Source organism: Rhodnius prolixus, unplaced genomic scaffold (assembly GCF_049639745.1).
Source record: "Rhodnius prolixus isolate KJV_2025 unplaced genomic scaffold, Rpr scaffold_32, whole genome shotgun sequence".
Taxonomy (NCBI): Eukaryota; Metazoa; Arthropoda; class Insecta; order Hemiptera; family Reduviidae; genus Rhodnius; species Rhodnius prolixus.
This window is the reverse complement of record NW_027411597.1, coordinates 115903-187991: the sequence shown is the minus strand read 5'-3', so window position 1 is coordinate 187991 and position 72089 is coordinate 115903. Positions and strand designations below refer to the sequence as shown.

The 72089-nt window shown below is 37.2% G+C and overlaps 6 protein-coding genes across 6 annotated transcripts; 3 read left to right on the top strand and 3 right to left on the bottom strand.

Annotated features, from left to right (window-relative positions):
* Positions 1–15446: 15446 nt before the first annotated feature.
* On the top strand, positions 15447–16931 carry LOC141452068 (uncharacterized). The gene has a single exon (XM_074123889.1). It carries the CDS (start codon positions 15532–15534, stop codon positions 16918–16920), a length of 1389 nt encoding a protein of 462 aa, XP_073979990.1. The 5' UTR covers positions 15447–15531; the 3' UTR covers positions 16921–16931.
* Positions 16932–41669: 24738 nt separating this feature from the next.
* Positions 41670–42896, top strand: LOC141452050 (uncharacterized). Its single transcript, XM_074123869.1, has one exon. It carries the CDS (start codon positions 41670–41672, stop codon positions 42894–42896), a length of 1227 nt encoding a protein of 408 aa, XP_073979970.1.
* Positions 42897–44468: 1572 nt separating this feature from the next.
* LOC141452049 (uncharacterized) lies at positions 44469–46262 on the bottom strand. Its single transcript, XM_074123868.1, has one exon. It carries the CDS (start codon positions 46260–46262, stop codon positions 44469–44471), a length of 1794 nt encoding a protein of 597 aa, XP_073979969.1.
* A 371-nt stretch (positions 46263–46633) lies between these two features.
* On the bottom strand, positions 46634–48753 carry LOC141452048 (uncharacterized). Its single transcript, XM_074123867.1, has one exon. The coding sequence runs from the start codon at positions 48125–48127 to the stop codon at positions 46634–46636; it is 1494 nt and encodes a 497-aa protein (XP_073979968.1). The 5' UTR covers positions 48128–48753.
* Positions 48754–53896: 5143 nt separating this feature from the next.
* LOC141452067 (uncharacterized) lies at positions 53897–55232 on the top strand. The gene has a single exon (XM_074123888.1). The coding sequence runs from the start codon at positions 53902–53904 to the stop codon at positions 54928–54930; it is 1029 nt and encodes a 342-aa protein (XP_073979989.1). The 5' UTR covers positions 53897–53901; the 3' UTR covers positions 54931–55232.
* Positions 55233–56525: 1293 nt separating this feature from the next.
* On the bottom strand, positions 56526–57689 carry LOC141452047 (uncharacterized). The gene has a single exon (XM_074123866.1). The coding sequence runs from the start codon at positions 57687–57689 to the stop codon at positions 56526–56528; it is 1164 nt and encodes a 387-aa protein (XP_073979967.1).
* Positions 57690–72089: the final 14400 nt, after the last annotated feature.

Here is a 72089-nt window from a genome sequence, read left to right as displayed (position 1 = left end):
AAAATTTGAGTAAAAACCTTTAAAGTACAATTAGCCAGAGCTATCCCCCTATAATTTGCAGGATCATGCCTATCACCTTTTTTGTAGAGCATACAAAGAGAAATTCTCGACCAAAGTTTAGGAATACATTCAGTTTCTAGAGCATTATTAAATAGAACTTGCAAGTAAAGTAACCAGTTTTGTGGAAGAAATTTCAGAAACTCAAAAGAATAACCGTCAATATAATAATCCGTCATTATAATAAGTATAAGCATAAGTTAAACCGTCCTGACCAGGAGCAGAGTTTGATTTACATTTTGATAAACTCAAAATAATTTCATTGAAATCAATTGGCTCATCCAGAATAGGCAAAGAAACGCCAAAATAAGAGCCCTCAATGGTAGGGCATTGTTGATAGATATCAGTATAGAATTTTTCCCAATCTTGCAGAGAGACTAAGTTTGAATTATTTCTTTTCGTTTTAAATTTTCTGACTACTGACCAAAAAGCCTTAGGATCTTTAACATTGGAAAAATCATCTAATATTGATTTGTCATAGTTATTCTTTTTATCTTTAATTAACTTTTTGTACTTATTCTTTAACAATACATACATTTTGTAGTCTAAATCCAAAAAACCATTTCGCCTGCATACAGATAACTGTTGTTTAACTATTTTTTTTGAAGCTTTAAGCTCTAAATCATACCAAGGCTTATTAGATGAATAATTTGACTTGTTATAAACAATTTTTTCATGTTTCAACCCAAGACAAGTTGCAGCATAAGTTAAAGTGTTTAGAAAATTTTCAAACATAATATCAGATGATTTACTAAGACTAGAGACTTTATCTGAGTACATCATAAATTCTTTATAGAGGTCAGATTTGTTGCTATCCCATCTGAAGACATCAATCTTGTTAGCAATAGAATTAGAAAAATTACAGGGGGAGTGTTGATGATCAAAGTTAAGCTGCAATAAAACAGGGAAATGATCAGACATAGAGATGTTATTAAGTATTTTTAAATCATAAATATCATCCATGTTAGCGTTTTACACCAGATCAAATCATTAATACTTTTTCCTAAATGAGAAATAAAAGTAAATTGCGCCGGATGATCGCTGTAAGATCTACCATTTATAAGAATAAAAGAATTATCATGCATAAATTGAATTAGCAGACGACCTCTCTGAATACAATATTCATCTAAACTATCATGTACATCATTAAGATTAGAATAGTCATAGATTCCATCAAAATTGTCCATAATACCAACCCTTGAGTTAAAGTCACCCCCCAATATACATAGTTTTCTATTATTACTTAATAAATTCTTATCTGAGATGTCAAATAATTCTAAGAGAACAGATATATCTAATGAGGGTTTGAAATAGACAAAAATTAATAGAAAAGAAACAGCCTCACTTTTAAGCTCTAAAATCAACCACCAATGACACGACTCAACAACAAGAACTTTAAACACATCACATTTAACGAAGATCAGTAGACCGCCACTTCCTCTTCCTCTGGATTTCTCTCTGATAGCCAAGGATGATGCTGCCAAATCAAAACGTTTCGAAGGAGATTTCTTGATTTCATTTAGGTGCCAAGTCTCAGAACAGCAGATTATATCATAATTCTCAAAGTGACCAATATTCTCACTTAGATTATTGTACCCTTGGACTTTCCAAAATAGAATTTGAGGAAATTTTCGGTTAACTAATGAGTGAAAATTGTCTTGATTCTGGTGAACATTAAATGAAATAGTCTCTAATAAACATCCGTGTACAGAGGAAGTAGTAGATGAACTTATTTGTGCTTTCGGGATAAAAAACTAGTAATAGATGGAGATCGCCCCAGTTTGTGTTCCCCTCTCCTCCTTTTGGAACCTACAGAAGATGTAGACGCATCAGATTCAAGTGGGGGATCCAGATCCTCATCATCTGAAGAAAATATAGCCGATATAGCAGGATTAAGAGCCTGTAAATCTTCTTTACACCGTATAGCTTTAGGCCTCTCGTTGGCCTTCTTTTTAACGAGAATTACCCCATTCCTATGCCAGGCTGACTCTACGAAACCCTGTCTCTTGTAATCTATGGCCATGGTAAATAATTTATAATTAAACGAAGAGAGTAATTCATTTACATAAATATTTCTACTCGGATTTTCAGGGTAAAGTCTATCTTTATTTCTTTTTGCGTTTATAATGAATTTAGTTTTTACTGATACATGCAAAAATTTAATTACAATAGACGGAACAGTCTTCTTCCCGAAATTCCGACGATAGATATAATCTATCATTTCCTCTCTGAGTTCCATGACTATAGATTCAGAAATTTTCTTGACAATCGAAAATAAATTTTCATCAACTGCAACAGGATAATTATCAATCTTTACATTGAAGAGAAAGGGGGTTTGAAAGGAGAAAGAGATTTCTCTATTTAAGGAGGTAATCTGCTCTTTAATCTTTTTATTTTCCTCCATTAGCCTAGAAATTTTCCGTTTACATATTTGCAGTTCTTTGGCTAATTTTTCTGATACTTTTTTAAGATCATTTTTTAAGTCCTTTATTTCGGCTGATAGAGAAGCCTGCTCTCTTCTACTCGCGGCTGAACGCTAGCTAGCGAATCCAGCTTAGATATAATTACGCTACTTGAATCAACCGCACCAATTGCAGGGTTTGACAGTGGCCCACTAGGAGCGCTACTAGTACGCTCTCTGTCACTAGGCATGGTCAAGAAGGTAAAGTGGAAGGGCTACTCACAGTACTGTTGCCTCCTCTCTTCTCTCTTGTGCACTATTCTCTCTCAACTCTCTTCTCTTGGTGACAAACTATAGCAAATAATTTAACAACCTTTGCCCAGATAGAAACACAACTCTTCATAGATTTAATAATTATTTTAATTAATTACTAAAAAGCTGCTCGGTAGATTTGTCTGAAATTTTGTAAATAGTTTTCCCACTTTTTAAACAAACACTTATCAAAAATTCAATTCAAAATTCTGAGTACAACCACTATAAAATTCACAAATTACACAGAGACAAAACATGTGATGTTCACTCTCTGAAGCACTAGACGCGACGGCTCCAACCAGCTCCGTACAACTAATTTTCAACCCGTATTTTTTGAGTTGGCGTCCGTTTTTCTAATCTCCCATATGATGCTCGCGTCGATTGTCTTTTTTACCCTGCTGCCCTCTTCACACAGCCATGTGCTCTTCAAGTATAATTTTATTCACTTTCTTCATTTCTCGTAATTAAATTTCCTAGATTTATTTTCTTAATCCCAGATTTTACCTAACGTCAACTAACTGACCTGGACAAAATCTAGAAATAATTGCAATCATACCATCAAAATTGGTTTCGTTTGTAAAAGCTGTTACATCGTAACAATATTTTAACAGTAGATATAAAGCGGGGATCCTGGCGCAGGGGCAAATGAGCCAGGCTCTCAGCCGCCTCCCGTCAACATTATCCCTACCCCTTTCCCTAAATATTGTGCAGTTAGTCCCCCTCTACACCCACCGCTACCCTCGACCCCAAACTCCTTCATCGCAGAGTATACCTATATAAAGTGGAGATCCTGGCGCAGGGGCGAATGAGCCAGGCCCCCCTAGCCCCCTCCGGTTTACGTTATCCTTACCTCTCTTCTTAAGCATTATCGTCCAAAACACCCTCTACCTCTACCCACAATTCCTCCAGGGCAAATGAGCCAATGGGAAATAAAATTGAGCTAGTGAGAAATAAAAAATTATTTTACCTGACGTTCGATCCGACGACTCTAAGCACCAAAAGCCGACGCTTAACCATCCTTGACCATAGTGGTAGTCTTCTGTATGGATATGAAAGATGTGAATCTAATGTTTTGCGGTCGCTGCTCTGTGGTGGGGGATTCAAGTTTTCTACTGTGCTGCTGCTCGGTGTTGAGATCCGGTTTTTTAAATGTCAAGGTTACGTAGGCGACAGTGTTGGCCAGGTTATTGCTCCGGTTGCAGGTGGGCGCGCTGCTGGAACATGTTCGTGCACAGCAGGGTTATTGCACCGATGGGGTTGAGATCAGGTTTTTAAATGTCAAGGTTACGTTGGCGACAGTGGCTGTTGGCAGGGTTATTCCACCGGTTACAATTTATAGTTTTGTTCACTCCAAAATCTTAATTCCTTTACCGGTGTGATTAATAAACAGGATATATATATATATATATATATATATATATATATATATATACATATATATATATTTATATTATCTTAAAGAACCGTATTTATTATGGTAAAAAAACTCTTGCCATTTTAAGAGCAATAAATTTGATTTGAATCTTACGGCCGTCATTTGGTGTGGCGGTAGTTAGATTAGAATTTAAATTGGAAATCGTTGTCAATGTTACACAGTATTTTTTTTAAGTGGTTTGCACATCCATTTCTAACCAAGGTTACGAACATTGCTCCGGTTGGTTTTACTTTTATTCCAAGTCTTAGAGTGGGGGTTCTCCGGCGTGTATAAATAAGCCGGGCTTAGATAGAAGAAACTGCACAACACCTGCTCATACCAAACCATAATGTAAGTAGAAATAATTTTCTTGTTTTTTTTTTTTTTTTTTTTTTTTTTTGGTTTAATTGTTCAGACATGTATAAATTTCAATAGTATTTTGTTTTTGCGGCTAGGGATCTTAAAATAACAAGTACCAAAGGTGCCATGTACATCAAACCAGCAGATTTAATTAGCGGAAGGAAGTATAGAATTAAAGAGATAGGGGTGCTGGACACCAGGTATGGGAAGTCATTGAGAGAGAGACTATCGCCTACGACCAGGGGATCGCACATCTCTTCCTACCTAAAAGAATTCTACAGGAAGTCTATGAACAGTTAATTAAAATTTAGAAAGGTAATCTTAACCTTGTTTATCTTGGGGAAAAAGGAGGGTCGCAGTTATACAGATTTTTAACTGTAGCTGATAAAGAAACACAGGTGGCATTGGAAGAAGAAGAAAGAAAGAGGAAGAAGAATAATTAAAACGCGTTATGACATGTCTATTGTAGGTGCGTGAAGGGTTATTGGAAACGCGTTAAGACTAATAGATATATTAGACAGAATAGATGTCTAATATAGATGTCTATATTAGATATATAGACAATATATGATATTATTTATTTATTTATTGTTATAGTGGTCTTGTTTGCACATTAACCAATTACTTTTTATGAGGGCTGGAAAAAAAACAACATATTGGTATGCACAATTACAGTTGGCTTCGAATCCAACATATTGGATCGTTTACGAAACGGTAGGTATGTATCTCTCCTCCTTGGACATCAAGAGCGCATATTGGCAGATCCCTGTGGAGAAGAACAGCAGAGAGCGCACGGCCTTCACCGTACCGCATAGAGGGTTGTTCCAATTTCGCCGCATGCCGTTTGATCTGCATAAAGCTCCTGCCACATGGCAAAGGCTTATAGATAATATATTGGGACCCACGCTAGAACCATACTTCTTCGCATACTTGGATGACATCATTATCGTCACACCTACTTTCCAGAAGCATCGAGAAGTATTAGAAGATGTTCTCGAGCGTGAAAAAGCGGCTGGCCTGACATAATCATGGGAAAAGTGTCAGTTTTGTAGGTGCGAACTTCGCTACTTGGGATATATAGTAAACGAGAATGCCTCGGGGTAGACCCAGAAAAGGTATCCGCTATTTTTAACTTCCCTAGACCTACGACTGCAAAACAGTTAAGGCGGTTTTAGGGTTAGCAAGTTGGTACAGAAGATTCGTGCCCAACTTTTCAACTTTAGTCTCTCCGTTGACGGATTTGCTAAAGAAAAACAAGAAGTTTATGTGGGAAGACCGGCAGGAAAGAGCACTACAGGAACTACAAAATCGACTGGTCTCAGCGCCGATACTTACCTACTCCGACTTCGAACGCCCATTTGCCCTCCAGACTGACGCATCGACTTAAGGTCTGGGAGCTATTCTCAGTCAGAATTTCGAGGATGGTGAGAAAGCCATTGCTTATGCCAGCCGAACACTGACAAATGCGGAGAAGAAGTTTTCAGCAACGGAACTAGAATGTTTAAGCGTGCTGTGGGCAATTAAGAAATTTAGGCCATACCTAGAGGGCATGAAGTTCACGGTCATCACAGATCTCTAAGGTGGATAATGGCGTTGAAAGATCCCAGTGGCTGGCTAGGAAGGTGGGCTCTGCAGTTACAGGAACACGAGTTTGAAATCGTACATCGTGCCGGGAAGTTGAATATGGCGGGTGACGCACTCTCTAGAGTGAACGAGGGGTTACTCAGCGCTATTACAGACTCTTCTAGGCGTGATGTCTGGTATGAAAAGATGAAAGCCGAAGTAGAAGCATGCCCCGAAAAGTACCCCTTATGGAATCTGGACAGTGGAGTACTTCGGAAATATGTCAAGGATGCCAAGGATTTCTTAAAATCGGAAGACCCCTGGAAATTGGTCATCCCAAAATATCAGCGGATGGAGGTATTGAAGGAATGCCACGATAATCCGACGGCAGGGCACCTAGGGATTTTCAAGACTAAGGGGAGAATAGCGCAGAGATACTATTGGCCAGGCAAGACGAGTGATGTGGCACGGTACGTTAGGCGTTGTTCTACCTTCATGGCAAATAAGCCAGAGCAGCAGAAACCTGCTGGGTATTATGGGGAACAACGCAAAGTGTCGCAGCCATGAGAAGTCGTTACCATGGATATTATGGGTCCACTGCCCAGGAGTTCTCAGCAACATAGATATATTCTGGTGGTCTGTGACTATTTTACCAAATATGTGCTACTGCACCCACTGAGACAGGCCACCTCTAAATCTATAGCTAAATTTGTGGAGGACCAAGTATTTTTAGTGTTTGGAGCGCCTAAGGTCGCTATAACCGATAATGGCTCTCAGTTCGTGAGTAAAGAATTTACATCTCTATTGGGAAACTATGGAGTCAAGTTAGTTCGGACACCTTACTATTATCCGCAAAGCAACCACACGGAGAGAGTGAACCGCGTCGTTAAAACGGCTATCAGGGCATACATAACTGATAATCAGAAACACTGGGATAAAATGCTGCAGAAAATAGCATTCGCTTTAAGAACGGCCAAACATGAAACTACTGGCTATACACCCGCATACCTGAATTTTGGGCGTGAACTACAGGTAATCAACAACAACGTCCAGCAGACCATACCGACCTAGATGGGCTGTACGTCACGTCGAGATAGGCACTCGCCCACAAATTTAGCAACATAAAAGATGTATGGAGTGAAGTAGTGAAGAATCTGACCGAAACCTATGAGAGGCCAAGCGGATCTACAACCTGAGGAGAAGAGAAGTGAGTTATGCACCGGAACAGGTTGTATAGAAAAGGGAGTTTGTCTTGTCTGATGCCTCTAAAGACTTTTCTAGTAAGTTAGCGCCGAAATATAAGAAGTGTACAGTGTTACAGAAGATATCCAACACCGCTTACGAATTAGAAGATGAAGACGGCCGGAATTTGGGAATCTGACACCCAAACGATATGAAGCCGCAACCAGAGCCCGGATAACTTGCAAAACACCGCACCCAGCAACCTGCTCAGCCCTGCAGCCCCTGAACATACCCTTCATATTGCCTTTTCTTTTTCCTTTATTATATTTATATTGTCTTTATTACATTCCTTTTTTGTTATATTCCTTAATTATTATATTCCTTTAACATTATATTCCTTTATTATTAGATTCCTTTATTATTATATTCCTTTATTATTATAGTCCTTTATTATTATATCCCTTTATTATTATATTCCTTTATTATTATGTTCCTTTATTTGTTATATCCCTTTATTATTACGTCCCTTTATTTGTTTAGTATTAACCTATTTTTGCCTTCTTTTCTTTCTTCAGGTAGGAGAGGGAATGTTACGATGTAACAGCTTTTCCAAACGAAACCAATTTTGATGGGATGATTGTAATTATTTCTAGATTTTGTCCAGGTCAGTTAGTTGAAGTTAGGTAAAATCGGGGATTAATAAAATAAATCTAGGAAATTTAATTAAGAGAAATGAAGAAAGTGGATAAAATTATACTTGAAGAGCACATGGCTGTGTGAAGAGGGCAGCAGGGAAAAAAAGACAATCGACGCGAGCATCATGTGGGAGATTGGATAAACGGACGCCAACTCAAAAAATACGGGTTGAAAATCGGTTGTTGTACGGAGCTGCTTGGAGCCAAAACAATTTGGAGTGAAGAGAAATTACCTAGGCGGGATTTGCCTCAGGGAGAGGATTCATTGAGCGGAGAATCTCTACTTCCCTAAAGGGTAGCTAGAAGGAATAGTACCTGACTGGTGGTGAGCTTCCCATAAGAAGACTAGGAAAGAAGTGTAGATTGAAGCAAAACCGGGCCTGGGATTGACTGTAAGTGTAGAAAATATAGTTAAGAGTGAGACTAGTTTTCTGGTTCTATTGAGGACAATTATTTCATTACCTATTAACCAAGTTTTGTATTTTTCAGTAGTTAGCAGGGTTTACGATACTGTATTTTTTTTTGTAAAAAGACTTTTTTGTTATGATCAATAATAATATTTTCATAACCCTGAATCTTTATTTTAACCCCTAGCAACATCTCACATGGACAATAGATTTAATTATTTAATGAAGTAGCTATCTGGTTAGAGTAGCGGCCAGCAGGGGCGCACTACACAGATTTGCTAACGGAGAAGCTATTACTAGGTAACTAGTTGGTATTCTAAATTTATTTCCCTTATTATCAAAGTATTGTTTTAATTTTAATTCTAATCACTATTATCGTTATTTGTTTATTCTTATTCAGCATATTTCCTCTTCCTTGTTTTCTCATTTCTCTTCCACCCCCCGTCACCACTGAGCTTGCCTTCTCCAGAGGTGTTTGTATTTGTAGATGGTGGCGTAACAATATCTGAATCATCTCTCCCATTGATGATAAAAAGTAATAAGGATTTAAGTAATAATACCAAGCCTAAAAGAGACGTACGAGAATTATTAGGGGTTGAAGCAGAGTTAGATGAATCCGATGCGACTGATATCTCCGAAAGCAGTACACAAATAAGAGGAAGAGGACTCAGAAGATTCCAAGAATTTCAAAAATTGGCGAATTCGTTTTTCGAAAAGTGGCGGACTAATGATTCTGATTAATAAACATTGCAGATAAGTTACGAGCTTAATATTTAAAGATGAAACTATTATTGTTCTTAGTATTAAAACTCCAGATTATAGTATTATATTAGGGTTGATTTATTGGAAGCCTTCTAATCAGTTTGACTGTTATTACTCTACTCTGTCGGAAATTATTGAAGACTTAATAGTCAGATTTTCGGATCTGCCAATTATATTGGGTCATTAAATAACCTAGATGCTGATATTTTTCGAAATGTACCTCTGTTGCCAACCCGTGATTTTTTTTGGACACAACTGTGAATAATCGAGGAAAATTGTTGGTGGAGTTAATGGAGGAAAATGGAATGTTTGTCCTAAATGGTCGTCTGCCGACAGTTTTTCCGGCACAATTCACTTTTCTCTCTAAACAGAGTTCAAGTATCATCGACTTGATATGGTGCAATCTTAATTCAGTTAATATAATCTCAAGCTTTGAAGTAAATATTTAAACTGTTTAAGCGATCATTTCGCATGTAGACTGAAATTAAATGTACTTCACAAACTAAGTCCTCAATCAAGCTGTACTCCATTGGTGTATCAAACTAAATTCATTTGGAATGTCAATTTAAAAGAGGAATTCACTAATACAATTGTAAGCTCCACTCATTTGTATTTTAATAGTAATAGCTGTGAAGAACTATATCAGAACCTGAACTCTTCTATTGTGGAAACTGCCTTATCTTTAAAAGTGATTAGATTTCAAAAACTAATAAAACTATAAATGTTAATTATAAAGAAAATAAATGGTTTGACGGTGAATGCTATGAAGCTAAACGGCTTTCAATTATTATTATAGGGCATGGCGTAAAAATAAAACTAACAGTAGTGCTCTAGAGTTATTCCTTGTCCAAAGAAATGTGTACAGAAATTTAATTAGAAAAGGAAGTTCAAGAAGTCATATATAGATAGTCTGACGGCAGCGCGAAACTCAAAAGAGTTTTGGTCAATTATTAAATGTTTAGCACCTTTCAGGAACGCAACTCCGCTCCTACAACTTGAAAAATGTTGCAGTAACAGCGAACTAGAGCAGGAAATAACTTTGGGTGAACTTCAACGGGTTCTGTCCCGCTGTAAGGCTAACAAAGCTCCCGGCAGGTACTTGATTCCTTACGAATTTTACGGCAATCTCCCTCAGTAGAGAGGATTTGGGGGTTCTGGCACACCTAAAATACAAAATGGCGGCCATCCCCTCCTCTCCTACCCCCCTCCCCGAACCCTACCCCCACCCCTCCTTATTGACCAATCATCGATTTCGATGAGGGTTTAAGCCACGCCCCCTACCCCCCCCTTCTTATTGACCAATCATCGAACTCGACGAGAGCTTTAGGCCACGCCCCTTCCCCCACCCCTCCCCTTTTTGACCAATCATCGAACTCGACGAGGGCTTTTGACCACGCCCCCTACCCCCACCCCTCCCCTTTTTGACCAATCATCGAGTTCGACGACACCACCTTTACCCCCACTCCTACCCCCACCCTTCTTAATCGACCAATCAGCGTATTCGACGACATCCCTTTACCCCCACCCAAGCCCTACTCCTATCACATGACACCTACCTTTACCCCCTCTACTCCCACCACCTCTAGGTCGTCGTATTCGTTGGCCTCTTAAGCTCCTCCTACAAGATGGCGGCTCTCCTAACAGCTGTAGTACACAAGATGGCCGACCTCGTACCAGCTGTAGACCACAAGATGGCAGACCTCATACCAGCTGTAGACCACAAGATGGCGGACCTCGTACCAGCCGATGAAACATACCTCCACCCCTCTCGCCCATTGATAGACAGGAGGGTGAATTTTTTTATTTTAATTATTTTTACTTACCTGGGATTCGATCCTACAACCTTCGTGCTGGTAGACACGTCATCTGCACCAGTCGGCCACAGCAGCATACTCGCTAACTCTAGTTATAAACGATCTCTTCTATCTTACCCTCCACCCCCCTCGCCAACTGATGGGAAGGGGGTACTTTTTTTATTTCTTACATGGGATTCGATCCTACAACCTTCGTGTTGGATGTTACGTCATCTTCACCAGTCGGCCACAGTGGTAGTCTCGCTTACTCTAGTTTTGAATGTTCTCTTATGTTTTAACTTGGAATTATTTTTTAAAAAATCTAACCCCCCTCACCAAGAATTTTTTTTTAAATTTAAATTACCCCCACTATCACAAAAATATTGAACTTAAATAAAAATGGATAACCTCACATTAGGTAATAGAAAAATTATTTACTTACCCCCCTCCACCTGGACTGCTTCTGCTGCTGATGACGCGACCTACACTCACTGAAAACTAAACCCGAACTGACATTTGGACTGCGATACTAGCTATTACTAGCATTAACCCCCCACCACAATTACGTCACACTCTAACTAGCCAATAGAATTGCATCTTTTTTTCCAAATGATTACCTCACTGGACAGGTCTCTACATGCTCCAACAAGTCTGGACATGTAGCCAGCTGCCTCTTTCGCTTTAACCGTTTTATTATTTCCGTTTACCAACTATACAAACCTGTATGAACATATCGTTATAGTCTCAATAGGATGACACGTATGATTACCTGAACATGCTCCAACAAGTCTGGACATGTAGCCAGCTGCCTCTTTCGCTTTAACCGTTTTATTATTTCCGTTTACCAACTATACAAACCTGTATGAACATATCGTTATAGTCTCAATAGGATGACACGTATGATTACCTGAACATGCTCCAACAAGTCTGGACATGTAGCCAGCTGCCTCTTTCGCTTTAACCGTTTTTTTTGTTATTATGAAGTTAAAAGTAAATTGAACTTTGAACTTATTAATAAAATATAAATAAGTTTTAATTTACTTTTCTTTATTTATAAGTGTATAAAGTAAAAATAAGAATGAACAAACATTAATTAAAACATTATAACCGAACTGAAACCGACGTGTTCTGGCAGGCACGTAATAAAACATTTGATGACGACACTCCACTGCTAAACTTAATTCTATTATACTGAGCATGTTAAAGCCTGTCTATTTCATATTCTCGCCAAAACTTGGAAATATACTAGATTTGTACGTATTGCGTCATACCGTGCAACATGACATGTCTCAACATGTTCATTTTAATTTTTTTCTTACTCTTGCTAAAATATCGAAAAAATACTTGATTTGTACAAACGTGCAACAGGAAATGTCTCAACATATTCATTTTTATTTATTTCTTACTCTTGCTAAAACATCGAAAAAAATAAAATACTAGATTTGTACGTATTGCGTCATACCGGGCAACATGACATGTCTCAACATGTTCATTTGTATTTATTTCTTACTCTTGCTAAAACATCGAAAAAATACTCGATTTGTACAAACGTGCAACAGGAAATGTCTCAACATATTCATTTATTAAAGTGGACTTTAAATTTGTCCAGTATATATATATAACATTTGCCCATTCTACCGTGCGCAACAAAAAAACAAAATATATTTCACCGTATTGATTTATTAAACTGGACTTTGAGCTCGCCTAGTACGAATAACATTTTGCAAGTTCTACCGTGCGCGTTTCACTTAACACACAGGGTAGGGGACGTCATTCTCATCAGCCAATAGAATTGCGAGAAAGTGATGTCACCATACTCAACAGCCAATAGGATTGAAGCTTGAGCTTTTTCCGAGGGTATATAAGGCGAGTGCGAGTTCCAGCAGAATCATTCAGTTAAGTAAGTGCTTTAGTGTTAACATCAATAAGAACTTCTAAACTGTAAGTAATATTATTTTAAATCTGCTTTTTCTTTTGTGGTATACTAAATATATATATATATTTTCATTTCTTTAATTTTTTCGTTGTATTATTTCATTAAGTTTTCTATTTGCATTATATTAATATTTTCGTTCTTTAATATTTTTTTCGTGTAATTATTTCATTAAGTTTTCATTTCGTGTATATATAATATTGTAAATAATTTTTTCTTAGGTTTAGTAATTAGTTTTTCTTAGGTAATTAGTTTTAATTTTTTTCGTGTAATTATTTCATTAAGTTTTCATTTCATGTATATATAATATTGTAAATAATTTTTTTAGGTTTTTCTTAGGTAATTAGCTTTATTTCTATACATATATATATATATTTGTATACATTTAATTTCTGTGTTTGTGTGTGTGTGTGTGTGAATATGATGGAGTGCGAAATTTGCGGTAAAGTTTTCGACACGGTATATCTCAAGAATCGACATGAGCAAGCTTGCACAGTTCGCAATCAGCGTCATCTTTGTCAAAAGTGTGGAGAAGGTTATTCTTCCAAGAAGACGTTGATTGCGCACATGCGGCGCTGTGAAACATCGGTCATCATGAGGAAAAGAGCCCGAATTGATGTAGCACAAGGGCAACTTTATCAGATTGAAACAGCACACGGAGGAACCCTCAAAACGTTTTTTCTTCCTTGCACTGAGGCATCCGATGCAGTAGAATTTCTATGTTCACAGACGGAGACTCTGCATCGGTTGCTAAGAGAATGCTTGGAAGAAACTGATGCTCCCCTCAAGTATAATTTGGTCTTGGAGGCTACGTTCGAGAATCCTAAAGGTGAAACCTGTGATCGAGCCTTCAAGACCAAAAATAAAGTACTATATGAAGACTCCTCCATCTTGGATTGTTTAAGTGAAAGCTATACCAAGATAGCTACCGAGATGGAGGAGTCAGCTTTAAAGGGGAGCGGTTGGTCCGTTAAAAATCTTGATGGGGTTCTCCTTCGTGTCAACCGCTTTCAACCGCTAGGGGGTTGCAGCTTCATACCGTTGCCCCCACATATAGCAAACAAAAAAGCTGTCATCAATGTGCAGAACACTGACGACCGGTGCTTCAAGTATGCCATTCTCTCCCGCCTCGTTGAAAAGGACCCACAACGCGTTTCCAAATACAAGAACTTGGAACACAGTTATAACTTTGACTGTATTTCGTTCCCCACTCCTCTCCATGAAGTGAAGAAGTTTGAGAAATATAATAATATTTCGGTCAACGTCTTCGCCCTTGGAGAGAAAGGTAACGTGTACCCTTTAAAAGTGGTTAAACAAGAGAAGGAAGACCACAGGGACCTCCTTCTCCTAACACTTGAAAATGGAAGGAGCCACTACACTTATATAAGTGATTTTGATAGGTTAGTGGCCCGTCAGATCAACAGCCACAAGGGCGGGGTACACGTTTGCAAGCGATGCTTTCAGCATTTTAATTTGAATCGAGAAGGCATCGCTGAGCGGGTGAAGGAACACATGGAGTACTGCGGAATGAATAGACCTAGCCGGATTGTATTGCCAGAATGCAATGACGATGGGACCCCACCAACTGTATCTTTTACGAAGATACAGAATCAGTTGAGGATTCCCATCGTCATTTATGCTGATTTTGAAAGCATATTAAAGAAAATTAATAATAACAATCCGGGTACTTCGCAAACAACACCCTACCAGAGCCACCTGCCTATGAGCTTCTGCACCTATGTCAAGGTTGCAGAAGACATACCTCGTCACTGCATACCCGCTGACTTCCCTGCGGAGCCATACATCTATACAGGTGAGGACGCCGCTGAGAAGTTTATGGCATACATAAAGACAGTGGCGGAAAAGGTAGCCGAGGTGTTCTCCATGAAACGGCCTATGCTACCCCTGACACCATCCCAGCTGGAAGCCTTCCTGAAATCCCAGCAATGTTACCTCTGTTCCAAACCTTTCCTTTCCTCCAATAGAAAAGTGGCAGACCATGACCACATCACTGGTGTGTATCGTGGTCCTGCCCATTCCCAATGTAATATCCTTTATCGCACTCCTCGATTCCTTCCCGTTTTCCTCCACAATCTGAGCGGCTACGACGCCCACTTTATAGTTCGCGAGTTGGGGTATGACAATAGTCGTATTGACGTCATCCCCAACAGTGAAGAGAAATATATCTCTTTTAGTAAGCAAGTGGGCGCCCTAACCGTCAGATTTGTGGACACCTTCAGATTCATGGCTTCCAGCTTGGACAGGTTGTCGAAGAATTTGCCCCGCAATAAGTTCATCGATACAGGTAAATTTTTCCCCGCCGACAAGATGGACCTGGTCACACGGAAAGGAGTGTACCCCTATGATTACACGGACTCGTTTGAGAAACTTAGGGAGACGGTTCTACCCCCTAAGGAGGCATTCTATAGCATCCTCAATGAATGCCACATCTCAGACGAGGACTATCAGCATGCCCAGTCAGTATGGGAGGCGTTTGGAATTAGAACCCTGGGCGGGTACAGTGAACTCTACCTCAAGGTAGACGTAATGCTCCTGTGTGACATCTTTGAAAATTTCAGGGATGTTTGCATAGGAGCATATTCACTGGATCCCGCCTGGTATTTCACGGCTCCCGGGCTGGCATGGGATGCCATGTTGAAGTGTACAGGGGTACAATTAGATCTACTCACCGACTATGACCAGCTCCTAATGGTTGAGCGCGGGATAAGGGGTGGCATATGCCAATGCAGTCACCGTTATAGCAAAGCCGATAATGCTTATCTGTACCCAGATCGAGATCCCCATAAGGAATCTAGCTACATTGCCTACTTAGATGCAAATAATTTGTACGGGTGGGCAATGTCAAATCCGCTTCCTTACGGGGCTTTCGAATGGGTATCAGATCCGGATACTCTAGACTGGGGCAATATGCAGGAAGATGGTCCCTTCGGGTATATTGTCGAAGCCGATATTGAGTATCCGGCCGAGTTGCACGAACTGCACAACGATTTCCCCCTTCTCCCGGAGAATAGGGTGCCTCCGGGACAGGCTAATAAGAAATTGTTGGCTCCATTGACCAACAGGGAGAAATACGTTGTTCACTTCGTCAACTTGAGGCAGGCTATGGGTTTAGGTCTGCGGTTGGTACGCGTACATAGAGCGCTGCGATTCAGGCAGTCCCGTTGGCTAAGTTCTTACATCGACCTCAACACTCAAATGAGACAACAAGCGACGAACGATTTCGACAAAGACTTCTACAAACTTATGAACAATGCCGTCTTTGGAAAGTTCATGGAAGATGTCCGGAAAAGAATGAAGATAGAACTGGTTACCGACGAACGGAGATTACGGAAACTAATTGCCAAACCGACTTTCAAGGACAGGACGATTTATACTGAGACACTGGTTGCCGTACATCTGGACTATGAACAGATCACAATGAATAAACCTATTTATGTAGGAATGGCCATTTTAGATCTGTCAAAAGTCCGGATGTACGACTTCCATTACAACACAATGCTAGACAGATACGGACCTGACAAACTAAAACTTTTATACACAGACACTGACAGCCTCATGTACTTAGTAAAGACGAAAGACTTTTACGAGGCCATAACTACAATGATGGACGAATTTGACACCAGCGACTACCCAGACGGACATCCATGTAAGAGCAACAGAAATAAGAAGGTGTTGGGGAAGTTCAAGGATGAAGCCAGTGGAGAGCCTGTCTCTGAATTCGTGGGCCTCCGCGCAAAGATGTACGCAGTACGCATCCGCGGCCTAGAGAAGAAGCGGGCGAAAGGGATAAAGAAGGCAGCCGTAGATAAAAAAATCACCTTTGATGATTATATGGCTGCCCTGTTCGAGGGAAAAGAGTTTACAACAACGTTTAGAACAATAATTTCTAAAGAACATAAACTCTTTTCCGTCGAACAGAGAAAAGTATCCCTTTCGCCCCACGACGACAAACGCCATCTAGTCGATCGTGTACATACTCTCGCCCATGGCCACTTTGCTATAGCGGACGTACCCACGTAATGGCGTTCTGGGTTTGTATATAAATATGTACATAGCTTTATTATAATAGGATTTCTTTAGGTGCTAAGTTAAGGTTTTCTGTAGGTTAGATATTGCACATAGTCTGCAAAAAAAAAACTATATAAGGAGAGGTGAGAGAGCGATTCTTGTTAGATTCCATCATGCGCTTGGTGAAGCAACATACCACGCTCCGTAATCAAAACCTAGACGGTGGCGCCCCGATTAAGAAAGAATCAAGACACGGCCCACTTTTACCTGACTCAATTAGATGTCTAATATGTGGGCCTTCCAACTGCGGAAAAACTAATCTTATGTTAAGTCTAATTTATGATTCAAACGGGCTAAGATTTGAAAATATATATTTGTTTGCAAAATCCTTAAATCAGCCCAAGTACCGGAAGTTAGCTCAAATTTTAGAACCTTTAAAAGATATTGGGTACTTTGAATTTGAAGACAATTCTCAAGTTCCCCCACCTAAAGAGGCCCTGCCAAATTCAATAATTATTTTCGATGATATAGCATGTGACAAGCAAGATAATGTAAGAGCCTATTTTTGTATGGGGCGCCACAATGGAGTTGATATATTTTATCTAAGTCAAAGTTATACTAGAGTTCCTAAGCACTTAGTAAGAGAAAATGCAAATTTCCTAATACTCTTTCGGCAAGATGAATTAAATTTGAGAAGAATTTACGATGACCATATCAATTCCGACATGGAATTCAAAACTTTTAGAAAAATTTGCCACTGGTGTTGGAAAGAAAATAGATATGGTTTTCTAGTGTTGGACAAAGATAGACAGATTACTGAGGGAAGGTATCGAAAAGGTTTCGAAGCCTATATAATACCTTAACTATGTACTTGAAGATCATTGTTCATTGAGCCATGGAGGGGTCAACTAGTGACGTTGTTATGCGTGAAATAATCGAAACCAGAAAGGCGATTCAAGAAAAGTGTAATTTATTGAAGAGAAACAGAGAAGAGACCGATGAATATTTGAAAATGAAATATCAACCTTTATTGAGTCCATTGAAAGCATTGGTGGAAAAGCAGGAAAAGCCACCACTTGAATTAAAACAATCTCCTAAACCGGAAGTAGCTACTTGTGAAACACCCCTTCCACCTCCAAAGAGACTAAAATTTCTGAGGCTGGAATCGGCTACAACACCGCCGTCAAGATTTACAAAAACATGGCATGAAGAACTTACAACCCCAAAGCGACCGGAAGTTCTAAAGTTATCTTCTTCTGCTTCTGCTGAAGCAACCAGCCCGCTTCAAGAGGTACGAGAACAAGCACAAACGCCTGAAGGGAAGGAAATTTCAGCAAAATATTTGAAGGAAGTTGGAGAAATGTCCTCAAAATATATCAAAAAATTTATTAAAAATGAGACCAAGGACTTGGATATGATATATGGTGTAGTTTATGACGGCCGGAGATTTAGTATTGGTGACTCAGTGGTCTCCATCAGCAAAGATATTCTATCTGTTGGTGATAATACCTATTTCGGCACACCAGGTCTTTTCGAGTTATTATTCTTGACAAATCCAAACTTGTCTATGGTGAAAAAGACGGATTATATCAATTATAAGAGCATACTGCAACAGACGAACGCTCATAGAGAAGGGCACAGCCCTTCCGGACCAATTAAAGTTCTGAACACAAACATGAAATACAAGAATGTGATTTCAAAATTGTTTTCAACAAAAAGAGGTGCCGGATATGTAGATCCTAACATGCTCGTAGATCGATTAAGAAGGTTACTTGGCACCAACAATGCCAGCGCGGAAATAAAAAGTATTGAAGCCCAGCTGAGAGATGGAGGTATAATAGCGTAGTGTGGACATGAGCAAGCTTCATTTCATCATGGCCTCTGTTAAGGAACAGATCGTTAACGAGTTGCACAGACCAGCAAGAAGAGTTTTCAAGAGAAGAGCAGTCCTTCTAAAGGGCTTAGATGACCTATGGCAAGCCGACCTAGTGGAACTAATACCCTACGCTAGATTCAATAAAGGCCACAAATATCTGTTGACCGTGATTGATTGTTTCTCCAAATATGCATGGGCGATCCCTCTGAAGAATAAGACAGCCCTGGAAGTGAGTCAAGCATTCGAGAAAGTATTAACCGAACGGAATCCAAACAATTTGCAAACGGATAATGGAAAAGAGTTTTACAACAAGATATTTGGCAAGCTGATGAACGTGAACAGTATAAATCACTATTCTACCTATAGTAACTTAAAAGCTTCAATAGTGGAGAGATTCAATCGTACTCTGAAAGCGGCAATGTGGAAAAAATTTAGTCTCCAAGGATCGTACGACTGGTTAACCAGTATTAAATCGCTAGTGAACAAATATAATAACACTAAACACAGAACGATTAAAATGGCACCGGCTTCAGTACGGGGAAAAGAAGAACAGCTGTTACGTGAAGTATATGCGAAGAAAACTTTGAAAAACGCCAACATTCCCAAGTTCAAAGCTGGTGATCATGTACGCATATCCAAATATAAAGCTCAATTTGCTAAAGGCTACTGCCCTTCATGGTCTACAGAAATATTTAAAGTTGCTGAAGTGAAAAATACCATACCGATCACCTATCATCTGAAAGATTATAAGGGGCAAATGATTGCTGGAGGTTTCTATCAAGAGGAACTGCAGCTGGCCAAACATCCCGACAGTTACCTAGTGGAGAAGGTTATTAAACGGAAAGGTGATAGAATTTTGGTGAAATGGTTGGGCTTAGATAATTCACACAACAGTTGGGAGAATGTTAAAAATGTTCATATATAAAGCCAGAAACAACTAACAACGTTTTAGTTTATCATGAGACGTGCTAAAGATAAGAAGAAAAAGAAGAGAATCATCCCCACTCCTAGACGAATGGGTGGCAAATCTTCAAAATTGAGTGGAAAAGCTAAACGAATGCTGGATACGCTACCTCGCCTGCGGTTAAGTAATTTTGATCTAATTAAGTTGGCGAAATCAAATAAAATTCCTCATTTCAGAGGAGTATTCATGATTGATGAATTTCCAAAGAAACCTTGGAAAAATGAACGAGCCATTTTTAATTTGGATAGCAGTGTTGGCAGTGGTACTCACTGGGTTTGTTACAAGAAGAGAGGAGAATATGTTCAATTCTTCGATAGCAGTGGTGCCAATCCCCCTGCTGAATTTGTCCGATATGTAAAGGGAAGTCGAATTTCATGGAACAGGAAGCAGTATCAGAAAGTTGGCACTAACAACTGCGGCCAGCTTTGTCTACTCTTCCTGCTGGATGTCTTATAAAAGAGAGGCTCACAACTGAAGTTGGCCATTTGATCACTAGACGGAGATGGGGTTAGACTTTAGAAGAGGCGATAAAAGGACAGTTGCGGAGAAAAAGAGCATCATTCCAGTGAGAACAGTTGCCGAGCGAACATCGCTGACCAACAGTAGTATTCGATTTCTTCAGTCTGCAGGTTACTACGTTCTATCGTCATCATGGAAGTCTTAGATTTGGAAGAGAAATGTCAGTTTGACAATTCAATCGAGTGCATAGAATTGCATTCCCATCACCCATATGCTTCTTCAAAACTACTGCCAGGCGATGAAATACGCATTAGTGTACAACATCAAGATCTATATACGCTACCCAGTCAAAGTTTGCTCTACTTGGAAGGCAAGTTTTTAAAGGAAGACGGCTCTGCAGTTCCTGTTTCATCCAAATTGACCAATAATGCTTTTGCATTTCTATTTGATGAAATAAGATACGAACTAAGTGGAGTTGAAATAGATCGAGTAAAAAACCCAGGAATAGCTTGTACACTTAAAGGGTTGGTTTCGCTTAAGGCAGGCTGCCAGTATATTACAAACTGGGGCTGGTGCTATCCCCAAAGCGATGCTCTCAACATCACTTCAGCAGAAGGATGTTTTAATTTATGCATTCCGCTATCATCGCTGCTGGGATTTTGTGAAGATTACCAGAAAATTGTGATTAATGTTAAACAAGAATTGATACTTGTTAGAAGCAGACAAGATGGAAATGCCTATAAATTCAACAGATTGAATGAAGAACAAGCGGTGGAGAGGTGTAAAATTGAAATGGTGAAACTTTGCTGGATGCTGCCCTATGTAACAGTCAACGAACATCAGAGATTGGCTCTTATGCGTCATCTTAAATCTGCTAAGGTATTTGCTCTAAGTTTTAGAAGTTGGGAACTCTATGATTACCCTTTGTTGCCGGCCACTCAGAGGCAAATCTGGTCAGTAAATACATCTAGTCAAATGGAAAAGCCCCGATATATCATTCTAGCTTTTCAGACCGGACGTGCTAATAATGTGGAAAGCAACGCTAGTCACTTTGACCACTGTTCAATTTCAAATGTAAAACTTTATCTTAATTGTAAAGCTTTCCCCTACGGCGATTTGAATGTAGATTTTTCCTCTAACCGTTTTGCCATTCTATATCATATGTATGCTTCCTTTCAAATGTCATATTATGGAGAACAAATGTATCCTCTAAGTTCTTTACAAAATTTTAAAGAGAAAACACCCTTAATTGTAATAGATTGTTCTAAACAGTGTGAATCTATCAAATGTGGCCCGGTAGATGTTAGATTGGAATTTGAATCAAAAGAAATGTTCCCGCCCAACACCACTGCCTATTGTCTTATTATTCACGACAGGGTGGTAGAATATAATCCTTTGACAGGTATTGTACGTCGTATGGTATAAGAAGGCTTGAAGAGCTAGTTCAGTGTTCAGTATGGCTCAAACAGGCGTGCTGATAGCTGACTTCCAGTGCTTTGTAGACAGTGTAGGAGGTTATATTGTTAAAGAGCTTTCTCTATTAGACTATAATTTTCAATCAGTCAGACACTGGATATTCAAGCCACCTGTCCAACATAAACAATGTGAAAAAAGTAGAAGAACCAATTATTGGTTAGAAAATTATTATCATAAAATTAAATGGAATGACGGGGATATTGAATATGAAATGATTAGAGATATTTTCAAGTTTATTGATTGTAATTATAAATTTGTGTTTGTTAAGGGTTATGAAAAGAAAAGATTTCTTTTGCAAAATCTGTACAGTTGTTGTGTAATTAATTTAGAAGATTATGACTGTCCAAAACTTGATTCATTAGAAACAGCAGGAAATCAGTGTATTATACACAATACTTGTAAAGAGAAATGTACGCAATATCGAATTAAAGCCATCAATTGCTGGCTCAATAGTAAGTTTGGTTGGAATGAGACGGAAATATTTTTGCCTTAAAGAACGAATGTGGTCACTGGCGAATGCATTGAGTTGCACACAAACCTGAATGTTGGTCACTGGCGGGGTGTAAAATCCCCGTAAACCATGAATGGATTTGTGCAGATTGTGTACAATGTATGAATGCGATTGATGCAAGGCAGCTAAAATTTCAACAACCATTAAAATAAACTGATTCGATAGCAAAACATTTCTTATTTATTTCACTTTAATGTACTAATTAGAAGTTAAATATTTTATGTGTATTAGAAGTTGATTTTTAAGTTTTTATATATTTTTCTGAGGTATATGTATCTTTTAAAGTTTTATTTCAATATATGTATTAAATTAAATTATTGCTTTATTTTTTCATGTATTCCTTTTATTATTATAAAATTATTAAAAAAAAAAAAATAAAAAAAGTAAAACAAAAAATAAAACAAAAAAAAAAACTTCCTCGATGACCTCCACCTTGACGTGGTGAGGAAGCTTAAGGCGGAAGCCGAACTAAGAGGGGCGCATATACAAAATTTATTTAGTTAAAAAAAAAAAAAAAGAAAATACTAAGCTGCAGCTTGTGCACGTTGAGGATATGACAATGGTATGAGTCATCATTATTTTTACTTGCCTGTTCAAACATGTTGTGCAAGCGTGTTAACATTTTTTAAAAAGTAAGTTTTTAAGACTCCAAAACATTCAAAGTTTTATTATTTATAAAGCAATAAAAGCTAATAAGGGCAAAGTTCAGTTTTAAAAATATTGTTTTTTTCTAAGAAACATATATGAAGTTAACGGACAGGTTGAGTCCTGCTCGATATTTTAGCAAGAGTAAGAAAAAAATTAAAATGAACATGTTGAGACATGTCATGTTGCACGGTATGACGCAATACGTACAAATCTAGTATATTTCCAAGTTTTGGCGAGAATATGAAATAGACAGGCTTTAACATGCTCAGTATAATAGAATTAAGTTTAGCAGTGGAGTGACGTCATCAAATGTTTTATTACGTGTCTGCCAGAACACGTCGGTTTCAGTTCGGTTATAATGTTTTAATTAATGTTTGTTCATTCTTATTTTTACTTTATACACTTATAAATAAAGAAAAGTAAATTAAAACTTATTTATATTTTATTAATAAGTTCAAAGTTCAATTTACTTTTAACTTCATAATAACAAAAAAAACGGTTAAAGCGAAAGAGGCAGCTGGCTACATGTCCAGACTTGTTGGAGCATGTTCAGGTAATCATACGTGTCATCCTATTGAGACTATAACGATATGTTCATACAGGTTTGTATAGTTGGTAAACGGAAATAATAAAACGGTTAAAGCGAAAGAGGCAGCTGGCTACATGTCCAGACTTGTTGGAGCATGTTCAGGTAATCATACGTGTCATCCTATTGAGACTATAACGATATGTTCATACAGTTTGTATAGTGGTCTAAGTGCTCGTCCAGTTCGACGACAAAAAAAGTGCGCCAGAACCCGCATTTTCCCTCTACTTCCCTCCTGCTTGGCAACATTATGTTCTGAATATGTTCAATTTGATAATAAGAACTCAGAAAATACCAGAGATTTGGGCTCAAATTGATTTGAAAATGTTGTACAAGAAGGGCGACGTCTCTGATCCTCGCAATTATAGGGGGATAGCATTATTGAACAGTCTTCCAAAGTTGTTTACCTCAATACTGCAAAACAGATTGAATACCTGGATTGAATACAACTCAATATTAGGCGAGGAACAGATTGGTTTCCGACCAAAAGAGGTTGCAACGACAATTTGTTTGTTCTTACTTCAATTACTTCTCTCAGACTAATAAATAATAAACCATTTTTTGCTATATTTGTAGATTTCCGGAAGGCTTTTGACCTAATATCTCATAAAACCTTATGGCTTAAATTAATAAAATTGGGAATTGGTTCAAATATAACTAAAATGATTAAGAGTTTATTATTATTATTATTATTATTATTATTATTTATTTTCTGTTACAACCTCAAAGGTATACAGAGAGTGAGTTGACCTGAACTCCATACAGATAATACAAAATAAAAAGATTGCTTGATCACTTAAAACAAATAAAAAAAAAAAAAACAGTAAAAACAAAGAAAAAATTACAAACATATATATAAATGAAATAACTGTACAAAATGACAATAAATTAAAGCTCGGCTCTTTCAAAATAATAAGATTTAAAAAAAAATAAAAAAATTAACTTAAAATATTTCTTACTTTAAATATATTTACACAAAAAATGAAGATTTCATTTAGTTTACTGATATGGCTTGTCTCCGTGAACTTCAGTAAATTAGTTAATATCTCATCACTATTACCTGGGGGTAAGTTGTGTTTATTGAAGAATTTTGTTCTGTAGGAAGAAAAGGCAGGACAGTTAATAATACAGTGAGCGATACTATCAGGTTCATTTACAGAGCAAAGCTTGCACATTCGGTCAACATTAAATTCATACTTCCTCTTATCTATAAAAATGGTACATTTCTTTTTATAAGACAACCTTAATTGGGCTATAAGTCTTAGTTTAGAGATATGAACATTGCAAGACAGGTAAAATTCTTTTTCCATTGAAAGACTACTCATCTTGTCTATACAACAAGTTATAACGGCTATCCAAAATGAGCTCTATATCTCTTGAAAATAAATTATTTTTAAATGAAACCAGCAAGCCTTGGGAATTCTCTTTTACTACTTGAGTATTCTGTGAAAACCAAACTTCCTCCGCACCAATAGAGACCAAATACCCCTTAAGCGCAAGTATCCAGTTATAAGGCATGTCGTAAGAGCCACTTAATTCCATCCATCTCAGATAACACGCTTTTGGAATACGGTCCTCCGGCATCTCGAGTAAGACAGACCACCAATTCAGCATTCTTTTAAATATTTGGAACTCTGTATGTATCCTACCGCATTCAACCCTAACGTATGAATCGGGCGTGTTTCTCGGGAGGTGCAACAATAATTTTAAAAACTTTAATTGGCCTCTCTCAATTACCTTAGTGTATTTAGGACCCCAAATTTCCGCCAAATACAATAAAACGCTTCCCGAAATTGAATCATACAGAGTTACGTTGGAATCGAAATTGTCACTCTTACAAGATTTTAAAAGGGTCAGAACAGAGGCAGTGGCTGATGCATTCTTGGCCAGAAAATATTTAGAAGTTAAGGAGAACTTTGCTGAAGGTGAAAAGGGGACTCCAAGATATACAAAATTATTTGAGTATTCGATATAATGACCATTATACATCAGACGCTTTACTGTAGGAGGATTTCCACCCTTGGAAAACACCATAGCAAAAGTTTTATTAGTGTTCACTGTAAGCAAGTTTCCTTCGCAGTATTCTTTTAGAATGTTCAAATTTTGTTGGGAGGCCATCCATGTAGGAGACAACAACACCATATCATCCGCGTAAAGAATCATCTGTAAATCTTTATTTTTATTTAATGGAAGGCCGGTGGAGTTGTGATTGATAAAATACTCAGCAATATTTGAGGTATACAAAGGAAAGAGCAGAGGGCTATTGAGCTGAAATATTGATTTCACCCTGTAAAACCCCTTCAGATACAGGGATTTCTTGGGATGCACCATCATCAGCATAAATCACCATTGAAGCATTGCCATACAAATTTTTAATTATTTGTAAAAATTTTCGGCTTACGCCTAAACTATATAATTTATGTCACAGTTTTTGATGATTGATCGAATCGAAGGCTCTTTTAAAATCAACGAAAACCGCATGAACTTTGCTTCTTTTTTTCCTAAGATTAATGTTAACGATTCCTGCCAAAGTGAACACACAGTCACGGCAACCTCTATTCTTTCGGAATCCCATCTGCTCCTCAGGGATCAGATGGAATTGTTCAACCCAATTATAAAGTCTGTTATAAACTATTTTAGTAAATATTTTAGTTATGCAATTGAAAATCGCTATACCCCTATAATTATAGGGGTCAAGGGGATCTCCTTTTTTAAAAATCATTTTCATTTTAATTGAAGACCAAGCTTTCGGGGGATACTCAGAGTGAAGGACCTGATTAAATAAGCCCAGCAGAAATTCTACCCAGGACGAGTTGAGAGCTTTAAAACACTCGTTCGGAATCAAGTCCAAACCAGCTGCTTTATTAGGTTTACATTCATTAATACTTAATTGGATCTCATCAAGCGTTATATCTGAATCCAAAAAGGGATCAAAAACACCAAAAAAACTAAGCTCGTCCACAATTTTTGGAGGTAAGATAGAAAAGTAAAATTTTTCCCAATCCCGTCAAGGGACGTGATTCTGACCTGAGAAATTTCTTCTAAATTTATTTACCGCGGTCCAGAATTCTGCGGGGTTTTTTACATTTCGTAATGTGACTTTTATATTTTCACTATATGCCTTCTTACTGGATGCAATAATTTCTTTAAAACTTTTTTTAGAATTACAATACTCTTTCACCATATCCTCATTATAGAAGTTTCTTTTACAAAGCTTGAGTTGGTTTTTCACCTTTCTTTTCGCTAAAAGTGACGTGAGAGGCCCTGAAAAGGGCCGTTTGCTAATACCAGTCAACCGGCTTTGGGAGCCCCGGCAGTGTGGCCAGCACCCCGATAAACCCCGGTACCAATTGGCCTGGTCCTCGCTCGTGTCTCACACCGTGGCAGCGCTGGTGATTCGGCTTGCCTCCGTAGCTGGTGAACTAAGGCGGCTCGTATGCTGCACTTTCTTCTTTCTTCAAAATACAGGGGTTAAGAGATCGATTTTTGTTCAGGTCCGGACAGTGAGGTCCTTTGGCCGGTACGGAGATCCAGGTTTTGAGAGTAAGGCCCAGTCAGCAATCTTCCAGCTAAGGTAGCTATTGTGGATGTCTTCCAGTTGAAAAATTTTCTTAGACTGATGCAGACACGACCGATTCTGCCCTTTTTATAGCGAAGTCGACCGTGCCGCGCTATCTCTGTACCGTCCAAAGAACCACACTGCCATTTCAGAGTCTTGAGAAAGACTTTTTAAAATGGGCTATTTGCCTCTTTTCCTTCTTTATTTTTCTTTAATAAACACTCATATATACATATAAAAAATTATATTCTTCCTATTTACAAAAATTATGTATCTGTTCAATTATGCAGCAAAGTGAAGTTGGGGTTCCAACACCGTTTTATTCAATTATTCATTAGTGATATTGTTCAGTTTTTGAATCTCATGATGCCTCTTTTTTCCCAATTAATAACAATAATCGCTTGCTCCTTCTATGCAGACGATATCGTTAATACATACGTTATTCGCGAGTTCCTTACCGGATGTAATTGAAAAACTCTCAATTCTAGAAAAATATTGTAATGAAAATTCCCTTTATGTTAATTCTTCCAAAACTAAAATTGTCTATTTCTCTAAAAGTACCCGCCCGAAGAAGTTTCGGGGAGTGTAATTCGCTGGTGAGCCGATAGAGATAGTAAATTCAGTGAATTACTTGGGATTGCCATTAAGTGCCACGGGTAAATTTTTTCAAGCTTGTAAGTATTTCACCGCAAAAGTTAACTTGGCAATAACCCGTGTACACTAACTTTTGATAAAATCCCGCACTCCAGGCACAAAAGTTAGAGATAAATTATTGCACGCTTTAATTAGGTCTACTTTGTTATATGCCAGAGAATTGTGGGCATTTAACTACTTTGATGAAATTGAGAAAGTACAGCTGAAGTTTATTTTTTTTTTATTTTTATTTTTTTTTTTTGGCGCATCAACAGCTGAGGTTATTAGCGCCCGGAGCTTTTTCCAGTGCACTTCCGGCCTCCGGACAGTGTTCTCTCGTTACAGACAACACTGTCCATCACCGGACAGTGAGCTGTAAGAAGCTCCTAGGAAGAGAAAATCTAAGGGTCAGCTGCTGGATTCGAACCCGGGACCTCCGCGTGGGAGTCCAGTATGCTAACCTCATAGCTAATCCCTTCCCTCAGCTGAAGTTTATTAAACAAATTTATAATGTCAGTAAATTTACGCCAAATAGTATTGTAACGAAGTTGACCTGGGCGAGAAGAAAGGCCTGGATTGTTCTAGGGGTTAAGCGACCAAAGTCGGTAACAGGCCACCACAGTGGGAACAAAAGGCCGGTCTCTGCCTGAGCCAGAAAAGAAAGGGCTAGATTGTTCAAGGAGTTTAGTGACCGTAGCCTGTAACGGACACCGCTGTGTAAAAGCCAGCTAAGAGAGAGGCCGCAGCTAGGGTGGTAGCATATGTGTTTTCCCAGACAGTGATTGACAGGTAGGTGTGAGAAAATTGGAGGAGGCGGCCCCAGCTGAGGTGGTGGCCGTATGTGTTTTCCAGCCAATGAGCGGCAGGTGGGAGCAAGACAGGAGGAGTTGGAGTGTGACAGAAGGTTAGAGGAGGGCGGCCCCAGTTGGGGTGGTTGTGTAACGAAGCTGACCTGGGCGAAAAGAAAGGCCTAGATTGTTCTAGGGGTTGAGCGACCTAAGTCGGTAACAGGCCACCTCTGTGTAAACACAAGGGCCGGTCTCTACCTGAGGAGAAAAGAAAGGCCTTTCTTCTCGCCCAGGTCAGCTTCGTTACAGTATTGTGCGTCTGGAATATGGACTTGTCCCTTTAAAAGTTAGAATATTTAAAAGTATGGTTACCCTTGCAGTAAATATACTTAGGATGCCCCAACACGATTGCCTCGTATCTGCTTTGACGCTCTTCTCGCTAGGGAAACTCTTTCGTTTAATAAAGTTCAATACAACTGGGTTACCCAGTTTAAATCAATTTTAAACTTCATAGGTGCTTTAGATTTTATGCAGGGAGATCCCGTGTAACCACTACATTTATGCCCAAGCTCGGAAGGAGAAGGGGTGGTTTGCTAGTAATAATAACTAAATAAATGCAGGGGAAAAAAGAAAATCGGAATTAATAATAATTAATTAATTAAATAATAAGAATTAATATTGATAACAAATTGGGCGCCACGTCACTTAAGGAAATGGGCTACGGGGAAAGTGACGGAAGCCCCTTCTAAAAAAGAGAAATGCAAAAAAAGATGAAATAAATAAAAATAAATAACTAAATAAATAAATGAAGAATAAAAAAAAAATAATTATTCCCAGTGGAAAAAAAATATAAAAATATTTTCCACACAGCGGGGATTGGAACCTGCACTTTAAAACTACTAAATGGCGAACCAACGCTTTAGCCCGCTCAGCTAACACGTCACCTTATTATTACAGGCTGCTTTACTCTATTATCTATTCTCCTCCTCCCGCCGTCCAGAAATAACAGAAAATGAATGTCTCCCGCTTTCCACCAAATCTTCACACAATAAGTGGACGGAGAAAAATAAAAAAAGGAATATACTCCTCTTAACTTAAGGCTTCCGAGAGTGTATCAGAACGACAAATTACAAACATAGGTACTTCCTTCCTATTTTCCTCTTTTCGCCTCCACCTTTTCCTCTAAATACGGTCTTCCTTGACTTCACCCCTGTAAGGAAGAGAGGGATCACTAGCACAAAAACGCCTCTCGTTCTGCTGACAAATTACACACCTTTATTTTAATACAGGAAAATAACAAAAACCAAACTCCTAAGAACTTCTCTTCGTAGCACCAAAAGAAATAAATAAACTAATAAACTAATTAAAACTGTCCGGTAGGACAGTTGTATAAGGGTTGATCATCAAAAACTGCATGAAAAAGCGTAACGTTGAAAAACACCCAAATTTGACAATTTTTTTCTCTTTTTCTATAAAAGATAAAATTCCAAAATTTTCTTTAAAATAAAGGGTAAATCCTCCTTTATAACTGTAATTTTTTTTCAACAACCCAGATCTAACAGGTTTTGAGAAAAAAGTTGCCGAAAATGAGCAAACACGGCCTTTTCAAAAAATGTTCTTGTTCTTGTTCTTCTTCTTCTTCTTGTTGTTGTTGTTACTTTTTTGTAAACAACGTAGCGCCTAAACGCGAGAACCGATTTTCATGAATGAGGTATCATTCGATTTGGAATTTTATGTAGATGAGCCTTTTGGGAGTCTCGACGCTGTACATCAAATTGGAGAGGAGTTAGCCCCCTTTATGTAAGGCCCCCTCCAAAATTATTATTACTAATTACTCTGTAAATCTTGGCCCGATTTTGATAAAATTTGGTAGGATGATAAAGTTAGGGCTCCCCTACGTAACATTAAAGCAGCGATCAGCTCTTACACTAGTTAAGGGAAAGTATAGCAATCGTTTCAAATTATCGACACGTGAACCGATTTTCATGAATAAAGTGTCATTCGAATCGAAATTTTGTACAGATTTGCACTTAAAAAGCCTCGACGCTGTGCCTTATAAGGAGGGGAGTTTGCCCCACCCAAGCAATGCCCTTTTTAAAACTATTATTACCAATTTTTCTATAACACAGTCCGATTTTGATAAAATTCTGCTCAAATAAGTGGTTAAAGCTCCTCTATGTGGCTGTGAAGTGCTATCACGCTCTTGCACCTACTAAGAGGAAGTACTGCAATCGTTAAAATTATTAATGAGTGAACCGATTTAAATCAATGAATTGTCGTTCGATTAAAAAATCATTGCCTCTTTGCCTAGAAGTACTGCAATCGCAGTTTATTTTTCTTACTCCTCTTAAAAGGAAGTACTGAAATCGTAGTTATATTGTTACCGATAAAAATCGGCTACATTAGATTTTTAGGAAAATTCTTTAATAGTTTATTAAATATTTAATTAGCAAATTTACGCCAATTAATTCGAAAAGAATAGTCTAAAGCACAAGGTTTTCAATATGTTAGTAGAAAACACATGTATATTTCAACAGTCCAAAATTCTACTATAGACCATATGAAATTATATATATAAAAAAAAAAAAAAAAAACAAGAGAAAATCTGGAAATAACAAGGAGAGACGAAGATCAACCGAGGAGTAGTTTTGAAGCAAGCATCGAGTGCACATCTGCCTTGCGATCGGCGTTGCCGGAAATTCTGTTTCAATCTTCAGGTGAAGAAATAGGTAGCACGTGGAAGCAACTCTGGATTTTTTTACTTAGACAAAAGGAACTGGAAGAACTGGGCCCGAAGAGAGAAGCCATCCAGGGTTATTTGGTGAGAGAGTGATTTCACCCAGATACTGTTTGGACTATTTATAGATATTTTTTTTGATTATTCAATTACTTTTTATTGTTATAGAAAAGCTATTTAGTACATTTGCTATTTACTACCTGCATTATTCTCCTTGAAATATATATTTTGGTATAATATATTCAGCTTTTGGTTTATTTAATTTTTCATTTTCTTTGTCTACTATTTTATCCGTAGGTTCGCTGTTGCTACGGTAACAAAATGAACAGCGTGGCGCTCAACATATTTCATCGTTAATTTCTAATAACATTATTATATTTATTTATCCAAGTTTAGTTCCCTTTTCGATCCACCACGTCTCCACTGAAGCTGGCCGCGGACAGGAACTTGTAAATTGCTAACAATTTTATCTGGCGCCCAACCTGGGGCTCGAGCAAGTTTGCGAGTTTATTAATACGTATTTTTTTGCCATTAATTGCTGGTTTATTAAAATATTTTTTTTTGTATTTATTCCTATTTCTGACTTGCATTATTTTTTTAGGTTGGTTTTGTTTCACAAAATTTATTAATCATGGATCCTTATAGGCTCTTAAAAGATGAATTAAGTTATGAATTGGCCATAAGGGGTATTTCTGGTGAAGGATTAGTCCCGATTTACGAAAGAGGTTTGTTAAGGCTTTGCAATCAAAGATACCACCAATTGAGAAATTATTTTCTGCTCTACCTGCTAAAGGAGAATTTACACTTTGTGTTAAAAAGTTCGAATCGCTTAAAGATCAAGCGGAAGTATTAGCAGAAGACGATATCAATGACATTAAGCGACTCCATACACGGCTTCTTCATGTAAAGTTTCGGCTGGATAGAATCACTGAGCTCGAGAGTGATGAGGCAGTTGAGCAAGAAGCTATGAAGAAAGACGTAGGTAACCTTTTGGAGTATCTCACAGAACTTCAAGGAGAAGCAGATGTACCAGGGAAGCAGATGACCCCCTTATTAAAACTAGGTACTACGTCAAAGCCTGTTGTTTTTACAGATGTAGGCGCGCAGTCCCAACCGGATCAGCAACAAGCTATGCGTCAGACCATGTCAATTAGAGACCTAAAATTGTACAAACGGGGCCTCAAGTACACTGCTGATGACCCGGATCAGTCTCTTTGCTCTTTTCTAGCTGAAGTAGAATATAGAAGAACAGCCAAGGGGATCGCCAAAGAAGAACTATTTCGTTCTGCAGGCGAACTATTGGGAGGTACTGCCCTTGTGTGGTACAGGTCAAAGCGGGATGCCATCAATACATGGGATGAATTTGTAGCAAGGCTGAGGAAAACATTCTTAGACCCAGATTATGACCACCAATTGATGGAAGAAATACGTAAGCGCACCCAAGGACATCAGGAGAGCATCGCTATCTATAGTGCGAAGATGCAGGCGCTGTTCGCTCGTCTTTCCAAGCCTCCAAGTGACATAGAAAAATTTGGGATTATTAAGCGCAAAGTGAAAGGAGAGTATCGCGCGCTGCTTCCTCTGACGTCGCCCACTAATATTGAGGAACTGGAAATGGTCTTGACAAATCTTGAGATTGGGGCTACTATGGCATCACGATACGAAGAACCACCTGTAAAGGGATCCCTAGAGCCTGATCTTGCTTATAAAAGACCACCTGGAAAACCTGTTAAGGTGAATCCAATAGTCACTTCCACTACCCCTTCCACACCACCAGCGGAGCAGCAGAGGTTAGGAACTAACATGAGGTGCTGGAATTGCCATCAAATCGGCCATACGCTGAGGGTTTGCCCGAAAAGAAATAGTAGCGTCGCTCCCTCACAGGATACTACTAACTCAAATGCGAGCTGCCCTCATTGTCAACAACAGGGAAACTCCAAAGGCGACCGAGCATGAGTGGACAGAGCTCGAGTCATTCGCCTAAGATGTCCCCATCAGATCCCGAGTGGCGCGAATGGATTGCGGTAGTTTCTGCCTTTATGCAGGGAAAGACTGTGCGACCACTCCACCAGATGGCTGAGAAGCAAGACGGAAGACCACATTTACGAATTTCTATTTTTGGGCTATGGTTTACGGCATTATTGGACTCTGGAGCCACTCGTTCTCTTATTGGAGGGGTCGGTTGGAGAAGGCTGAAGAAATTAGAATTGCCGGTAAAGAAAGTAGAGCCACTGAGAGTCATTACCGCGAATGGGAACCGCTGCGAAGTGCTTGGTTCTGTTGAGATGCCTGTGGAGTTGACTGGGAAAGTTAAAATAATTGAATTCTTAATAGTCCCAGCCTTGGTGAATACCATAATTTTAGGGGTAGACTTCTGGGAAGCAATGGGCATTGTCCCAGATTTGAAGAACAAGCAGTGGACATTCAGTGAAGTTGATGAAGAAGAGGTCCATGTACCTGCAGCGTTGGTAGAAAGGGCGGAACTGACCACACGACAAGAGAAAGAACTCCAGAAATTTCTGCAATATTGGCAATCAATCACCAATACGTCGGAGGGTACAGATATCGTGCAGCACTCGATCGACACAGGTGACAACAAGGCTATTAAGCAGAGATATTACCCTGTATCGCCTGCAATTGAGGCTATAATAAATAAGGAGTTAGACAAAATGTTAGAGGCTGGAATCGTAGAGCGGTCATCAAGCCCTTGGTCCTCGCCGGTAGTGCTAGTAAAGAAACCAAATGGAGAACACAGGTTTTGCGTGGACTTTCGGAAGCTAAACGCTGTTACGAAGAGAGACGCGTATCCGTTGCCGTACATTTCACACATACTGGACAAGTTAAGAGGGGCAAGGTATTTATCTTCCTTAGACCTGTAGTCAGCTTACTGGCAAGTGAAGGTGAAAGAAGAAGACAGAGAGAAAACAGCTTTCACTGTTCCGGGTAGAGGTCTGTTCCAATTTATACGTATGCCTTTTGGGCTCAATAACGCCCCAGCTACTTGGCAACGGTTAATCGATACAGTCCTAGGACCAGAGTTGGAACCGAAAGTGTTTGTGTACCTTGATGACATTGTGGTGGCAACCGAAGAGTATGGAGAACATCTAGAGATATTGGAGCTGGTGCTGAAGAGACTTCAAGAGGCAGGCTTAATTGTCAACTGGGAAAAAGCACAAATCTGCAGAGCCGAACTCAAGTATTTGGGCTATATTGTAGACCGGAACGGTTTACATGTTGACCCAGAAAAGGTCACGGCTATTTTGAACTTCCCTCAGCCGCGCACAGTCAAACAAGTGAGACGATTTCTAGGGCTAGCAAGTTGGTATAGGCGATTTGTTCCGCGTTTTGCGACCATTAGTTCACCGTTGACGGAGTTAACGAAGAAAAACAAGAAATGAAACTGGGGAGAAGACCAAGCCAGTGCGTTCATGGAACTTAAGAATATTTTGGTTTCCGCACCCGTGCTGACTTGCCCCGCCTTCAGTCAGCCATTTGTACTACAAACGGATGCTTCTTCTTCAGGAGTGGGAGCCATCCTTTCTCAGGTTTTTGAAGATGGTGAAAAACCAATCGCCTACGCTAGTCGAAGCCTAACAAGAAATGAAAAGAACTTTTCCGTAACGGAGCAAGAATGTTTGGCAGTGCTTTGGGCGATCGAGAAGTTCCGGCCTTATCTCGAGGGGGCCGAATTTAAAGTAATACCTGACCACCATTCTTTAATCTGGCTACTTAATCTGAAGGATCCACAGGGAAGATTAGCACGCTGGGCATTGAAACTTCAACAGTACTCATTTACCGTTCAACACAGACCTGGAAAACAGCATGTGGCGGCCGACGCGCTATCCAGGGTAAATGAAGAAGTGGTAGAAGCAATAAACTTGACATTTGATGATGTGGAGGGCTGGTACGCGTCAATGCTTCAGAAGGTACAAAAGGAACCATCTAAGTACCCAAATTGGAGAGTGGAAGGCGAAAGAAAATTGTTCAAGCGGGTAGCTGAAGGGCGCAACCAGCTGTTAAGTGATCAGTTTTGCTCGTGGAAATTAGTGGTTCCTAAGAGACAACGGCGGGAGGTACTACAGGAGTATCACGATAGTCCAATGTCCGGACACCTTGGAAGTTGGAAGACCCTTCAACGCGTAAAGGAACAAGTAGAGGGAAAAAGAGAGTTCTGGCGCATGACGTCATCAACGTCGGATCCAAACCCCCTCCTCCCGCCATGTGGGTTGGGGGAGGGTCAGGTTAATATAAGAAAAAAAGTTTTTTAAAATACTCCTAGCTTCGATCCTGCGATCTTTTACTCCAAAGTCAGCAGCTCTAACCACTAGACCATCAGTGTTATTGGTAAAAGTATGTATTATTTAAGTTCTATCAAGTTGTGGTGGTCACTCCGCCTTTCCTCGCCGTAGCTGTGCCGATGGAGCGTGACGTATATGTGGTGGTGGGGGGGGGATGTATTGCATTCTCCATAGCTTCATCTCTGTTCACGGTTTAGACCACTAACAACATGCACCTTTTTATATTAAAATTCATAGCTGCCTATATGGTCACATGTTGGAATGCTAGGTTACCATTACTAGAAAATGCAGGTTTTATAACTGTCTCCATCTTTCTCCCTTCCACCTCTTTTGTATTCCTCAAGTAACTTCCGTTATACCACCTCTTCTCTTAGTTTAATTTTTTACCGATATTTTTTTAAACGGTTTGGTTAAGAGTGGGGAGGGGGAGACTTTCAGTGATTTCTACTTTTATAACATCAGTTTTACGCAAACATGGCTACGAGTGAAATGGGCCTGCAGCTGACTACAAGTTTTCCACTCAACAAAAACAACTCCAAGGTATTGATTACTGGTCTCTCCCAAGATTATGTGCCTCTAATAGCGGTGAGATCGAGAAAAGATGTTATTTATCTAGATGTTGAAGACTGGACAACTTTGAAGTCAAGCATGCAGACTTTCAGTGACTTCTTCAGTGGGAAAGAAGCAGTTACTCCAAGTGAAATCAACCTTAACAAAGCAACAATATATTTTATTAAGTTCACGCACAAAATGATTTCCATCCAGGGGAAAGCAACTTGGTTGGAGAACCTTCTAAGTTTTCAACCTACGAAAATCAACCTGCTAAGAAATGAATACTTAAAACTTCAAAGCTTGTTAAAAGATGTAAATGTTCAATTGGATTATTTATCAAAACTTTGTGTTCCTAATACATTATTTCCATATTATAAAGAAAATTAATAAACATTTTCACCCGCAAACTGAGTTTTTTTTATATTTTATAAATTCCTCTAAAAATTTTTTAGTAAGGACAGGATAAGAGAAAAAAACCTACACAAACTTTATTATTCTACTAATTCATTTTTATTTATCCAAGAGGGTTTCTTAAACCCTAACCACTTTACATACAGCTTATCATTTTTACGTCTTAGTATTTTTTCTACAAGATATACATCTTTATATTTAGTTTTCTGCAGTTCTTGTGCATAAAACGCTCCTTGAATAGGCTGTCCTGTTAAATCTTCCAACAAGTAAGTATATGGGATAGTGTTACGGACATTTATAATTTTAAATACTTCAGTGCTCCAATTGGGTGTGTAACCTCTGCTAAATATAGTTCTCTTTTTTGAAACACGTACAAAGTCTCCTTCTTTAAAACGTTGTTTATCTTTCCTTTTTGCTTTAGAAGAGTATACATTAGCTAGTAAGAATGCTTCATTGCTAGAATTTACTTCCGATGGTGTCATACCAACAGTACGGTGTACTTTGTTGTTGTAGGTATTTATGAGATCAGGTAAGTTCTTTGTATAATTGTGGTTCCTCTGAGACTAAATAAGCGATACAGCATAGATTTAAAGGTTCTATTAAATCGTTCAACAATTGAACTTTTAATTTGGCTGTAAGTACTATAGTGATTAATGTTGTGCTTCCTCATGAGTTTTGTAAAGGAAACATTGTAGAATTCCTTCCCATTATCAGTCTGAATATTTTTTGGTACTCTTCCACTTGAAATAAAAATATTATTCATAGCTTGAGTGATATCTTTAGCGCTTTTGGACTTAACAGGCTCCACCCAGGCATACTTTTAAAAACAATCAATCACTGCTAATATATATTTGTAACCACTATTTTGACGAGCATATGGTATCATTTCCATTAAATCAGCTTGCCATAAATCATCAAAACCTTTGAGCAATGTATGCCTTCGAGGGTAGCGTGAACGTGCTGGTCTATGAAGTTCAACAACTACTGCCTCTTTGCTAGACATGTCTTTATGGTTGAAAAATCGTTTTAAGCGTAGCTGCAGTTATAGGAACATTTGGGTTCAATAAAATTAATCGATTCCTAAAAACAGTGAATAAACCGCGCACAAAATTATCTGTAACTTTTTTCGGGCTTCGTCGTACGTTTCTAAAAGATAACGTTTACTAACAAACTGTTCTTGTAAATATGTATTTGTTACTAAATCTAACTTTTTTATATACTTTTCCAATCCTTCAGTTACAAATTGTTCAAGATAAATCTTATTAACAGCATCTGAACTACCAACTGGACTATTGATTCCGAGTATTCGTTTATTTTCAAAGTCTATAAATTCTCCGTCTTCATCATCACTAGCATGAAATACTGTTTTTAAGTGATGCAAAGGTCTGCCAAACTTGTCTATAGACATATCGAAAACCAAACAACAACTGATAATTTATCCCACAAGTAATTCCTAATAAATAATATCCGCCTCTCTCAACTCTTCGATTATAGAATGAATTTCATTTCCATGTCCAGTGTGACCAGCACTTGTTGATGCATATAAGAGCCGAAGTCGATCCACTAATTCATTTGGATCATCCCAGTATTCATAAATATTTTGCCCAACATCCATACCTTTACCAGTAGTAGCCATGTGCCTTAGACCGTATCTTCTTTGAATAGGCTTTGTTGCAATTGTAGTCCGAGGTGTCCTAGTAACTTGATCTGCAGTTGATGGTGGTGTGAAATAGGGTTGAGCCGACTGTTCACCCATAGAAGGATAAAATAAAGGAGCTATAATATTTTTGTATTTGAATCCTTTGCTGGAGCTAAGAGGTTTTTCATCACTAAATTGTTGTTTGTGTGCGTTACTAACTTCTAAAATATCCTTATAATTTTCCAAATCTTCTACAGTGTATTTGTTAGGCTTTTTTAAAAATAATAATTGTAATAACCCAGGAGTACCTTTATACCAGTTTCCATTTACATTGATATCATTATCATCAATGGCTACCTGTGCATTTCCTATCGTCATGCCTCCAGTAGGTAACATTCTAATGCCGTATCTATCATCTAGATCTTTAGTATCTGAAGTCATATGTTTCAATAAATACGGTTTTATTAAAGATCCTATCTCTTCTACTTCTTCTAAGCATTTCTCCAATTCCTCTTTACTATGTATTTGTTTAATTTGCTCTAGAGGAGAATCATCATCTTCAAACGTCTCTTCTTCCATTTTAATATCTAAAATATCCTTTCGTGGTATAGGAGTTGAAGCTTTAAGCGGTAATTTGACTTCTTCTTCTTCTTCTTCTTTAAGCGGTAATTTAACATCTTCTTCAAGCGATGTCGTAGAAGTTGAAGTGTCAGATTTTAAAGTAGGTTTTTTCGAACGCTTTTTACTCTGTTCAACTAACTCTTGAAGCGGTTCTGTAATGGGCTTTAAACTTCTTTCCAGATCTTGCTGTGATAATTGAAGACCTCTCTTTAAAGTTTTGAATTTTTCTCGCAGAGATTTAGAAGTTTTGATAAGATGCTGTGTAACTTTAAGATCCATAATGAAAAATGATAGACTAATGGAAAATATTGCTCTATATATAGATGAATGTATCTAAACCTTTTCGAAATCTCCCATTATTTAAGTCTCTTGTTTTATCTATAGTTAAAAAACCATAAGGCTCATTCCAGCAGACTTCACACATCTTTTTAAAATTATTAAATGACACACTTGGCGAACTCACATGATCGTTATAAATATGCCTTAAATTTAAATCATCTTGCATCAAAATAATAATAAAATTGGCATTATCGCGTATAAGATGTTTAGGGATCCTTGCATAACTCTGTGTTAAATAGTAACAGTCAATACCTCTATGACGAGCCATACTGTAATATTGTCTAATTATGTCCTGTTGGTCCATTGAAATATCATCAAATACAATAATGGAATTCCTTTCAGCATCATCAGGAGTGATTACCTGTTGCGTATCATTGATTTTGTGAAATCCTATTTCCGGTACTAGTTTAAATACGCTTTCTAAGTATAAATACTTTTCTTGTTCTAGAGATCGGCTACATAAGTATACATTTACAAATTTTAATCCATTCGGTTGTAAAAGCAAACAAGCTATGAAATTGGTTTTACCAGACCCTGAACTTCCACAGATAAGTGCACGTATATTATCGGGTAACAATTGGCCATGGCGAGCCTCATTTGCTTCCTGACCTGAAGGAAACAAGTTATATACAGGTAAGCATTCACTTTGCTTCTCTAATCTCATACTGATGATGATAAGTTTGATATGCGGCCTATATAAATAGAATCAGTCCTAAATACTCATCATAATGGGAAAGAAAACGACAGGGAAATGTCTAATAAATTCAGTGATTAACAAGCTTCCATTTGAAGCGCATATTCCAGGATATAGATTTTGTGGACCCGGAACTTTATTACAGGAAAGATTAGCCCGGGGCGATAAAGGTATTAATCCTTTAGACGAGGCCTGTAAGGAGCATGACATTGCTTATTTTAAAAACAAAGATTTGAAATCGAGGCATAAAGCTGATCGCATCTTAGCGGAAAAAGCTTGGCAAAGAACAAAGTCAAGTGACTCATCTTTTGGTGAAAAAGCAGCTGCTTGGGCAGTTACAAACGCGATGAAAGCGAAAGTAAAATTAGGTGGTGGTAGCGCAGACAAGAAGAAGAAAAAAACTATCAAAGATATAATAAGTGCAGCTCGCGTCACATCACCTACATCAATTAGTGGAGCCTCCAAAACGGCACTCAAAAAAGCTAAAACGTTTTTATCAAAATCGAAATTAAACAAATTACCAAGAATATTGCCAGTTCCAAGAATTGGAGGTATTCTCCCTTTTCTGGTGCCATTATTTGCAGGTTTGTCCGCTCTAGGAAGTCTAGCAGGTGGAGCAGCTGCGGTTGCTAAGGCAGTTAAAGATACGAGGGATGCTAGAGATCGTCTAGAAGAAATGAGACGTCACAATCAGAAGATGGAGGAGCAAAAAATTGGGCAAGGTTTCTACCTTAAACCTTATAAAAAAGGATATGGTCTTTATATTAAGCAAGATTGACTACCACCTAACAGAGCTCTCACAAATATAGAGTTGATGAAATTTGCCAAAAACATACCTCATTTTAGAGGTGTTTATATGCGTGATTCAATGCCAAATTTTCCTAAAATTAATGAATGTGCTATTGTAAATTTAGATTCAGTGCAAAACATAGGTACTCATTGGGTCGCCTATATTAAAAAAAATGATAAAATAATTTATTTCGATCCTTATGGAAATCTAAGACCACCATTAGAACTCCTACATTATTTCAGAAACTGTAATATTACATACAATCGTAAAAGATATCAAGATTGGAATACACCATATTGCGGACATTTCTGTTTGAAATTTCTATATAATAACGTTGAATAAGCATTTATGGAATTCAGTCATGTCGTACACCTTTACCTTAACAGGAACTTCAAGCATTCTTAGTGCAGATCTTTTTCCACCAATTAATTTATTAGACAGTGGTGGTGATTATAGCATTGGTTTATTAAGTTTTCAGTCATACAATTCCATACCGAATATCATTGAAGGATTTAACAATCTTTTTCATTATGGAGACAATGTTATTAGTTTACCTACAGGAACTTATGAAGTGGAAGCTATAGCACGTTATCTAAAATCACATATTAATTCACCAGATTCATTGAAACTAAAAGGTAATACCAACACATTGAAGGTGGAATTAACATGCACACAACCTGTTTACTTCAATAAAGAACATTCGATTGGTCCTTTACTGGGCTTTACTAAACATGAGGTGTTAGAAAAAATGATCACTCATAAATCGGACGAAATTGTACAGATTCATAGTGTCAATACAGTTGCAATTAACTGTAATATAGCATCCGGTTCATATAGAAACGGGAAACCAGGACATACTATATACGAATTTTCACCATTAGTTCCTCCAGGATTTAAAATCGTGCAAGAACCTTCTCCAGTCATTTACTTTCCAGTTATCGGTGAAGTAATCAACAATATAACACTTGCTATAACAGATCAAAACCAGAACTTGGTGGATTTTCGCGGAGAAAGAATTACCATCAGATTGCATCTAAAGAAAAATGGGTATTGATTTTCGAAAGTATAAAATGGATTACGCTGAAGTGAAATCAGCTAGTATTCAACGATTACCCTACCGAGCGTTAACACCATCAAATATATACTTTCTACAAAGTATAGGACTTTTGATTAAACCAAAATGGAAGAAATACTAGATGTGAATAAAAAAGTGAATTTTGAGGAGAGAATAACAGACTTTGAATTTCACTCTCATCAGCCTTTCAACCAATCATTCGACAATTCTGACGAAATAATAATCGCCGTTCAACATCAAGACATCTACACTGTTCCGGCCAAAAGTTTTCTATATATTCAAGGACAATTGATTAAAGAAGGTTCTAAAACTATCGATCCAAGTGAACTGAGAATAGTAAGAAATGGATTTTTGTTTTTGTTTGACGAAATCAAGTATCAGTTGAATGGTGTGCTGGTTGATCACGTTAGAAATCCTGGAATCACAAGTACATTAAAAAACTATGCATCTCTTAGTCCAGATAAGGCGTCAGGAATGGAAATGAGCGGTTGGATGATGCCTACTGAATACGTTAAATTAGCTGATGAAAATGGTAATTTTGATGCTTGCATTCCACTAGACATTGTTATGGGATTCTTTGAAGATTACAATCAAATAATTCTAAATGGAAAACATGAGTTAATTCTACATCGCAGTAGAACGGATAATGATAGCATTCAAGTTTTAAAAGATCACCCCAATGTTAAAGCTTCTATTAAACTAAAATCTGTGCAATGGAAAATGCCATATGTTAAAGTGTCTGATGAACAAAGGTTAAAGTTTTTAAATTTAGTCAATAAAGGAAAAACCGTTCACATGGCATTTAGATCATGGGACCTTGTAGAGAACCCTTCTTTGCCTACTAATACTAACAAGCAAACTTGGTCTGTGAAGACGTCAACAAATCTAGAAAAGCCCCGTTATATCATAATTGCATTTCAAACAAATAAAAAGAATAATGCAGAAAGTGATATGTCTCAGTTTAATCACTGTAGTATATCAAATGTAAAGTTACATCTAAATTCTGAAGTTTATCCTTATGATGATCTCAACATAGATTTTTCCAAGAATCATTTTACGGTTCTTTATTATATGTATCGAAATTTTCAACATAGCTACTATGCTAAAGAAAATCAGCCTCTTTTAAGCAAAGAAGAATTTAGGGATGAAGGACCTGTTATAGTTATAGATTGTTCTCGTCAATCAGAGGCAATTAGATCATCTTCAGTTGATATTAGAATAGATCTAGAAACGACGGAAAATTTTAAAGCCAATACAACAGTCTATGCATTACTTTTTCATGATGCTTTAGTTGAATATAATCCGCTGTCGGGTTTAGTCAGGAGAATATAAGTGGAAGTGGGGGTTAGTATTTAATTGAGGAAGATTTTGTAGAAGAAATTTAGTTTTCACAATGCGTGCGGCTGTGATTGACTTCCAGGGTTACCTTACTCCTCAAAACTGTTATATCGCCAAGGAAGTGACTATCATAGATTTGGACTACCCTTCAGTGTTTTGGCACTGGTTATTCAAACCCCCATCTCAAGAAAATGCTCAAAATTTATCTGCAAATAAATGGATATTTCATAACCTTCATGGATTAAATTGGTATGATGGAGATGTGGAATATTCCGAATTAAGAAGCTTATGTCAGAAATCAACTGAAAATCTTACCATTCTTTTTGCTAAAGGACTTGAAAAATCTATATTTCTTGAAGAACTTATAGGAAAAGAAGTCTTTGACCTCCAAGATTTTGGCTGTCCATCACTGAAATGTCTCACTTCAACGTTGGAATTCACTAAATGCATCTACCATTGCGGAAGGAAATCTAACTGTTCATTAAAATTTGCAAAAATATTGGTTGATTGGATTTCAAGGAACAGATCAAAGGTGGATCTCTATGATGCAAAAATAAGGGAAAAAACATTTAGCCATTGGACTTATCCTCTTTCCTCAGAATTTTTAGCATATCATGGCTTTTTCAAAGCAAGAAATCATAGTGTAAAATGTATTTTTTGTGGACTCGAATTAGAAAGTAATATTAAGAAGTGTCCCTGTGAAATTCATAAACTCTATAATCCAGAATGTATATGGTTTGTGAAAAATGGTTTGATTAAATAAAAGATTTTTTTTCTTAACTGTTCTATTTATTTACCTCATAGTCATATCACAATTAGAGGTAATTGCCTTAAGGCTTACAACTTTCAATGAAGCTGAGTTATCAACAACTTTTACTATTGGAATTAAATATTCATTGTGCATTATACAACAAACATTATTATTTATTCTCAAGGAATATTCAAAGTTACTCAGCGTTAAAGCACCTCTCGGTTGAAATCTAAAGATAAAATCAGTTGAACTGTTTTTAAAAGCCATACATGGAACACTGTTCACTGGGGCTCTTCCTATAAATTTTAAAGAGTCAATTGATGATATGGCTGGTATAAATACCCCCGAATAAAAATTCTTGTTATTAACAAAAACGTGATATTCACTGGCTTCCTTTTCTATGATCAGTGCTGCAATACTAGCATTATTAAATATTTGTAAGATTTGTTTAACTGTTCTGATGTTCTCGATCATGGGATGAAAGAAAATTCTTTCAATTATCTGAAAAAAAAAATTATTAGTTTTGCTTATTTTTGTCACTATTTTTACTACTTCCAATTTTTTTTTTACTCCTTACTTACTTGAAATTTTTCATTGATGTTCATAGAATCAGGCATCATTGAATCCATAGCCTTAGACTTTTCTTTGATTACTTCTTCTTTTCTTGGATTATTATATATATTACTAATTAATATTACAATATTATATATCATTGCAAGAGTGAATTAATTTTTTTATTACAATAATGATTAAGAAAAAATATAAGAATACAAATGTTTTTTATATTTAAATATAAGTCTAATAACAAAAAATATTCACGTAAGGGTTTCATTGCAAAAACCATAGGCTTTAGTATGTATAAAATCTTGTGAGATTATCCGTTTGTCATCATTTGCGGAGAGAGAGAGTTTATTAACTTCAAGGGAGAAAACATTATGCTCCTTCGATCTAATAGATCTCATTATGGATAACATGGAAATATTTTCAAATAAAACACGTCTGTAATCTTCAAAACTTATCCGTTTGAGAGTGGTTTTCTGAACTCCTTTGGCACGTTTTTTTATATTACCATCAACATTGATGGCATACATTTTCGGTCTTAAGGCAATCACTTCGTTAATTATTTGTCCATTCACTTCATCTTTAAATTTCCCCAACACTTTTTTATTCTTGGTAGAATAGTTGGGGTGCTCGTGAGGATAGTCTGAGGTGTCAAAATGATGTTCCAACTCCCTCATATCTTTGAACACATCTTCTGTACTTATTTTATATAAGACGGCGTCTGTATCGGTATAGATAAGGCTTAATCGCTCAGGTCCATATTTGTTGAGCATGACTTCATAGTGGAATCCATAAAGAACTGTTTTCGAGATATCAAGTACAGATAATCCAACGTAAATGGGTTTGTTGAAGTATAGTTTTGTTTTAGCCATCTGTACTCCAACTAAATTTTCGTCGTATATTTTTCTATCAAGAAAATTCGGTTTTGCAATTAATTTTGATATTCTCTTTTCATTATTTACTAACTCGAAGTTCATTCGCTTGCGAACATTCTCCATGGTCTTACCAAAGTTGGCATTATTATACAATTTATATTGATTTTTTTCAAAATTGTTAGCCGCCTTCTTTCTCATATCAGTATTTAACTTAATGTATGGGAGAAGCCAGGGAGATTGTTTAAATTGTATGGCTCTGTGAACTTTCACTAATTTTAATCCATAATCGAGAGCTTGTTTGAGAGCAGTGTAATGAACAACATATCTCTCCCGTTTGCCAAGATGAGGAATTAATTTTTTTATATTTGCTTTGCTGCTAGGAGGTACAATTGATTCTGCAAGGAATGGTAGATCATCGTGAAGCAAATGAAGATGTTCAGGATACTCCACATCCACTTCCAATATGTATCCATATTCAGAATCATCTGGAATGTCCTGAACTCTTATTTCTTCTGGTCGTTCTACCCATCTGAAACCACCGTATGGTAGAAACCTGCTCTGGGCATCGCCATATAAGTTGTTAGCATCATAGTACATGATAAATACGGATTCTTGAGAAGGATCGTAATTATGCATGTATCTATTGTTAGCTTTGCAATGTCTTAGTGAAGCTTGACAAATACCTCCTCTTATTCCACGTTCAACCATTAAAATCATATCATAATCTAGTAAAAGTTCTAACTTGACACCGGTTAAACGTAACATCGCATCCCATGCCATTCCTGGTGCTGTGAAATAATGTGCAGGATCAATTTTATGTGTCTCCATTGTTACATTTCTGAAGTTTTGGAAGATATCAGCCAGTAACAAAACATCTGTTTTTAAATAGATATCACTGTACTCTCCTAAGGTAGAGCATTTGAAATGATTCCATACCTTCATAGCGTGGTTGTAGTCTTCTTCATCAATGTTACTGTCCATTAATGTGCTGTAAAATGCCTCTTTCGGTGGTAAATTGTTTTCCTCTAACCTCTCCCAAGAGTTAACGTAATCATATGGGAAAACTCCTTTTCTTAATACAAGCGGTAACTGAGTTTCATTGAAAAATTTTGTTGTTTCTCTGAAACTGTTTTTTGGGAGATATAAAACTAATTGACTTAGACTCTCGGACATAAATCTAAATGAGTCAATGAAACGAAATTTTATTCCATTAATGAATTTGGTGAACGAAATAAAATTTTCCTCTGAGTGGGGTAAAATGTCAATCCTCCCAGGTGCCTTAGCTAATTCTTTGATGATGAGATGTGCGTCATATCCGCTGAGGTTGTGAATGATAACGGGGACATAGTTAGGTGTCCTACATCGTAAGTTACATTTATTGCAGACAGGTCCCCTTTACATGCCGGAAATATGACAGTGATCACGCACCTTGTGATTATCTTCTGTAAATGCTTGCTTAGAGAGATAGCAGATCTTAGCCGCCTTCCATTCTCTCTCTTCTAATTCGTCAATCAGCATTTCTTCATTAATTTTTTAAAATTTTGTTAATAGAAACTGATGTCTTTGAGATGGTCTAAGAAATATTGAGCAGCATTACTTCCTCTATACAAGAATGGTTCTTTAGTCAACCAAAGATGATCTATTTCATCGCTAGGTTTAACGTATGTACAAAAAGAAAATGGTATATGTTCTTGATATTTCGTTGTGTATGAACTCGCTGGAGAAGGTGCGCATGTATGTATTTGATTTAAAATGCACTCAAAATCTGCATAAATCACAAAATTCACTTTTAACTGATGTTGGACGTTTTTGAATTTAATAATGGGCTCATCAGTTGGGAGTTTAACGGCTACTGGATCATTATCATTGCAATATATACCATGCTCAGTTAATTTCTCAGCTGCAGTTCTCCCATGCTGATTGTCAAAATGAGTGAAACAACGCTTACATACTTTAATCGCACCATTATGTCTAGTCTTTTGATTACGTATTAATTTCTCAAAGTCCTTAATATATACATAATGGTGTTTTCCACCATCTTCTAAGAGCAAAAGGTCTCGATGGTCTGGCAATTCTTTGTTCGTAACCTTCAACGGATAAATTGCATCCTCTTCATCAAGTGCAAATACATTTATAGAAATACTATTTGCCTTCTCAAATTTCCTAATTTGATGAAGCGGTGTGGGGAAGGCAATACAGGAAAAATCATAATTGTGAGACACATGCTTATATTTACTAACTCGTTGAGGATCTTTATCAACATATTTAGCTAGCACTGCATATCTGAAACACTGTTCATCATAATTCTCGGGATTTATGCAAGCTTTCTTAGCTGCAATCGCGTCAGGAAGTTTTATATAAGTTGACCCTCCCAATGGCTTGTACATATTTATTCTCAACCTCGCGCCATCAACGCCAACTAGCTGCCAGCCACTTTTTTTTAACTGACTTTCTTCCATTTCATTTACTAGTTTCTTGAATTCCTGTTCGAGAAACTCATCGAGATCGGTAGTTGTGTAAACAGCTTTGTTGCGAGTTTTAAAAGCGCGATCACTCTGCTCCCCAGCTACATTTTCAAAGAGACATTCAACTACTATGTTAATCTTCAAAGCATGTTTCTTTTCTAACTGAAGTTTAATTAGTTCATACAGACGGCTTTTAATAGAGTGCAGAAATGTAACCAGGTCTTCAAATTCCGTAGAACGCACAAAATAAGATTTTAACCTTCCTAAACATGCTGACTCATATTGCTCTGATTTAAGTTTTAAAAGTTGAATCTTGGGTGGTTCCAGACAGTTTTTCTTTAATGTTTGCTGATGTCTTTCAATGGAAACATCCTCATCAACTCTTACTTTCTTGAGAGGTGGTTGTCCAATACAAAAAGATTCATGTCTATCTCTATTAAATTTGTTACTAAAAATATTTTTGCATGTTTTGCAAGAGTAACTAACATTACCCTCGCAAAATCTCTCATGCCTTCGAAGATTATTTTTTAAAGTGAAGGACTTACTACATTTAATGCAGTAGTTGGATGACATTATGAAATCACACGGTTTTACACGTAACCCTCACCGACACAGGTCTGAATGAAACAGAACTATTGTGAATTATTATAAGCTTTTTATTTTTTTGCTTAGGGAATATCCTCTATTTCCACTGAAAACCTTGGCTATTATTTCGTTATCAGACTTATATTTTTTGTTTATAAAATGTATTAAGCAAATTCTAACTGAAAAGATTTATTTTTTCCAATACCCTTATAAATAAGGGAAAGCGTAAGAGGTTTGTATTTATTAATAATTTTTTCATCTATCTTTTTTGTGAAAATTTTCGGTAAAAAACATCTCAATTTTCGATTATTCTCTTTTAAAATTACGTAGATACTTTCCCCAAATTTTGTATTTATTTTATTTATACTGATAATGGGGTAGGCTATATTGAGAGTTAAATCTCTCACGGAAAGGTATTGGGTCTCTTCTTCTTCTGCTATTTGGTTTAATAATTCCTTTAAATCAGACATCTAAAAACAATGAAATTAAAAGTAATGCTAATAACTTCTAGTTACTATAGACTCTGAAAGAAAAAAAAATTAAAAAAACATACAAAATGGTGTACTAACTGTGATATGGGAGTTTTCTTCAGCAGACACAGGACAGCAAACTCAGTAAAATTCCTAGCTGGAGGTGGTTTATAAACACAATAATATCACCCCCCCCCCCCCCCACAACACGTATTTAACTTGCGATGGTAAATGATTCTTCGTATTTTAACAACCAGTTAGGTAGATGGACTATAGAATGTTTATGTGCGTGAGAAAAATTTAATATTAGCAATTCCCATTACGGCGAAAGATGCATTTGCACTTTCAACTAATGCGGAAGTAATGTAATGTATAAACAATGTATGTAGAGATGCGAAAGGTAATGAACATGCACTTAGCACTTTAATACTTATAATCCCCATTGTGTAGAACTTATTTACTAAAGATTAATTTGCATTTTCTAGTAATGTTAACCTAGCATTCCAACATGTGACCATATAGGCAGCTATGAATTTTAATATAAAAAGGTGCATGTTGTTAGTGGTCTAAACCGTGAACAGAGATGAAGCTATGGAGAATGCAATACATCCCCCCCCCCACCACCACATATACCTCACGCTCCATCGGCACAGCTACGGCGAGGAAAGGCGGAGTGACCACCACAACTTGATAGAATTTAAATAATACATACTTTTACCAATAACACTGATGGTCTAGTGGTTAGAGCTGCTGACTTTGGAGTAAAAGATCGCAGGATCGAAGCTAGGAGTATTTTAAAAAACTTTTTTTCTTATATTAACCTGACCCCCCAACCCACATGGCGGGAAGAGGGGGTTTGGATCCGACGTTGATGACGTCATGCGCCAGAACTCTCTTTTTCCCTCTACTCATATGGTATCATTTCCATTAAGTCAGCTTGCCATAAATCATCAATACCTTTGAGCAATGTACGCCTTCGAGGGTAGCGTGAACGTGCTGGTCTATGAAGTTCAACAACTACAGCCTCTTTGCTAGACATGACTTTATGGTTCAAAAATCGTTTTAAGCGTAGCAGCAGTTATAGGAACATTTGGATTCAATAAACTTATTCGGTTCCTAAAAACAGTGAATAAACCGCGCACAAAATTATCTGTAACTTGTTTTCGGGCTTCGTCATACGTATCTAAAAGATAACGTTTACAAAGTGTTCTTGTAAATATGTATTTGTTACTAAATCTAACTCTTTTATATACTTTTCCAATTCTTTAGTTACAAATTGTTCAAGATAATTCTTATTAACAGCATCTGAACTATCAACTGGACTGTTGATTCCAAGTAATCTTTTATTTTCAAAGTCGATATATTCTCCATCTTCATCATCACTAGCATGAAATACTGTTTTTAAGTGATGCAAAGGTCTGTCAAACTTGTCTATAGACAAATCGAAAACCAAACAACAACTGATAATTTATTCCACAAGTAATTCCTAATAAATAATATCCGCCTCTCTCAACTCTTCGATTATAGAATGAATTTCATTTCCATGTCCAGTGTGACCAGCATTTGTTGATGCATATAAGAGCCGAAGTCGATCCACTAATTCATTTGGATCATCCCAATGTTCATAAACATTTTGCCCCACATCCATACCTTTACCAGTAGTAGTGGTCGTATGTCTTAGACCGTATCTTCTTTTAATAGGCTTTGTTGCAATTGTAGTCCGAGGTGTCCTAGTAACTTGATCTGCAGTTGATGGTGGTGTGAAATAGGGTTGAGCCGACTGTTCACCGTTAGAAGGATAAAATAAAGGAGCTATTATATTTTTGTATTTAAATCCTTTGCTTGAGCTAAGATGTTTTTCATCACTAAATTGTTGTTTATGTGCGTTACTAACTTCTAAAATATCCTTATAATTTTCCAAATCTTCTACAGTGTATTTGTTAGGCTTTTTTAAAAATAATAATTGTAATAACCCAGGAGTACCTTTATACCAGTTTCCATTTACATTGATATTATTATCATCAATGGCTACCAGTGAATTTCCTATTGTCATGCCTCCAGTAGGTAACACTCTAATGCCGTATCTATCATCTAGATCTTTAGTATCTGAAGTCATATGTTTCAATAAATATGGTTTTATTAAAGATCCTATATCTTCTACTTCTTCTAAGCTTTTCTCCAATTCCTCTTTACTATGTATTTGTTTTATTTGCTCTAGAGGAGAATCATCATCTTCAAACGACTCTTCTTCCATTTTAATATCTAAAACATCCTTTCGTGGTATAGGAGTTGAAGCTTTAAGCGGTAATTTTACTTCTTCTTCTTCTTCTTTGAGCGGTAATTTAACATATTCTTCAATTGATGTCGTAGAAGTCGAAGCGTCAGATTTTAAAGCGGCTTTTTTAGAACGCTTTTTATTCTGTTCAACTAACTCTTGAAGCGGTTTTGTAATGGGCTTTAAACTTCTTTCCAGATCTTCCTGTGATAATTGAAGACCTCTCTTTAAACTTTTGAATTTTTCTCGCAAAGATTTAGTAGTTTTGATAAGATGTTGTGTAACTTTAGGATCCATAATGAAAAATGATAGACCGATGGAAAATATTGCTCTATATATAGATGTATGTATCCAAACCTTTTCGAAATCTCCCATTATATAAGTCTCTTGTTTTATCTATTGTTAGAAAACCATACAGTTCATCCCAGCAGACCTCACACATCTTTTTAAAATTATTAAATGACAGGTTTGGTGAACTTACGTGATCATTATAAATATGCCTTAAATTTAAATCGTCCTGCGTAAAAATTATAATAAAATTGGCATTATCACGTATAAGATGTTTAGGGATCCTTGCATAACTTTGTGTCAAATAGAAACAATCAATTCCTCTATGCCGACCCATACTGAAAGATTGTCTAATTATGTCCTATTGATCCATTGAAATATCATCAAATACAATAATAGAATTTCTTTCTGCATTGTCAGGAGTGATTACCTGCTGTGTATCGTTGATTTTGTGAAATCCTATTTCTGGTGCTAATTTGAATACTTGTTCTAAATACAAATACTTTTCTTGTTGGAGAGATCGGCAACATAAGTATACATTTCCAAATTTTAACCCATTCGGTTGTAAAAGCAAACAAGCTATGAGATTGGTTTTACCAGACCCTGAACTTCCACAAATAAGTGCACGTATATTATCGGGCAACAATTGGCCATGACGACACTCATTTGCTTCATGATCTTCACCTGAAGGAAATAAGTTATAAACAGGTAAACATTCACATTGCTTCTCCAATCGCATACTGATGATGGTGAGTTTGATTTGCAGCCTATATAAATAGAATCAGTCCTAAAAACAGTCATCATAATGAGAAAGAAAACGACCGGGAAAGGTTTAATAAATTCAGTGATTAACAAGCTTCCATTTGAAGTGCATATTCCAGGATATAAATTTTGTGGCCCCGGAACGAAATTACAAGAAAGACTAAACCGTGGTGATAAAGGTGTTTATCACTTAGACGAGGCATGCAAGGAACACGATATTGCATATTTTAAAAACAAAGATTTGAAATAAAGGCATAAAGCTGATCGCATCTTAGCGGAAAAAGCTTGGCAAAGAACAAAGGCAAGTGACTCATCTTTTGGTGAAAAAGCAGCTGCTTGGGCAGTTACAAACGCGATGAAATTGAAAGTAAAATTAGGTGGTGGTGGTATCAAGAAGAAGAAAAAAACTATCAAAGATATAACCAGTGCAGCTCGCGTAACTTCACCTACATCAATTAGTGGAGCCGCCAAGACGGCACTCAAAAAAGCTAAAAAGTTTTTAGCAAAATCAAAATTACACAAATTACCAAGGATATTGCCAGTCCCAAGAATTGGAGGTGTTCTCCCTTTTCTAATACCATTGTTTGCTGGCTTGTCTGCTATAGGAAGTCTAGCAGGTGGAGCAGCAGCGGTTGCTAAGGCAGTTAAAGACACAAGAGATGCTAGAGATCGTTTGGAAGAAATGAGACGTCACAATAGGAAAATGGAAGAACAGAAAATTGGTCAAGGTTTTTACCTTAGACCATATAAAAAAGGATATGGTCTTTATATTATGCAAGATTGACTACTTCCTGACAGAGCTCTCACAAATATAGATTTGATGAAATTTGCTAAAAACGTACCTCATTTTAGAGGTGTCTATATGCGTGATTATTTGCCAAGTTATCCTAAAACTAATGAATGTGGTATTGTAAATCTAGATTCAATACAAAACATAGGTACTCATTGGGTTGCCTATATTAAAAAAAGTAATAAAGTAAATTATTTCGATCCTTATGGAAATTTAAGACCGCCGTTAGAACTCCTTCATTATTTCAGAAACTGCGATGTTACCTACAACCGTAAAAGATATCAAGATTTCGGAACTCCGTATTGTGGGCATTTGTGTTTGAAATTTCTATATAATAATGAAGAATAAGCATTTACGGAATTCAGTCATGTCTTATACGTTTACCTTAACAGGAACTTCAAGCATTCTTAGTGCCGATCTGTTTCCACCAATTAATTTAGATGATGATTTTAGCATTGGTTTACTAAGTTTTCAGTCATACAATTCCATACCGAATATCATTGAAGCATTTAACAATCTTTTTCATTATGGAGACAATGTTATTAGTTTACCTACAGGAACTTATGAAGTACAAGCAATAGCACGTTATCTAAAATCACATATAAAATCACCAGATTCATTGAAATTGAAAGGTAATACCAATACTTTGAAGGAGGAATTAACATGTACACAACCTGTTTACTTCAATAAAGAACATTCGATTGGCCCTTTACTGGGGTTTACTAAACATGAGGTGTTAGAAAAAATGATCACTCATAAATCAGACGAAATTGTACAGATTCATAGTGTCAATACAGTTGCTATTAACTGTAATATAGCATCCGGTTCATATAGAAACGGGAAACCAGGACATACTATATATGAATTTTCTCCATTAGTTCCACCAGGATTTAAAATCGTACAAGAACCATCTCCAGTCATTTACTTTCCAGTTATCGGTGAAGTGATCAGCAATATAACACTTGTTATAACAGATCAAAGCCAGAACTTGGTGGATTTTCGCGGAGAGACAATCACCATCAGATTACATCTAAAGAAAAATGGGTATTGATTTTCGAAAGTATAAAATGGATTACACTGCGGTGAAAGCAACTAGTATTCAAAGAACGCCTTACCGAGCGTTAACACCATCAAATATTTACTTTCTACAAAGTATAGGACTTTTGATTAAACCAAAATGGAAGAAATACTAAATGTGAACAAAAGAGTGAGTTTTGAGGAGAGAATAACGGATTTTGAGTATCACACCCATCAACCCTATAACCAATCATTAGAAAATTCTGATGAAATTATAATTGCCGTGCAACAGCAAGACATCTACACTGTTCCAGCTAAGAGTTTTCTCTACATTCAAGGACAATTGGTTCAAGAAGGAAAAGCAACTATAGATCCAAGTGTATTGAGATTTGTAAGAAATGGATTTTTGTTTTTGTTTGACGAAATCAAGTATCAGTTGAATGGTGTATTGATTGACCATGTTCGGAATCCTGGAACTGTTAGTACATTAAAAGGTTATGCGTCTCTTAGCCCGGACAAGGCATTAGGATTAGAAATGAGTGGTTGGATGATGCCTGAAGAATATGTGAAATTAGTTGATGAAAAAGGCAACTTTGACGCTTGCATCCCACTAGACATCATAATGGGTTTCTTCGAAGATTATAATCAAATAATTCTACAGGGAAAACATGAATTAATTCTACATCGCAGCAGAACGGATAATGATTGTATTCAAGTTGTAGGGGAACACGCTGATGTTAAGGCTTCCATTAAATTAAAATCAGTCCAGTGGAAAATGCCTTATGTTAATGTTTCTGATGAACAAAGGTTAAAATTTTTAAATTTCGTCAACTTAGGAAAAACGGTTCACATGGCATTCCGATCATGGGATTTAATAGAATATCCCTCTCTACCTGCTACAAAGAAGCATACTTGGGCGGTGAAAACTACAACAAATTTAGAAAAACCTCGATATGTTATAATTGCATTTCAGACAAACAAAAAGAATAATTTAAAGACTGACATGTCTGAGTTCCATCATTGTAATATATCAAATGTTAAATTGCACCTAAATTCAGAGGTTTATCCTTATGATGATCTTAACATAGACTTCTCAAAGAATCACTTTTCAATGCTATACTATATGTATCAAAATTTCCAGCACAGTTATTATGGAAAGGATTTTAAGCAAGGAACAGTTCAGGGATGAGGGACCGATTATCGTCATAGATTGCTCGCGTCAAATAGAAGCGGTTAAAGCCAGTTCCGTTGACATTAGAATAGAATTGGAAGCTGCAGAAAATTTTAAAGCTGGTACAACAGCCTATGCTTTAATTTTACATGATGCACTAGTTGAATATAATCCATTAACAGGTTTAGTTAGAAGAATATAAGGGAGGGGAGGTAGTATTAATAGAGGAGATTTGGAGGAGAAAATCAGTTCATAATGCGTGCTGGTGTAATTGACTTCCAGGGTTATCTTACTCCTCAAAACTGTTATATTGCCAAGGAAGTGACTATCATAGGTGTGGACTCTCCTTCAGTGTTTTGGCATTGGTTATTCAAACCTCCTTCTCAAAAAGATATCCAAAATTTATCTACAAACAAATGGGTATTTCATAACCTTCATGGAATAAATTGGTATGATGGAGATGTAGAATATTCTGAATTAAGAAGCTTGTGTCAAAAATCAACAGAAAATTTCACGATATTGTTTGCTAAAGGTCTTGAAAAATCTGTTTTTCTTGAAAAACTTATTGGAAAAGAAGTCTTTGATCTTCAAGATTTTGGCTGCCCATCACTGAAATGTCTCACTTCAACAATGGAATTTATTAAATGTATCTACCATTGTGGAAAGAAATCCAACTGTTCATTAAAATTTGCAAAGATATTAGCCGATTGGATTTCAAATAATAGATCAAAGGTGGATCTTTATGATGCAAGAATAAGAGAAAAAACATTCAATCATTGGACGGGATCAGTGAATGCAAGTTTACTTTCATTTAATGGCTTCTTCTACACAAGAAAACACACGTTAAAATGTATTTATTGCGGGCTTGAACTTTTAGACAATATTCACTTTTGCCCTTGTGCTGTACATAAATTAAATAATCCAAAGTGCATTTGGTTTGTAAAAAATGGTTTAATAGAATAAACATTTTTTTTTTAATCTCTTGTTTACTTTTTTTGTTTTTCCTAACCTAATTATGATATAGTTTAAGGAAAAAAAAAAACATTTTTTACTTTTCAGCCTTTATTACTAAAAAGCAGAAATTATTATTCAACACAAGTAAGTAAAGCGTAAACGCTTATCAGTTTTAAAGATAATGGATTTACATTTTTAAAAAGTAATGGTATAATACAATTGTTCTTACATATAACAACATAAGGATTTCTGCTTGAAGTATGATTTAATCTTAAAGAGTACTTTACACTATTCAATGAAGTAGGACCAATGCTTTTAAAAATAAATACAAAAACTGTTAATTAGTTAAAAAAAGATAAATATGGAATACCATTCACATTTTTTCGGTTTAAAAAGTTCAAATTGTTTACTGCAACTATATGAGGAAAAAATAATTTAGAATAAAAGTTTTTTAAATTTACAAAAATGTGGTATTCATTTGTATTGTTTTGTACAGCAAAAGAAGCTATATTAAAGCTTGCAAACATTTTCAAATTTCGATTTATAATTTCTAAAACTTCATCCATTGGATGGAAAAAAATTCTTTCAATTATCTGAAGGATTTCCTCATTTAAATATGCATCATCGCCAGATTTTAAGACATCTAAGAAACAAAAAAATTATTCTTTAAATCCTATTGCTTTAGTATTTATTCCATTAGCATCAATTATACGTTTATCATCATGTGGGGATAAACTTATTTTATTTATTTTTACAGTAAACATATCATGTTTTATGGATTTTATATTGTTAACTGGTGTTCTCATCACACATTTGGTTTGTAAACACTTCAAATAGTCCTTATATTGAATTAATTTTTTTAAAGCAGAATTTTGGATTCCCTTAGCCTTTAAAATTTCCTTGAAATTATCTTCAAAACGGATTGCATACATTTTCGCTTTAAGACCTACAAATTCTGTTATAATTCTCCCACAAGCTTCATCTTTAAATTTTCCGAGTTTCTTCTTGTTTTTAGTTGAAAAACAGAGGTGATCATTAGGGTAATCTGAAGTATCCAAATAATCTAACATAGCTAGCATATCCTGAAATATACAGTTTGTCCTTATGAAGTATATGAATGAATCTGTATCCATATATGCAAGCGAGAGCTTCTCTGGACCGTACTTAGGAAGCATTACTTCGTAATGATACTCATACATAGTGTGCTTAGCTAAGTCTAAAACACTTAAACCTATGTATATCGGTTTCACGAATTTTATAACAGTTTTGGCCATATGTACTGCTGCTAAATTTTCTCCATAAAGTGTTCGATCTATAAATGTTGGTTTTGAAATTAACTTTTCCAATTTCTTGGCGTCACATACTAACTTTATATTTCTTCTATTTCGCAGATTTTCCATCGTTTTCCTAAAAACTGAATTGTTATAAAGCTTATATAAATCTTTTTCAAAGTTATTCGATGCAGATGCACGAAGATTGGTATTATATTCAATGAATGGTCTTAAAAATTCACGTTGACGAAATTTCAACACTCTATTTATTTTTTTTAAAATAATCCCATGTCTTAGGGATTGTTTTAAAGCTACGTAATGAACAATGTAATTATTTCTATCGTTTAAATGAGGAACCAACTTTGTTTGTTTGTTAATTTTGATGACTTCTGGCAAGAAAGGTAAATCGTTATGTAATTGGTGCAATTCTTTTGGATAAGCTAAGTCTACATCTAAAATGTATCCATAGTCTGAATTTTCCTCAATATTCTCTAAATTTACTTCTTTTGGTGATATCCATGTAAATTCTGCATAAGGTAATGGTTTTATCATTGAATTACCATATAAATTGTTGTTACAATAGTAGAGAGGATTTGGCGGTTCTGGCACACCTAAAATACAAAATGGCGGCCATCCCCTCCCCTCCCACCCCCCTCCCCTCCCCTCCCCCACCCCTCCCCTTTTTGACCAATCATCGAACTCGACGACCACTTAGGCCACGCCCCCTACCCCCACCCCACCTTTTTGACCAATCATCGAACTCGACGAGGGCTTTAGGCCACGCCCCTTCCCCCACTCCACCCTTTTAATCGACCAATCAGCGAATTCGATGACACCCCTTTTACCCCCACTCCTTCCCCCACCCTTATTAATTTACCAATCAGCGAATTCGACGACACCTCATTACCCCCACCCTAGCCCTACTCCTATTACATGACACCTACCTTTACCCCCACCACCTCTAGGTCGTCGTATTCGTTGGCCTCTTAAGCTCCTCCTACAAGATGGCGGCTCTCCTAACAGCTGTAGTACACAAGATGGCCGACCTCGTACCAGCTGATGACCACAAGATGGCGGACCTCATACCTCCACCCCCCTCGCCCATTGATAGACAGGAGGGGATTTTTTTTTTTTTAATTATTTTTACTTACCTGGGATTCGATCCTACAACCTTCGTACTGATAGACACGTCATCTGCACCAGTCGGCCACAGTGGTAGTCTCGCTTACTCTAGTTTTGAATGTTCTCTTATGTTTTAACTTGGAATTATTTTTTAAAAAATCTAACCCCCCTCACCAAGAATTTTTTTTTTTTTTTATTTAAATTACCCCCACTATCACAAAAATATTCAACTTAAATAAAAATGGATAACCTCACTTTAGGTAATAGAAAAATTATTTACTTACCCCCTCCACCTGGACTGCTTCCGTTGCTGATGACGCGACCTACACTCACTGAAAACTAAACCCGAACTGACACTTGGACTGCGATACTAGCATTAACCCCCCACCACAAATACGTCACACTCTAACTAGCCAATAGAATTGCATCTTTTTTTCCAAATGATTACCTCTCTGGACAGGTCTCTGTAGCAAGCCACCCCCTTTCCCTTCCACATCTTTTATCATACCTGTTAATTTATATATATGCCAACATAGCTGAACATGCTCCAACAAGTCTGGACATGTAGCCAGCTGTTTGAACAGGCAAGTAAAAATAATGATGACTCATACCATTGTCATATCCTCAACGAGCACAAACATGCTCCAACAAGTCTGGACATGTAGCCAGCTGCCTCTTTCGCTTTAACCGTTTTTTTTTTTTTTTTTTTTTTGTTATTATGAAGTTAAAAGTAAATTGAACTTTGAACTTTCATATATCTTATTATTATTTCCGTTTACCAACTATACAAACCTGTATGAACATGCTCCAACAAGTCTGGACATGTAGCCAGCTGCCTCATTCGCTTTAACCGTTTTTTTTGTTATGTGTGATTACCTGAACATGCTCCAACAAGTCCGGACATGTAGCCAGCTGCCTCATTCGCTTTAACCGTTTTTTGTTATTATGAAGTTAAAAGTAAATTGAACTTTGAACTTATTAATAAAATATAAATAAGTTTTAATTAACTTTTCTTTATTTATAAGTGTATAAAGTAAAAATAAGAATGAACAAACATTAATTAAAACATTTTATTTTTATTTAACGGAAGTATACAAGTAAAATAATAACATTTATTTCACAGTATAAATTTTATTTAAATTCTATGTCATATCTTCCATTATTAAAGCCTTTGTACATTATTAACAGTTTTTTCTTTGATTGTTGGTAATCTTCCACCATTTCATCAGTTATCACTGCCGCAAATCTGCGTGGAAGGAAGATCCTCGTTGGGTAGTCCATTGTCGGGCCAATATAATGTAAATGGGCAACGATGGCATCTCCAAATTTAGTGTTGATTCTTTCGAATTGCTTCACTTCGTATGAGTATCCGGTTCTTAGATCTGATAATTTGCCAATGCCCACAGACCTTGTATTCACATCATTCAAAAAGCTTGCCAACTTAGACATCTAAAAGAAGAATATTATATGAAAGTATCACATCATTATCAAAATATTGTTTCAATAAAAAAAAAGTATTATTACTTACCTTTGAAGTATGAAGTTAACCTCTCGAGCTGTGGGCAACGAATGACGAATTACCTTACAAGCTTCACTACTCTACCGTTACGGATGTCCCCCCCCCCACTCTATGACGTCACTTATAGTTAGCCAATAGAATTGCGTGCTTGTCTTCCCTCTCTCTCTCTTGCAAGTGTCTCTCTCTCTCTCTAAGGTGAATCATACCTCCCACCTTTGATGCAGGACTCAACCTGTCCGTTAACTTTATATATGTTTCTTAGAAAAAAACAATATTTTTGAAACTGAACTTTGCCCTTATTAGCTTTTATTGCTTTATAAATAATAAAACTTTGAATGTTTTGGAGACTTAAAAACTTACTTTTTAAAAAATGTTAACACGCTTGCACAACATGTTTGAACAGGCAAGGAAAAATAATGATGACTCATACCATTGTCATATCCTCAACGTGCACAAGCTGCAGCTTAGTTTTTTCTTCTTTTTTTTTAACTAAATAAATTTTGTATATGCGCCCCTCTTAGTTCGGCTTCCGCCTTAAGCTTCCTCACCACGTCAAGGTGGAGGTCATCGAGGAAGATTTTTTTTTTTGTTTTATTTTTTTAAATAATTTTATAATAATAAAAGGAATAATTGAAAAATAAAGCAATAATTTAACTTCAATACATTTATTGAAATAAAACTTAAAAAGATACATATCTACAGAAAAATATAAAAACTTAAAAATCAACTTCAAATACAAATAAAATATTTAATTTCTAATTAGTACATTAAAGTGAAATAAATAAGAAATGTTTTGCTATCGAATCAGTTTATTTTAATGGTTGTTGGAATTTTAGCTGCCTTGCATCAATCGCATTCATACATTGTACAGAATCTGCACAAATCCATTCATGGTTTACGGGGATTTTACACCCCGCCAGTGACCAACATTCAGGTTTGTGTGCAACTCAATGCATTCGCCAGTGACCACATTCGTTCTTCAAGGCAAAAATATTTCCGTCTCATTCCAACCAAATTTACTGTTGAGCCAGCAATTGATGGCTTTAATTCGATATTGCGTACATTTCTCTTTACAAGTATTGTGTATAATACACTGATTTCCTGCTGTTTCTAATGAATCAAGTTTTGGACAGTCATAATCTTCTAAATTAATTACACAACAACTGTACAGATTTTGCAAAAGAAATCTTTTCTTTTCATAACCCTTAACAAACACAAATTTATAATTACAATCAATAAACTTGAAAATATCTCTAATCATGTCATATTCAATATCCCCGTCATTCCATTTAATTTTATGATAATAATTTTCTAACCAATAATTGGTTCTTCTACTTTTTTCACATTGTTTATGTTGGGCAGGTGGCTTGAATATCCAGTGTCTGACTGATTGAAAATTATAGTCTAATAGAGAAAGCTCTTTAACAATATAACCTCCTACACTGTCTACAAAGCACTGGAAGTCAGCTATCAGCACGCCTGTTTGAGCCATACTGAACACTGAACTAGCTCTTCAAGCCTTCTTATACCATACGACGTACAATACCTGTCAAAGGATTATATTCTACCACCCTGTCGTGAATAATAAGACAATAGGCAGTGGTGTTGGGCGGGAACATTTCTTTTGATTCAAATTCCAATCTAACATCTACCGGGCCACATTTGATAGATTCACACTGTTTAGAACAATCTATTACAATTAAGGGTGTTTTCTCTTTAAAATTTTGTAAAGAACTTAGAGGATACATTTGTTCTCCATAATATGACATTTGAAAGGAAGCATACATATGATATAGAATGGCAAAACGGTTAGAGGAAAAATCTACATTCAAATCGCCGTATGGGAAAGCTTTACAATTAAGATAAAGTTTTACATTTGAAATAGAACAGTGGTCAAAGTGACTAGCGTTGCTTTCCACATTATTAGCACGTCCGGTTTGAAAAGCTAGAATGATATATCGGGGCTTTTCCATTTGACTAGATGTCTTTACTGACCAGATTTGCCTCTGAGTGGCCGGCAACAAAGGGTAATCATAGAGTTCCCAACTTCTAAAACTTAGAGCAAATACCTTAGCAGATTTAAGATGACGCATAAGAGCCAATCTCTGATGTTCGTTGACTGTTACATAGGGCAGCATCCAGCAAAGCTTCACCATTTCAATTTTACACCTCTCCACCGCTTGTTCTTCATTCAATCTGTTGAATTTATAGGCATTTCCATCTTGTCTGCTTCTAACAAGTATCAATTCTTGTTTAACATTAATCACAATTTTCTGATAATCTTCACAAAATCCCAGTAGCGATGACAGCGGAATGCATAAATTAAAACATCCTTCTGCTGAAGTGATGTTGAGAGCATCGCTTTGAGGATAGCACCAGCCCCAGTTTGTAATATACTGACAGCCTGCCTTAAGCGAAGCCAACCCTTTAAGTGTACAAGCTATTCCTGGGTTTTTTACTCGATCTATTTCAACTCCACTTAGTTCGTATCTTATTTCATCAAATAGAAATGCAAAAGCATTATTGGTCAATTTGGATGAAACAGGAACTGCAGAGCCGTCTTCCTTTAAAAACTTGCCTTCCAAGTAGAGCAAACTTTGACTGGGTAGCGTATATAGATCTTGATGTTGTACACTAATGCGTATTTCATCGCCTGGCAGTAGTTTTGAAGAAGCATATGGGTGATGGGAATGCAATTCTATGCACTCGATTGAATTGTCAAACTGACATTTCTCTTCCAAATCTAACACTTCCATGATGATGATAGAACGTAGTAACCTGCAGCCTGAAGAAATCGAATACTGCTGTTGGTCAGCGATGTTCGCTCGGCAACTGTTCTCACTGGAATGATGCTCTTTTTCTCCGCAACTGTCCTTTTATCGCCTCTTCTAAAGTCTAACCCCATCTCCGTCTAGTGATCAAATGGCCAACTTCAGTTGTGAGCCTCTCTTTTATAAGACATCCAGCAGGAAGAGTAGACAAAGCTGACCGCAGTTGTTAGTGCCAACTTTCTGATACTGCTTCCGGTTCCATGAAATTCGACTTCCCTTTACATATCGGACAAATTCAGCAGGGGGATTGGCACCACTGCTATCGAAGAATTGAACATATTCTCCTCTCTTCTTATAACAAACCCAGTGAGTACCACTGCCAACACTGCTATCCAAATTAAAAATGGCTCGTTCATTTTTCCATGGTTTCTTTGGAAATTCATCAATCATGAATACTCCTCTGAAATGAGGAATTTTATTTGATTTCGCCAACTTAATTAGATCAAAATTACTTAGCCGCAGGCGAGGTAGCGTATCCAGCATTCGTTTAGCTTTTCCACTCAATTTTGAAGATTTGCCACCCATCCGTCTAGGAGTGGGGATGATCCTCTTCTTTTTCTTCTTATCTTTAGCACGTCTCATGATAAACTAAATCGTTGTTACTTTTTTCTGGCTTTATATATGAACATTTTTAACATTCTCCCAACTGTTGTGTGAATTATCTAAGCCCAACCATTTCACCAAAATTCTATCACCTTTCCGTTTAATAACCTTCTCCACTAGGTAACTGTCGGGATGTTTGGCCAGCTGCAGTTCTTCTTGATAGAAACCTCCAGCAATCATTTGCCCCTTATAATCTTTCAGATGATAGGTGACCGGTATGGTATTTTTCACTTCAGCAACTTTAAATATTTCTGTAGACCATGAAGGGCAGTAGCCTTTAGCAAATTGCGCTTTATATTTGGATATGCGTACATGATCACCAGCTTTGAACTTGGGAATGCTGGCATTTTTCAAAGTTTTCTTCGCATATACTTCACGTAACAGCTGTTCTTCTATTTCTTTTCCCCGTACTGAAGCCGGTGCCATTTTGATCGTTCTGTGTTTAGTGTTATTATATTTGTTCACTAGCGATTTAATGCCGGTTAGCCATTCGTACGATCCTTGGAGACTAAATTTTTTCCACATTGCCGCTTTCAGAGTACGATTGAATCTCTCCACTATTGAAGCTTTTAAGTTACTATAGGTAGAGTAGTGATTTATACCGTTCACGTTCATCAGCTTGCCAAATATCTTGTTGTAAAACTCTTTTCCATTATCCGTTTGCAAATTGTTTGGCTTCCGATCGGCTAATACTTTCTCGAATGCTTGACTCACTTCCAGGGCTGACTTATTCTTCAGAGGGATCGCCCATGCATATTTGGAGAAACAATCAATCACGGTCAACAGATATTTATGACCTTTATTGAATCTAGCGTAGGGTATTAGTTCCACCAGGTCGGCTTGCCATAGGTCATCTAAGCCCTTTAGAAGAACTGCTCTTCTCTTGAACACTCTTCTTGCTGGTCTATGCAACTCGTTTACAATCTGTTCCTTAACAGAGGCCATGATGAAATGAAGCTTGCTCATGACCACACTACGCTATTATACCTCCATCTCTCAGTTGGGCTTCAATACTTTTTATTTCCGCGCTGGCATTGTTGGTGCCAAGTAAGCTTCTTAATCGATCTACAAGCATGTTAGGATCTACATATCCGGCACCTCTTTTTGTTGAAAACAATTTTGAAATCACATTCTTGTATTTCATGTTTGTGTTCAGAACTTTAATTGGTCCGGAAGGGCTGTGCCCTTCTCTATGAGCGTTCGTCTGTTGCAGTATGCTCTTATAATTGATATAATCCGTCTTTTTCACCATAGACAAGTTTGGATTTGTCAAGAATAATAACTCGAAAAGACCTGGCGTGCCGAAATAGGTATTATCACCAACAGATAGAATATCTTTGCTGATGGAGACCACTGAGTCACCAATACTAAATCTCCGGCCGTCATAAACTACACCATATATCATATCCAAGTCCTTGGTCTCATTTTTAATAAATTTTTTGATATATTTTGAGGACATTTCTCCAACTTCCTTCAAATATTTTGCTGAAATTTCCTTCCCTTCGGGCGTTTGTGCTTGTTCTCGTACCTCTTGAAGCGGGCTGGTTGCTTCAGCAGAAGCAGAAGAAGATAACTTTAGAACTTCCGGTCGCTTTGGGGTTGAAAGTTCTTCATGCCATGTTTTTGTAAATCTTGACGGCGGTGTTGTAGCCGATTCCAGCCTCAGAAATTTTAGTCTCTTTGGAGGTGGAAGGGGTGTTTCACAAGTAGCTACTTCCGGTTTAGGAGATTCTTTTAATTCAAGTGGTGGCTTTTCCTGCTTTTCCACCAATGCTTTCAATGGACTCAATAAAGGTTGATATTTCATTTTCAAATATTCATCGGTCTCTTCTCTGTTTCTCTTCAATAAATTACACTTTTCTTGAATCGCCTTTCTGGTTTCGATTATTTCACGCATTACAACGTCACTAGTTGACCCCTCCATGGCTCAATGAACAATGATCTTCAAGTACATAGTTAAGGTATTATATAGGCTTCGAAACCTTTTCGATACCTTCCCTCAGTAATCTGTCTATCTTTGTCCAACACTAGAAAACCATATCTATTTTCTTTCCAACACCAGTGGCAAATTTTTCTAAAAGTTTGGAACTCCATGTCGGAATTGATATGGTCATCGTAAATTCTTCTCAAATTTAATTCATCTTGCCGAAAGAGTATTAGGAAATTTGCATTTTCTCTTACTAAGTGCTTAGGAACTCTAGTATAACTTTGACTTAGATAAAATATATCAACTCCGCTGTGGCGCCCCATACAAAAATAGGCTCTTACATTATCTTGCTTGTCACATGCTATATCATCGAAAATAATTATTGAATTTGGCAGGGCCTCTTTAGGTGGGGGAACTTGAGAATTGTCTTCAAATTCAAAGTACCCAATATCTTTTAAAGGTTCTAAAATTTGAGCTAACTTCCGGTACTTGGGCTGTTGTAATGACTTTGCAAACAAATATATATTTTCACATCTCAACCCCTTTGGATCGTATATTAAGCTCAACATCAGGTTAGTTTTCCCACAATTAGACGGTCCACATATTAAACATCTAATGGAATTTGGGAAAAGCGGACCGTGTTTGGAACATTTCTTGGAAGAGGCCCTGTCGTCAAGGTTTTGCACGGAGAGGGTGTGATGTTGCTTTATCAAGCGCATGATGGGAACTAATAAGGAACGTTCTCTCGCTTCTGTATATATATATTACTAAGCTATGTACATGGCATAGGAAATCTATCTACACTGCATTCACACATCCTATTTACATAAAATAAAATAACTTAAACTAATACCCACCACCTTTTTTTTTATTTATTAATTTTTTTTATTTTAATAAACTATTAATTAGAAAAAACTTAATACTATATACTAATAATAAATAGAAAAAAATATTTACAAAAAATAATAATATATGGAAAAAAATATCTACAAAAATACGTTTAAAAAAAAATTAATAAATAAAGATTGACTAGAACAAAAAAAAAAAAGACCTACTCTAAACAAGGTAACCATGTACATAGTATATGAAATATATATATTTACAAAAAATCCACAACTTTACACAGGCAAGTCCTCTATGGTAAAGTGGCCATGGGCGAGAGTATGTACACGATCGACTAGATGGCGTTTGTCGTCGTGGGGCGAAAGGGATACTTTTCTCTGTTCGACGGAAAAGAGTTTATGTTCTTTAGAAATTATTGTTCTAAACGTGGTTGTAAACTCTTTTCCCTCGAACAGGGCAGCCATATAATCATCAAAGGTGATTTTTTTATCTACGGCTGCCTTCTTTATCCCTTTCGCCCGCTTCTTCTCTAGGCCGCGGATGCGTACTGCGTACATCTTTGCGCGGAGGCCCACGAATTCAGAGACAGGCTCTCCACTGGCTTCATCCTTGAACTTCCCCAACACCTTCTTGTTTCTATTGTTTTTACATGGATGTCCGTCTGGGTAGTCGCTGGTGTCAAATTCGTCCATCATTGTAGTTATGTCCTCGTAAAAGTCTTTCGTCTTTACTAAGTACATGAGGCTGTCAGTGTCTGTGTATAAAAGATTTAGTTTGTCAGGTCCGTATTTTGTCAGCATTGTAGCGTAGTGAAAGTCATACATCCGGACTTTGGACAGATCAAGAATGGCCATCCCAACATAGATTGGTTTGTTCATCGTGATCTGTTCAAAGTCCAGATGTACAGCAGTCAGCGTCTCAGAGTAGATCGTCCTGTCTTTAAAAGTAGGTTTCGCTATTAGTTCCCGTATTCTACGTTCGTCAGTTACTAGTTCTATTTTTGTTCGTTTTCGTACGTCCTCCATGAATTTGCCAAATACTGCGTTGTTCATTAGTTTGTAGAAGTCTTTGTCAAAGTCGTTGGTCGCCTGTTGTCTCATTTGGGTGTTGAGGTCGATGTAGGGGCGAAGCCAACGGGACTGCCTGAATCGCAGCGCTCTATGTACGCGTACCAACCGCAGACCTAAACCCATAGCCTGCCTCAAGTTGACGAAGTGAACAACGTATTTCTCCCTGTTGGTCAATGGAGCCAACAATTTCTTATTAACCTGTCCCGGAGGCACCCTATTCTCCGGGAGAAGGGGGAAATCGTTGTGCAGTTCGTGCAACTCGGCCGGATACTCAATATCGGCTTCGACAATATACCCGAAGGGACCATCTTCCTGCATATTGCCCCAGTCTAGAGTGTAACCAGTAGAGTGTAGTCAGTAAACTGACTGGGCATGCTGATAGTCTTCGTCCGAGATGTGGCATTCATTAAGGGTGCTATAGAATGCCTCCTTAGGGGGTAGAACCGTCTCCCTAAGTTTCTCGAACGAATCTGTGTAGTCGTAGGGGTACACTCCTTTTCTTACGACCAGATCCATCTTGTCGGCGGGGAAGAATTTGCCCGTGTCTATAAATTTATTGTTGGGCAAATTCTTGGACAACCTATCTAAGCTAGAAGACATGAAACGGAAGGTGTCCACAAATCTGACGGTTAGAGCGCCCACTTGCTTCCTAAATGAGATGTATTTCTCTTCGCTGTTGGGGATGACGTCAATGCGACTTGAGTCATACCCCAACTGGCGAACAATAAAGTGGGCGTCATAGCCGCTCAGATTGTGGAGGAAGACGGGAAGGAAACGAGGAGTGCGGTAAAGGATATTGCAGGAATTGTTAGCAGGACCACGATACACACCAGTGATGTGATCGTGATCCGCCACTTTAGGATCGGATCTATTGAAGGGAAGATTGCAGAGGTGACATTTTGGGGACCGTTTAAAGTCTTCCAGCTGAGATGGTGTCAGGGGTAGCATTGGCCGCTTAATGGAGTATACCAGAGCCACCTTCTCGGCCACCGCCTTTATGTAAGCCATAAATTTCTCTGCGGAATCTTCACCCGTATAGATGTAAGGTTCCGCAGGAAAATCGGCAGGAAGGCAGTGGCATATGTCTTCTGCCACTTTCACATAAGTGCAGAAACTCATAGGAAGGTGGCTCTGGTAGGGAGTTGTGTATGACCGGCCCAGATTGTTTCTGTTTGTATCAATTTTTTTTAAAATTGCCTCAAAATCAGCATAAACGACGAAGGGAACCCTCATTTGGTTTTGTATTTTTGTGAAAGATATTTTTGGAGGGGTCCCATCGTCGTTACAGGCTGGCAATACAATCCGGGTCGGTCTATTTACTCCACAATACTCCATATGTTCCCTCACCCGCTCGGCGATGCTTTCACCATCCAAGTTGAAATGGGTAAAGCACCGCTTACAAACGTGTACCCTATCTTTATGTTTTGTTATTTGACTGACGACTAATCTATCAAAATCTTTAATATACGTGTAATGACTTCGGCCATTCTCTAAAGTCAGAAGAAGGAGATCTCGATGGTCCTCCTTCTCCTGCTTTACCACTTTTAGAGGGTACACGTTTCCTTTCTTTCCAAGGGTGAAAACATTTATCGTGATGTTGTTGTACTTTTCAAATTTTTTCACCTCATGGAGAGGAGTGGGGAAGGAAATGCAGTCAAAATTGTACCTGTGCTCTATATTAGCATACTTACTAACGCGTTGTGGATTCTTTGTGATGAAGCAAGAGAGTATCGCGTACTGAAAACACCGGTCATCTGTATTTTGGACATTGATGACGGCTTTTTTATTGGCAATGTGAGGAGGAAGAGGAATAAAGCTGGAGCCGCCGAGAGGGGTAAATTTATTAACTTTTAAGAGGACTCCGTCGAACTCTTTTAGGCACCAGCCACTCCCCTTTAGTGTTGACTCCTCCATCTCTACTATAATCTTCTTGAAGCTCTCATTAAGAGAGTCGTCGATGGAGGAGTCTTCATAAATGACTTTGTTCTTAGTCTTGAAGGCGCGATCACAAGTTTCACCTTTGATGTTTTCAAAGGTCGCCTCCAAGACCAAGTTATATTTCAGGGGAGAATCGCTGTCTGCCATTACTTCCTGAAGCAGACGACGTAATGTTTCTATCTGACCTATTAGAAATTCCATTGCGTCGACTGCCCCGGAACTTGGAAGGAAAAAAGTTCGAAGAGTCCTCCCAAAAGCTGACTCCACTTCATACAAATGGCCTTGAGCTGCCTCAATACGGGCTCGTTTTGCCATGACTGGTGTTTCAGTACCGCAGCGTCGCAAATGAGCAAGCATCGTTTTTCGAGAAGAATACCTTTCTCTACAATTTGGACATTGGCGAGATTGCTCATTTGCGGCGCAAGCACGTTCATGACGTTCCTTATAGTCCTCCCGTAAAAATATTTTTGTACAATACTGACACTCCATTATTATTATTAAATTATTAAAACACAAAATAAATACAAATATATATATATATATTTATAAAACACGAATGTAAAAATTAAGAATAAAAATGAATAAAGAATATAAACTAGACTAAGATTAAATTACTAAAGAAATATACACAAGAAGTAAAATTAACTATATAAAATGAAATTAAAAAATGAAATACTAAAAAAAGTGAAATAATACGAATATATATTTATATATTTGTAAAAAATTAATAAAAATAAGTACTTACAGTTTAAAGAAGGCAGGATGCTGGAAAAACTGTTGACACTAAGAACACTAAACACTTTATGACCGCAGCAGAATTCGGAGCGACTTTTATAGCATCAGAAGAATCGATTATGATAATCGATTATTAGTGAAAACATGAAATGCTATTGGCTAACTATAAATGACGTCATACCCAAGGGTGGGAGATATCAGTTAGTTACTGACCAATACAAACAAGGCATGCTCAGACAAGCAAGTTGAGCAATATTAAGCCATATACAAATAATGAGATAAATAAAGAAAAGTTAATTAAAACTTATTTATATTTTATTAATAAGTTCAAAGTTCAACTTACTTTTAACTTCATAATAACAAAAAAATGATTAAAGCGAAAGAGGCAGCTGGCTACATGTCCAGACTTGTTGGAGCATGTTCAGGTAATCATACGTGTCATCCTATTGAGACTATAACGATATGTTCATACAGGTTTGTATAGTTGGTAAACGGAAATAATAAGATATATGCTAATTAGTTACGGTTGTAACAAGTTGTGTCATAATGTTTTAATTTTTTCTATATTTATTCAAAAATATAAATAAACGGAAGATATGGTAATTAGTTAAGGTTGCAACAAGTTGCGTCATAATAAGTTCAAATTTTATTTAATTTTTCAAAAAAAAAATTAATAAATGCAGCGCATATGTATTTGGGTGCAATTGCCTTCTGTATTAAGATCTCACACAATTTACTGGAGTTTGCGCATGCGCAGATGATTAAGTTAGCAATGTAAAACATATTCTTATTTAAATAGCAGTGGTTATATATATTACTTGAATTAAGAAATAAATCGATATTAATCAATACATATAGTCAATGCGATAATCGATAGGAATAATCGATATTGCAACTGCCTGCTGTATTAAGGTATCACACAATTGACTGTAGTTTACGCATGCGCAGTTGATTAAGTTAGCAGTGTAAATTATTTTCTTATTTAAAACAGCTGGTACAATTGACCAAGGTTTACGCATGCGCAGTTGATTAGGTTAGCAGTGTAAAACATATTGCTATTTAAACAGCAGTGGTTATATGCATGCGCAGATGATTATGTTAGCAGTGTAAATTATTTTTCTTAGTTAAAAAACAGCTGTTGGCATATATATATATAAACTAACAGGTACGATAAAAGCTGTGGAAGGGAAAGGGGGGCTTGCTACAGAGACCTGTCCAGTGAGGTAATCATTTGGAAAAAAAAGATGCAATTCTATTGGCTAGTTAGAGTGTGACGTAATTGTGGTGGGGGGTTAATGCTAGTAATAGCTAGTAGCGCAGTCCAAATGTCAGTTCGGGTTTAGTTTTCAGTGAGTGTAGGTCGCGTCATCAGCAGCAGAAGCAGTCCAGGTGGAAGGGGGTAAGTAAATAATTTTTCTATTACCTAATGTGAGGTTATCCATTTTTATTTAAGTTGAATATTTTTGTGATAGTGGGGGTAATTTAAATTTAAAAAAAAAAATTCTTGGTGAGGGGGTTAGATTTTTTAAAAAATAATTCCAAGTTAAAACATAAGAGAACATTCAAAACTAGAGAAAGCGAGACTACCACTGTGGCCGACTGGTGCAGATGACGTGTCTACCAGCACGAAGGTTGTAGGATCGAATCCCAGGTAAGTAAAATAATTAAAATAAAAAAAATTCACCCTCCTGTCTATCAATGGGCGAGGGGGGTGGAGGTATGTTTCATTGACTGGTACGAGGTCCGCCATCTTGTGGTCTACAGCTGGTACGAGGTCCGCCATCTTGTGTACTACAGCTGTTGGAAGAGACGCCATCTTGTAGGAGGAGCTTAGGAGGCCAACGAATACGACGACCTAGGGGTGGTGGGAGTGGAGGGGGTAAAGGTAGGTGTCATGTGATAGGAGTAGGGCTAGGGTGGGGGTAAAGGGATGTCGTCGAGTACGCTGATTGGTCGATTAAGAAGGGTGGGGGTAGGAGTGGGGGTAAAGGTGGTGTCATCGAATTCGCTGATTGGTCGATTAAAAAGGGTGGGGTGGGGGAAGGGGCGTGGCCTAAAGCCCTCGTCGAGTTCGATGATTGGTCAATAAGGTGGGGTGGGGGTAGGGGGCGTGGCTTAAACCCTCGTCGAAATCGATGATTGGTCAATAAGGAAGGGTGGGGGTAGGGTTAGGGGAGGGGGTGGGAGGGGAGGGGATGGCCGCCATTTTGTATTTTAGGTGTGCCAGAACCCCCAAATCCTATCTACTTACAATCTTGATATGAGATAAATTTACTATCTAAATTTGGATCATAATCTTGTAAATACTTGTTGTTGGCTTTGCAATGGCGCTGAGAAACTTGACAAATTCCACCACGAATACCT

Excerpts from the sequence above, each read along its gene's own strand:
- LOC141452048 (XM_074123867.1), bottom strand. The coding sequence starts at position 48,127 with ATGTCATCCAACTACTGCATTAAATGTAGTAAGTCCTTCACTTTAAAA.
- LOC141452049 (XM_074123868.1), bottom strand. The coding sequence starts at position 46,262 with ATGTCCGAGAGTCTAAGTCAATTAGTTTTATATCTCCCAAAAAACAGT.
- LOC141452047 (XM_074123866.1), bottom strand. The coding sequence starts at position 57,689 with ATGATAAAACCATTACCTTATGCAGAATTTACATGGATATCACCAAAA.
- LOC141452067 (XM_074123888.1), top strand. The coding sequence starts at position 53,902 with ATGGAAGAAATACTAAATGTGAACAAAAGAGTGAGTTTTGAGGAGAGA.
- LOC141452068 (XM_074123889.1), top strand. The coding sequence starts at position 15,532 with ATGTTGAAGTGTACAGGGGTACAATTAGATCTACTCACCGACTATGAC.
- LOC141452050 (XM_074123869.1), top strand. The coding sequence starts at position 41,670 with ATGGAAGAAATACTAGATGTGAATAAAAAAGTGAATTTTGAGGAGAGA.